This window comes from Zingiber officinale, chromosome 5A (genome assembly GCF_018446385.1).
Source record: "Zingiber officinale cultivar Zhangliang chromosome 5A, Zo_v1.1, whole genome shotgun sequence".
NCBI classification, from domain to species: domain Eukaryota; kingdom Viridiplantae; phylum Streptophyta; class Magnoliopsida; order Zingiberales; family Zingiberaceae; genus Zingiber; species Zingiber officinale.
Genome location: NC_055994.1, coordinates 47,520,767 through 47,592,855, shown reverse-complemented (window position 1 = coordinate 47,592,855; position 72,089 = coordinate 47,520,767). Strand labels below are relative to the sequence as shown.

Here is a 72,089-nt window from a genome sequence, read left to right as displayed (position 1 = left end):
GAAACCCAAAGCGGATCGGAAGAAAACCCGAGTCACCGAAGGAAATCTGATAAGTAGGAAGAAATCCCCGTCCAAATAGGAGAAAACCGAACCTTCAAGCTCCCGAGGCTCCCTACGCACAAGAGACAAATCAACACTATCGTCAGTGACCAAAGACTGGGGTGGGAATCCCTGGCTAGGCCCTCCGACGCTCAAGTTAGGGATCTCTCTTGATGTCGAGGAAAGAAGAAGAAAGAAGATGAACAGTAGCCCCAGAATTAGAGATGTGAACCTTTTTTTTGCCAACGGAGAGGATTCCCCCTTTTATACCACTTCATATAACCTCCGTAGTCATGAAGTGGACCCCGGTTTGTTAGAGTTCGTTATGACATCAGTTGCGTACTTGAGGAAGATGATTTTTAAGGAATCTTTTTTGTACCCCAGATGTACCTTCTTTGTCGTTTAATGCCTGCAATACAATCTGAAAGCATATTTCCCGCCAAAATATATATTCTCTATCATGAATTATTCCATTCGGTATATTCATTTATGATTCTTTTTCATGTGACTTCTATTTGTATCTTTATTGTGTCAAAATAATATTCTATCTAACATGTTTCTGAGTTATTCATTAACCCTTTTGGCCAATATTGGTCTATCTTTGCTTTAGAGTATGTATCAGTCTTTATTGGCTTACCTTCACACGACAATCATGTATCGGCCGCTATTGGCCTACTTTCGTTCAGCAGGCATGTGTCGACCGATATTAGCCTACCTTCACTTGGCAGGCATGTATCGACCGATATTGATTTACCTTCATACGGCGGGCATGTATCGACCGATATTGGCCTACCTTCGCTCGGAGGGCACATATCAACCGATATCGATTTACCTTTATACGGCAGGCATGTATCGACCGATATTGGCTTACCTTCGCTCGGAGGGCATGTATCGGCCAATATTGGTTTATCTTTGTTCTGGAGTGTGCATCGGTCATTATTAACTTACCTTCATATGGCAATCATGTATCGACCTATATTGGCCTACCTTCGCTCGGAGGGCACATATCGACCGATATCGATTTACCTTTATACGGCAGGCATGTATCGACCGATATTGGCCTACCTTCGTTCGGCAGGTATGTATCGACCGATATTGGCCTTCCTCCTTTGACTTTTTCTTCCTTTTATTTCCACATATGAAGGCCCATAAAACCTACCCATATCACTAGCCTTCCCTTCAAGTCTAGTCGAAGGAGGTGTAGACGACTGACTAGACAGAGGTATGATCTTGTCTTTTCCTACCCGTGACTCTGCTCCAGATTTTGAAATGACCTCACAGATTTTGTGTACCACTATCTTAATAGATTAAGTGTGGCCATACTGTAAGCCTTTTTCTCCTTTAAATAGGGCTACAACCTTCTCTTCACCCACAACCTTTCTTAGTTCTTTTTCTTCCTTGCTACTTTTTGTTGCTAAGGCCATGGTCATGGATCCTCCTCTTTGGAGGCAACTTTTGTTGGACCAGGTGAGATCTATATATGAGTTTATTGGGATTTTTGCTCCGGTTATTCCAGGGGTACAAGGGATCGTCTTAAGAGATGAAGCTTCACAGTTCAAATCTTCTATCCAAAGATGTAGGTGCTCTGAAGGACCCCAGAAACTTCAGAGAAATTTTTTCTACTTATAGAGGGGCAGCCAAATGACCCAGGGGTGTTATGTGAAGGGCACAGCACATGTTACCCTTGGGCTAAAATTGGTTGCTTCACTTGCTGAGCTCATACGGCTTGAGAAGGGAAGTGGTTTTCACATTTACTTTTCCATCATGGAATGAATCAATGTTTTCCTGTCTCGTTGCCCTTGAGCTTTTGTTTTTGTTGCTTTCTTCGTCTCGGGCAAAATATTACCTCTTATGAGCCTTGACAAGCTCAGACGAAGTGGGCTATTTCTATCTCTGCTCCATGGTAAGTTTGAATCCAGTGGAACTAAAATCTTCTAAGTGCCCTAAGAGTTTATGTTTGTAATATTTGTTATCTATTTGAGGTTGGCTGTTCCTGAGGAAATGTGACGCTATGTATTTGATCAGATTCTAAGTGTAAAGATAAATTTTGTATATAATCAAAGGCTTTTATGGAATCCTTCTATCATTTACAATGTGGTGTTGTGTTCATCATTTCTTCATGTATCCTATATATCAGTTATCATAGCTAAGGTCATTTTAACTATTTGTATAGTTTGATATTATAACTCATGTTATATCAACTGATGTTGTCTCATTGACTGAAGTCAATATCATATTTATCCAACATAACCACACTTGCCTTCGTTAATAAAAATATTTTCAATAAATACTAAGTCATATTCTGCACTGACAGATTAATATTTGTCACTCTTCTAAACTTTTACTCTTAAAATATTCTTGTCTTTAGCCTGGGTAGGGTCAAAAAGTTTAGTCCTTTTTATTTTATTATGCCCAGTCGATTGCATTTTCTTTCGAGCTTTTTGAACTGGTGATTGGCTCTCCTTTGGGTGAGAGGATGTTCGAGGCACTACCAACCCCCATCGCGGTCCGATTCGTCACGTCTGATATAAATGTCCGTCCCTTTTTTATGATGACCTGACACATGCCTTTTCTGATCACCACGTCACATAGGCCTTTTATCCTTCTATTTCGATCCTCAACGTCTGCTGAGCTACCAACGTCCTAATCTGACGACCGTCTTGCGTCTTCCAAACCCTAAACCTTTCGTCTCCTCTTTAATCCCCGTCCTTCCTTTCTCCTTCTCTAAAGCTCTTTTCCTGTTGCTGTCTTCAACCAGTCTTCGTGCTCGCCGTCGCACGACAATCCCTTTCCTTGTCTTCAGTAAGTAATACTTTTATTGCTCTAGCCCATACCTTTGTCCATGGCTGAAGTAGCGATTGCTCCTTGGTATATCCATATGTCTTCTATCTTTGACAAGAATGCTAGATTATCCATCCGTCGTCAATATGAAATTCCTAAGGAATATAAAATCATACTCCCAGCACCGACTGATCGACCTCATCATCCCCCTGATAACTGCGTGACTTTTTTCAGGGATCAGTTGATAGGGGGCTTAAGGTTCCCCATTCCTCCTTTCTTAATTGAAATAAGTCGATATTTTGATATTCCTTTGCAACAATTTGCTCCAAATGCCTTTCGTTATCTATGTGGCGCTTATATGTTGTTTCGTCTACGAGATATTCCCCCTACTCCTCAAAGTTTCTTCCTGTTTTCATACCCTAAGCTTTCGGAACCTGGTGTCTTCTTATTCCAATCGAGAACTAAAATGGTCCTTTTTGGAGATATGCCATCGTCTCTCAAAGCCTGGAAATCTCGTTTTTTCTTTTTAAAGTTTCCGGGACCTATTCCTTGGTCTCATGCTTGGAAGTCTTTCTTGCCTCCCTTACCCGATGTTAGAGAGTTTCATCTCCTTCCTACTTTTCCTATTTATTGTGAGAAGTTATTAGGTCACCGGCTCTCGATCCCAAAATGGTTGAAGGTCGAGCTGTTATACCTGTTTGGTTTAAGCCCAGTCAGACCCAATACTCACATTTCCTTAGGTAACGTCTTGTTCCTTTCTTTTTGTTTATAACTGCCTAAATTATTTCTCTATCCTATACAGTGGAGAGTTTTTATGATGCTTTGATTGACGAAGAAATACGCGTGGAAGAAGAATTGCTTCATGCCAAGGAGGCCGAATTTCTGGCCGCTATCGCCCCTCCACTGTCAACTGAAGAGCCGGCTATCTCAGCCAAAATACCTAGCTCTTCTGGGCTTCATGAGACTCCAGGAGGTTCTTCTAGGGATCCTGCTGCACAGATCCTCCCTGATCCTGCTCCTGCTATTACGTCTCCTGCAGCTGTTACTGTCTCCCCCTCTACCTCGGTTCCTCTTATCGAGCTTGCATCCCCTTGTAGCTCTGATAAACCCCTAACTGAGATTTCTGCGGGCAAACGTCCAGGACGCAAATTGACCAGGGCACCTCCTCCAAAAAGGAGGCTAATCCTTTCTGCTAATGAGCTTGGTTCAGAAGATTTTGCCTCAACTGATCTTCTTTCCGATGAGCCCACATTTGCAGAACTTTATCCTTCCTTGAATTTTCCTACCTCTCCTTTTCATAAAACTAGTACTTCTGGTGATGTTTCTTTTACTTTTCCTTTGTCTATTCCGACTTCAGTATCTCTACCCTCTTCGCCTTCTTCTTACTTGGTTTTTGCTCCACCATCTGTCTACTTCTTCCTTCTCAACTGGCTCTTCTACCATTCCTGTTCTCCCCATATTACTGGGGGGTTCTTTCGCTAGTTCTTGGGATGAGGTGCGTCCCCTCTTTGAGGGGCTTTCCATTCCTGAGGCGATTGACCGTTTTTCTAATAAAGAGAACAAGGTATGTTTACATACTTCTGCTTTCTGTTTATGGAGTATCGTCTTACGGTTTTGAATATGCTCCCAGCGGTGGCTAGAAAACATGGGTTTCTCCCGACTATTGCATAATCTGTACACTGAGAACGAGAAATTAAAATCAGAGAACAAGGGGTTGCGACAGCAGGTTATTGAATTGTCTTCTGCCGAGTTTTCTGCTATCGCCAAGAAGTAATTTGAAATTCAAATTGAGAACCTTGAAGCCCGATTCAAATTGGTTGCGGACCTCAATCAAGAGCTAACCTCAAAACTTGGCGAACTAAAAGAGAATTATGAAGCAGAATTGGCTGAGAAACTTAAAGCCTTACAGCTGAAAGAGGAGGAGGTAGCTTCTTTGACCATCTCCCTTGATTCGGCTAAAGCCGAGGCTTCTGCCAGAACAGATGAATTAAAAACCTCTCAGATGGCGTTGGTAATCTACAAAGGGGGCGAGGACGTTCGTTATAAGGAACGAGCCACCGCCATGATCGAGTCTACTGAGATCCATCTTGTCTGCTTTTACGGCAGGGGCCAAAGGAGCGATTCGACAATTGGAAGAGGAGGGCTACTTAGCGCGTGTTCCTCCTCTCAATTTCCTGAACCGTCGTAGACTCATTGAAGAAAGACCTCTTGATTTGTACCCCAAACTAGTTCTAACTCATTCTCCAGTGGTTGTAGAGAAGGGAAATCAAGGTTTTACAAACTTATGTGAATCTGAATAGTCTCTTTTGATTGCTGATCTTATTCAAATTTTTGGAAAATTTGTTGGTTTCATGTACGTGTACTAAATGCTACTTAGCTTGTGAGTGTCCAATTTTTCCCTATGACCCATTCTTCAATGACCCGGTCGATATATGTATAAACATTGGTAAGTACCGTCCGATATTTCGAAGATACCCCCAATTATCCTCATTCCTTACTAACCCGGTCGATTTAGGTACAAGCATTGGTAGGTATCGTTCGATATTTCGAAGATACCCCCAATTATCGGTCGATATATTAAGATGGTTCAATTTAACCAAGTTGTTTTCATTAATCAATATTCGAGGCTTGACCCGTGCTTTAAACCTATTATTTTTTGTTTTTGTCTCATCAAGTTTCTTCAAAAATTATTCCTAGGGAAATTTTACGTTTTTTCCGAGGTAGTTTATTTGACTTCATCTCTTTCCCTTTATTCTATGATATTATTACCTTTTATGACGCTTGACATTCTGAGCACCTTTTATTTCCCTTTCGTATCTTATGTTTAGAGGTTTTAGCATAGGACTAGAAAAGGGACAAGGGTTTACGGAATCTTATTCTGCTTCCCTCCGTCCATCTTTTCGCTTCTCAATTCCTCTTCTTTCGACCTTCTCTCTTCATGGCGGTTTCTTCTCTGGCATGGTTCCTCTCTTGCTCTTCCGACCTCACAGATACAGAAGAAGTGGACTTACAGGCAACCTATGGTTTTCCCTCTTACATTGTCCGCCCTGCTCCCCATGAGGGTCCTCACCTTCCTCCCTTAGACTGTATCTCCATCTTCAGGGACCAAGTTCTGCAAGGTTTCAGATTTCCTCTTCACTCCTTTTTTTGTGAGGTTAGCCGTTATTTTGCTATCCCGTTAAACCAGTTCATCCCTCAATCCTTTTCCATTCTAGTGGGCTTCATTGGAGTATCCAAACTGTTAGATTTCCCATTGTCTCCTTGTCTTTTCCATCATTTCTTTATTCCTCGTCGGGTAGATGTTGGTATTTTTAAGTTTCAATCTCATCCCAAAGCTATTCTATTTAATCGTATTCCCCCTCAAGGTGAATGGTATAAAAAAAATTTCTATATGCGTCTACCTTCTCCCCTTCCTTTTCCTATTCAATGGATACATGATCTGCCCTCGCTTCCTGACACTCAAGGTCTTCTCAATGATCTTTCTATGGCCTCTGCCTTGCCTAAACTGCGGGGAGCAAAATTCAGTTTACCGCATCTAATTGAAGAGGACTTAATGTTTCCCTTTGGGATAGACAACATTAATACTCCTTTGGATAGTTCCTTTGGTGAGTATAATTATTTTACTTCGCCTTTGCTGATTAGTATATCTCTATAACCATGATGTTTATACTCTGTTTTTCAGCCGACGCTATTCTTCCGGCTCTTATGTACAGGAATTCTGCTATGACCAAGTCCTTTATCAATAATCTTGGAGAACAATGGTTACTAGCTCGCCAATCTGATCCCAATCCCTCTACCTTGGGCTTGCTTTCTGAAGAAGAACAACAAGCAGAGGGTGTCGCACTTATGGAAGAGGAAGAAGAAGAGTCTTTTGTCACTTTAGTTAAAAAGCCAAATCTTACCAAGGATTCTCCCTTTGGTAATTTCTTTGGTACCTTTGTACAAATTCCTCTTGTTCCGGCGCCTATTTCTTTTGAAAGAGGTAAAACACCGATGACTCCCACCAATATCATCTCCAATCCTGCTCTTCGAATGATGAGGCCTGGTCTGCTTACCTCTTCTTCTTCTACTGTTTCAGCTTCTCTTGCTCCTGCTTCTAAGATGTCCGCTATCCCTCCCGTGCCTTCTGATGTACGTAGATTATATACTCTTTTATGCATGTTTTTACGCACATTTACATACTTTGAGCATGCTTGATCTATGCATTTTTATACTTCCAGCTTTCCTTTTAGCATATTTACTCTTTTGGTTTGGAGATCTGCTTTTTGTGCATTTTCGGTACCCAGGAGTCGATTTGGTGAAGAATCTACATCTTTGGGCATGCATTGGAGGAAACGAAGGGAGAAAGTACCGGGCCGTGTACCTCATACGGCCATGCACTGGGATGGAGCTCGGGCCGTGTGGAGTTTGGCACCAATAGAAGAGGAAGATGACATGGCCGTGTGAACCTCGCAGGACCGTGTCAAGATTTGAAGCCAACCAGAGCAGAAGCCTTACATGGCCGTGTGGATCTACACGGCCGTGTGAGACTTCCAGAGACCAAGCAGGTTGTGGCCGTGTGCACCACACGGCCGTGTATCATTTCCAGAGAGCAGAAGGGTTCTGGCCGTGTGGAGTCACACGGCCGTGCAGGTTTGGCAGGGCCGTGTCACGGGGCCGTGTGGCGCCCGATTCCCTCCTCTATTTAAATCCTTCTTCATGAATTGAAAGGGGATCTCTCCCCCTTTGGGAGAAAGCAAGATTTGGTGGTTTCCTCCCATTCTTGGGAGGATTTCTGGGCGATTCTTAGGGAGAACTCGACGATTTCGACTCCGGAGCGTGGATTGGATCCGAAGACGACGCTTCTTTGTAGATAAGTTTTCTCTTTTCCCCTCTTCTTGTTTTCTTGGATTGGGGATTCAAGGAATGCTTGTAATCTCTATTCTTTCGGGTTTTCTTCCTCGATTCATGGAGTAGATCTTGTATTCTAGGATTAAGGGAGTATTTGTATGATTGATTGATGTAATCTCTTATGGATTTGTCATTTTCTTGTTTTAATGACATTATCTTGCTTGTATCAATTAGATCTTGAATGATTGATGGTTATTTGTGCTTAATTCTCATTCTTGATTGATTTTTTGGATTTCTTATGGACTTGGTAAGGATAAACTCTCACTCGATCATCCGAGGGACAGGTGCAAGCCCGTGTAAGGACGTTTGAGAGATAATCTTGAAGAGGAAATAAGAATATTCAAGAGAGTAGGATGGATTCTATGATTAGCTTCTTGTATCTTTATAGATTAATAAGGTGTGGGCTTCTATGTTGATATCCGAGGAAGGCATAGTAATAGGTGCGCTTCTGTGTAAGGACAACGTAGGTTCATGTCTAATTAATCCTATTTAGATACATTTCTCAGTCCTTAGCCGGTTGTCTATTGCAAGAGGGAACCGACAACTTTCTACATGTTTGGCAATTGAGGAATAAGAATTGGTGAACCATTTACATTCAAGAAATCTTACAAAGAAATCGAAACACCTAGAATCTTCCTTTATCATAACCCAAAACACTAAACTCTTGTTTGTTGATCTCTAATATTAGATTTGTTTACCTTTACTTTGCTTTTGAAACGATTGGATAGTTGTTTAGCTAATTCGCATTGAGACATTTCTAGTGCTTATTCCAGTCCCTGTGGATACGATAATCTTTTATATTACTTGCGACATTTCCGTACACTTGCGGAGCGTAACAAGTTTTTAGCGCCGTTGCCGGGGACTGCGCTATAACATTAGGAATTATCAATTGAGTTAGACTAAACGTAACATTTGTTTTCCTTTCATATTGCATAGTTGTAACTAATCATTAGATTTCTGTTTTTTTTACTTTCTTGTATAACTTTCACTTCTTGTTAATTCCTTTTGTACAAATTCAATTCTGCATTTTTTATTCTTCTAATTTTCTTTTTGTGTCGAATTGCTATCTGCTATCTTGTTCTTGTGTATGCGAAGATCTAACTTTGCAGGGGAATTCTTTCCTTTTGACCCTGAGATTGATAGAACTTTCCATAAAAGAAGAATTCTGCAAAGGCAAATCGAAGAACAGAATATCTAAACATGGTGTGCAAGTCACTAGGAGATTATGGAGCTCTGAAGTCTACAAAACAAATGGGAGCAGTTGTTTACCCTAACATACAAGCAAGAAATTTTATACTCAAACCATCTTTTGTTTCCATGGTTCAGAAAACTCTGTTTGGAGGATTAGAGATTGAAAATCCTTATTCCCATTTGATGGAGTTTTATAGATATTGTTTACTTTGAAATACGAAGAAGTTTCGTATGATATTATTCAGCTGCTTGCTTTTCCTTTTAGTCTGAAGGGTGCTGCAAAAAGGTGGTACAATTCTCTAAAGTCTCAAAGTATCAGAACATGGGATGAGTTAGAGCAAAAATTCCTTGACCAATATTTCCCTCCAAGGAAAACTACTTATTTGAGAAATCAAATTTTAAATTTTAAGCAATTGGATGGAGAAAAATTGTACCAAGCCTGGGAAAGATATTCTTCTCTTCTGCAGTTATGTCCACATCATGGAATTGAGAAATGGTTAATTATGCATTTGTTCTATGTTGGGCTTTCTTTTTCAAATAAGAATCAACTGGATTTAGCATCTGGAGGATCATTTTTGAAAAAAGGTCTAGAAGAAACTTTTGAGATAGTTGGCAGAATCACGCAAAATTCCAATGATTGGGCAGAGCAGGATAGTTCATTCTTGACAATGGATATCATTAGAGGAAAGGATGATGTTGAAAAAGGGCTTATCTTAAATCAAAGTGATTTCCAAACATTATTTCCTTGGTGTTGTGCATCATTATCAAAAACATTTGGTGAAAAAGTATTTTCAACAGAAAAGGGGGTATGTCTTGGTGATCATAAGGAGGAAGATCTGTCTTTAGACAATGAGGAGTTGTTAGAAGAAAGCTTGGCTGAGGAGGAGACTATGTTGATAGAACAAGAGCCAGTTTTTCCAGAAATAGTACCACTTCAACTTGAACTTAAACCATTACCCCCAAATCTTAAGTATGAATTTCTTAGGCCGAATTCTACTTATCCAGTTATAATTAGTGCTCAGTTAAATGAGTTTGAAATAAAGAGACTGTTGGATGAGTTAAGGTTGCATAGAAAGGCCATTGGATATACAATAGATGATATAAAAGGGATTAGTCCATCTCTCTGTATGCATAGAATTTTACTTGAAGAGGGGTACAAGAACTCAATTGAGCATCAAAGGAGACTAAATCCAAATTTAAAAGAGGTAGTAAAGAAGGAAGTGATTAAACTACTTGATGCGGGGATTATTTACCCAATTTCGGATAGTGCTTGGGTGAGTCCAGTCCACGTGGTTCCAAAAAAGGGAGGAATGACTGTTATCAAGAATGAAGGTGATAAGCTAATTTCAACACGAACAGTGATGGTGTGGCGAATGTGCATTGATTATCGGAAGTTGAATAAAGAAACAAGGAAGGACCATTTCCCTTTACCATTTATTGATGAAATGCTTGAAAGATTGGCTAAACATTCTTATTTTTGTTACTTGGACGGATATTCTGGTTTTTTCCAAATTCCGATTCATCCTCAAGACCAGGAGAAGACTACTTTTACTTGTCCTTATGGTACCTTTGCCTATCGTCGGATGCCATTTGGGCTTTGTAATGCTCCAGCCACTTTTCAGAGGATGATGGCAGTTTTTTCAGATTTAATAGAGAAAATTATGGAGGTTTTCATGGATGACTTCTCAGTTTATGGGGATGACTTTGATTCTTGTTTGTCAAATCTTTCTACTGTTCTAAAAAGGTGTGAAGATACAAACCTAGTGTTGAACTGGGAAAAATGTCATTTTATGGTTAGGGAAGGGATAGTTTTGGGGCATAAAATTTCAGAGCGTGGTATTGAGGTAGATCCAGCAAAAGTGGAAGTAATAGACAAATTACTCCCACCCATCAATATAAAAGGAGTTAGGAGTTTTTTAGGACATGCTGGCTTCTATAGACGCTTTATTAAGGACTTTTCAAAGATTTCCAAGCCATTAACTAATCTGTTGATTAAAGATGTTGAGTTTTGTTTTGATAGCGAATGTATTGAAGCCTTCAATAAAATTAAGAGTGCTCTTACAACAGCTCCAGTCATTCAAGCACCTGATTGGGATCTTCCTTTTGAAATAATGTGTGATGCTAGTGATTTTGCTGTAGGAGCAGTTTTGGGACAGCGAAGAAATAAGATTTTGCATGCGATCCATTATGCAAGTAAAACACTTGATGCAGCCCAAGTAAACTATTCTACTACGGAAAAAGAATTATTGGCAGTGGTATTTGCTATTGATAAATTTAGATCTTATCTAGTGGGATCAAGAGTAATAGTATACACTGATCATGCAGCTATCCGGTATCTACTTGGAAAGAAGGACGCTAAACCTAGGTTAATCAGGTGGATTTTACTTTTGCAAGAGTTCAACCTTGAGATTAGGGATAAGAAAGGAGCTGAAAATGTAGTAGCGGATCATTTGTCTAGAATATCTCAAAAGTCAGAAAATGAGGTGGATGTTGATTTGCCTATTGATGACATATTCCCGGATGAACACTTACTAGCCTTATCAAGTGTGAAAATTCCTTGGTATGCAGATTTTGTGAATTTCCTTGCTAGTGGACTGTTACCTCCGGATTTTTCTCATCAACAAAGGAAAAAGTTTTTTTCAGAAGTTAAGAATTATGTTTGGGATGAACCTCTCCTATACAAGAAATGCAATAATGTGATTTATCGAAGATGTATACCTGAAGAAGAGGTTAGAGATATCTTGTTTCATTGCCATTCTTCGTCCTATGGAGGACATCTGGGTAGTTCAAAAACGATTACGAAGATTCTTCAAGCAGGATTTTATTGGCCAACCTTATTCAAGGATGCTAAGTTGTTTGTTCAATCCTGTGACCAATGTCAGAGAACTGGGAATATAACTAGAAGAAATGAAACAATGTTAAATTACATTCTTGAGGTTGAGTTATTTGATGTTTGGGGAATTGATTTCATGGGACCTTTCCCTCTTTCATATGGGAATAGGTATATTCTTGTGGCAGTAGATTATGTGTCCAAATGGGTAGAAGCTGTGGCATCTCCTACGTGCGATGCGAGAACAGTTATCAAACTATTTAGGAGTATTATCTTTCCAAGATTTGGGGTGCCAAAGGCAGTCATTAGTGATGGAGGATCACATTTTATAGAGAAACAGTTTGAAAACTTACTTAGAAGATATGGAGTGAAGCATAAAGTAGCAACACCTTATCATCCTCAGACTAATGGGCAAGCTGAGATATCTAACCGAGAAATTAAGTCCATATTGGAAAAGACTGTATCTACTTCAAGGAAGGATTGGGCGTTGAAACTAGATGATGCTTTATGGGCTTATCGAACTGCTTATAAAACTCCTATAGGGATAACCCCATTTCGATTAGTTTATGGTAAGCCTTGCCATCTTCCAGTTGAACTAGAACATAAGGCTTATTGGGCAATTTCAAATTTGAATATGGATCTAAAAGAAGCAGGGGAGAAAAGGAAGCTTCAGTTGAACGAACTTGATGAATTAAGGATGGATGCATATGAGCATGATAAATCTTACAAAGAAAGGACAAAGAAATGGCACGATCAACACATTCTTCGTAAAGATTTTAATGTGGGAGATTTGGTTTTGTTGTTCAATTCAAAATTAAAAGTTTTTCCTGGGAAGCTTAAGTCAAGGTGGGCGGGTCCATATGAGGTAAAGAAGGTTTATCCTTTTGGAGCCGTAGATATTTGGAACAAAGATTTTGGGATAATTAAGGTAAATGGTCAACGACTGAAAAAATATATTCATGGCACGAAAATAGAAGAGGTACAAAGGTTGTATTTTTCTGAACCTCGCCCTCCAGATTGAATTCTTTTAGCTAGTATAAATTCATTTTGTTGGTTTTTTACTTGTTTTTGATTTTTTGTTTTCAGGATTAGATGCAAAACAAAGCCCGGCCGTGTTCTACACATGGCCTGGCTTTGTTTACAGAGAAGGGAAGTGCTGGGGCAGTGCCACCCAAACACGGTCGTGTAAAGAATCCCGAGGGAAAAGAGGAATAGGCCGTGTCCCATACACGGCCGTGCGAAGAAACCCATGAAAGAAGATGTTTAGGCCGTGTCGCAGACACGTCCCGTGTCTGGAATCCAGAGAAGAAAGGGAAGGGGGCCGTGTCACAGACACGGCCGTGCGATGAGAAATGATCATGGCCGTGTGATATCACACGGCCTGATCCACATCTTCTCAAGGAATTAGGGCGCGGGGTGGGGGCGGCACACGGCCGTGTACCGCCGCTTGCTCCTTTTCCTTATCTCCCCATTTCTGAAGGATTGAATTACTTCCTCTAATTTTTCCTTCTCATTCTTCTTTAGGAGATTAGATTTTCTTCCATGGAAAATGTGATTGAGGAGACTTCGGCCACAAGAAAAGGGAAGGAGAAGGTGGTTGCAAGAAAGGAGAGGAATGTTTGCTTTAAAGGTATTTCTAATGACTTTGGTATTGTTTTCTCTAGTGATGAGCAACGGTATAGATATTCGTCTTTATGTAAACGACCTCTTTTAGGCACTAGATTTCTTGATGTTGAAACTTTAGAAACTTTGGGGTTTAAGGATGATTTAGTTTGGCTATTTGAAAGGATAGGATGGAGTGGTTTAGTGAACATGAGATATCCTACTTATCCTAGAATTGTTCTTGAATTTTTAAGCTCAATAGAAGTTGATAATGTTCAAGGAGGGGGGAAGTGTAAATTCCGGTTGTTTAATGAAAATTATGAATGGACGTTGGGAGATTTTAATACTTGTTATGAGTTGCCAAAGAATGATGTGTGTGTGATTTTGCCCCAATTTGAGAATTCACATTTCTGGCAACAAATTTCTGAACAACCGTTATTTGATCCTCATAATTCCAGAGTTTGCCAAATTATCAATCCTATTTTTAAATATGCTTATTTGGTCATGAAAAATACTATATTTGGAAGGGAGGACAAAGAGGGATCGGTAAGACTTGTAGACTTGTATTGTCTGTGGGCAATGGTTGAAAATGTTCCAATTAATTCTGGTTATTTCTTTCTTAGACATTTGGCAAAATTAGGGAAATCAAATTCTACCACACCTATTATTTTGGGGGGATTACTTACTCAATTGGCCTTAGTATTAGGATGTGATTTGAGTGAGTTAGAGGTGGTGGAGAGTTTTTGTACGTTGGATTTCAATTCATGTTTAGCAATGAAAATGATTAAGCATGAAGAGCATGGATTTAGTTTAGTCATTAAAAATGGTTTCCCTTTAAAATTGCCCAATCATGATTTTACTACAATTCATAATAAAGAGAATTGGTGTTTAAAGTTAGCTAGGCAACAATCTAGAGCCTTGTCAACTTTTACTCAAAAAAATGTTTCTAAGGGTAACCAAGAGATTCATAGTTTTATGTTTCAAGAACTTAATTCTGCTTTAAAGAATATTCATAGTGATTTAGATTCAACTAATGAATTTCTTGAAGATAAGAAGCCTATGGAGGAGGAACTATTTAAAAAGCTACAAGATTGTTTCAAGAGCGAAAGAGAATTGTGTGATAAGATTTCTAAAATGATGAATGCTTATAGGGCTAAAATGGAATTTCATGAAGATCTTAGAGGTTGTATGAGATTTGTGCAGGATGATATTGATAAATTGTTTGAATATCATAATTTTTTCAGAAACGAAGTTAAATGGTTTGTTAACGATTTTGCATCTTCCTTCCCTGATTTTCCTGATCTTCCACCTCCTCCACCATACTGATTTCATCGGGACGATGAAAAGTTTAAGTCTGGGGGGGTGTCATATATTGTTTAGTTTGGTTTTCAGTTTTTAGTTTTTGATTAGTTTTTCATGTTGGTTCTTATTTTCATTGCTTGTTGCTTCATTTTGCTTGTTTTTGAAATAATCATGGCAAAAAAAATTTTGAGAACATCAAATCTTCAATTATATGCTTTCTTGGATTCAAGTGAAATGTTAGCATGATTATTGTCTCGATTCATGATGTTCGCATGATGCTACTAGTAAACTTTGTGTAGTTCTTTTTTCTATCTTGGGAAGCATTAATAAGCTAAGAATCTTATGGTGATGAGTTTTAGTTTTGGTTCAACCTTAAGGATTTTATCTTCACTACACTTGTGCTTGATGCTTGAATAGTTGATGTCATTGAAATAGTCATGATTCATCTTGTTTGCTTAGTACTTGGTTTCCATGGTGATCTCTCAACCTTCATTTTGGTTACTGGATGAGGCTCAAATCATTAAAGCTCATTTGGAAAAATCAAAATATCCCATCATGTGTGCTAAAAGTACATTTGTGAATAAGTTTTGCACAATGCAAACACTTATAAAAAAAAAAACACAATAAGGGATATAAAAAATAGTTGTCATGAGTGGAATCTAGCAAGTCACCCCTTTGAGACCGAGTTAGGTTACTGGGGAAATGACTGTTTAGCTTCTCTTGAGATTAAACACACCTTTGAGACCTTGGGTTAGTTGAGAAATATGAACCAAGTGAATGTAAGTAAGTGCCTATCACTGGTTACTTGTCTTTAACTGGAAACATTAGGAATTCAAATTTGATGACGACTTGACTAGGACATGGATTGAAACTTGAAGGGTGTTGAGTTACTTTTACACTGCGCACAAGATTCTTATGCTTGAACCATACTTTACTTGTTTCCATGATCATACTTGTTAATGAAACTTTTTGATAGAATTAGGAAAGTGCACTGGATTTTATGAATGTGTTGTAGAACATATGAATTTAGACTGCAGCATTTTGCTTGAGGACAAGCAAAGGTTTAAGTCTGGGGGTGTGATGTGCGTAGATTATATACTCTTTTATGCATGTTTTTACGCACATTTACATACTTTGAGCATGCTTGATCTATGCATTTTTATACTTACAGCTTTCCTTTTAGAATATTTACTCTTTTGGTTCGGAGATCTGCTTTTTGTGCATTTTCGGTACACAGGAGTCGATTTGGTGAAGAATCTACATCTTTGGGCATGCATTGGAGGAAACGAAGGGAGAAAGCACCGGGCCGTGTACCTCACACGGCCATGCACTGGGATGGAGCTCGGGCCGTGTAGAGTTTGGCACCAACAGAAGAGGAAGATGACATGGCCGTGTGAACCTCGCACGGCTGTGTCAAGATTTGAAGCCAACCAGAGCAGAAGCCTTACATGGCCGTGTGGATCTACACGACCGTGTGAGACTTCCAGAGACCAAGCAGGCTGTGGCCGTGTGCACCACACGGCCGTGTATCATTTCCAGAGAGCAGAAGGGTTCTGGCCGTGTGGAGTCACACGGCCGTGCAGGGCTGTGTCACGGGGCCGTGTGGCGCCCGATTCCCTCCTCTATTTAAACCCTTCTTCATGAATTGAAAGGGGATCTCTCCCCCTTTGGGAGAAAGCAAGATTTGGTGGTTTCCTCCCATTCTTGGGAGGATTTCTGGGCGATTCTTAGGGAGAACTCGACGATTTCGACTCCGGAGCGTGGATTGGATCCTAAGACGAAGCTTCTTTGTAGATAAGTTTTCTCTTTTCCCCTCTTCTTGTTTTCTTGGATTGGGGATTCAAGGAATGCTTGTAATCTCTATTCTTTCGGGTTTTCTTCCTCGATTCATGGAGTAGATCTTGTATTCTAGGATTAAGGGAGTATTTGTATGATGGATTGATGTAATCTCTTATGGATTTTCCATTTTCTTGTTTCAATGACATTATCTTGCTTGTATCAATTAGATCTTGAATGATTGATGGTGGTTTGTGCTTAATTCTCATTCTTGATTGATTGTTTGGATTTCTTATGGACTTGGTAAGGATAAACTCTCACTCGATCATCCGAGGGATCCACGTGACAGGTGCAAGCCCGTGTAAGGACGTTTGAGAGATAATCTTGAAGAGGAAATAGGAATATTCAAGAGAGTAGGATGGATTCTATGATTAGCTTCTTGTATCTTTATAGATTAATAAGGTGTGGGCTTCTATGTTGATATCCGAGGAAGGCATAGTAATAGGTGCGCTTCTGTGTAAGGACAACGTAGGTTCATGTCTAATTAATCCTATTTAGATACATTTCTCAGTCCTTAGCTGGTTGTCTATTGCAAGAGGGAACCGACAACTTTCTACATGTTTGGCAATTGAGGAATAAAAATTGGTGAACCATTTACATTCAAGAAATCTTACAAAGAAATCGAAACTCCTAGAATCTTCCTTTATCATAACCCAAAACACTAAACTCTTGTTTGTTGATCTCTAATATTAGATTTGTTTACCTTTACTTTGATTTTGAAACGATTGGATAGTTGTTTAGCTAATTCGCATTGAGACATTTCTAGTGCTTATTCCAGTCCCTGTGGATACGATAATCTTTTATATTACTTGCGACATTTCCGTACACTTGCGGAGCGTAACACCTTCTACATCCTTGGCATTGGCCTTGCCTCCCTTGGCTTATAGGCCTCGAGCGAAACGAACACCTTGCCGGAGATCTTCTCCCATTGTCAGCCCTTCAACCGCTAGTGTTTCCACAATTGTAACAACCCCTCCTGCACTACTACCTTCTGTTCCCTCTAGCTCCCACTCTGTTCCTTCTGGTTTTACTATCCCTTTTCCTCAGATTGCCTCCTCTTCTTCTCCATATCCGGCTTCCTCTCATCCCCCTCCTTTATTTAGAGTGGCTGCGGGCTTACCTTCTCAATTGGGACAGCCTTCTAGTCCTCCTGGCTATAGCACTCTGCAATTGCAAGGTTTATTGGCTGAATCTTGGTCACAGGGTTATGAACAATTACAAGGCCTTAGTCTCCCACATCGAGCGGATCGCCATAGTCGTCAGGCAGTGGCTGTAAGTATTCCCAGTTATGTGTTTATTAGCTTTGTAACTTTATCCCTAACTGACATTATCCTTTTATTTAGTTTCTAGCCACAAGTCTGCATATCGATCAGTTACTCACAGCTAAAGATCATGAGAACACTAAATTGAAAGCTCAATTGGAAACATTGAGGGCCGCGTCTCTTTCTTCCGCTAGCGACCCGACTCAATTGCAGGAGAAGGTGGCCTTGCAGGATCAACAGTTGGGGATCCTAAAACAAGAGTTGGAAGAATGCCAGCAACTATTAAAAGACAAAGAGCTGGCTAGAAAAACCTTAGAATTACAGGTGGATCGACTGCATTCCGGTCTTCGTTTGGAGATCGCTCTAAAAGAGAAAGCTCTCTTAGATGCTTCTCAGAAAAGTCTTATCTTAGAGAATGTAGAGAAGCTTCATAATGCCTGTCTTTCTGACCAAGCTCAGGACCTGGCTTCTCATGATTTCACTATTCTACAGGAACAAGAGCTGAGGAAAGCTCAAGATAACGAATTATCACTGCTCCAGAAGGAATTGGAACAGCTAAGATCAGAGAAAGATGTTTTAAAAGAACAAAACATAAAGTTGCAAGCTGATTTCCAGAATTATAAGGAGCAGGAAAAGGGTCGGTGGGAAGAATGGCGGCAAGTTTACTTACAGTCCCCGGCATTTGCCCGGGAATTTGTTCGCAGGATAGTGGGTGCGCTAAATCATTCCGTATCGGGAGTTCTACGACAGTTAAAAGAGGGTGGATATCTACCCAAAGAACCTCCCCTATCTTTCATAAATCGCCGCAGGCTTAATGAAGAACTACCTTTAGCTTTGAAAGGCCCTTTTCCTAATGTCTAAGGAAATTATTCATAAAAACTTGTAAAGTAAGAACTGACAGTGGAAAAAGTGCATTTGATACTAAGTAATTAAGTACTTGCAAGGTGTAAGAAAAACTTTAACACTTACTTGCTTTTCCTTTATGCTAGTTCAAGAATACCCCTTCCTGACATGCTTTTGATTGCTAAGTATAAACTTTATTGGAAAAATCCCTTGTTCATCTTTCAGAATTAAACCTTATCTTGATGGATTCTTCCTTAAGTAACATCCGGTATGCTTTGTATCTCCCCGAGGATGAATGATCTTAGTTGAGACTGGATCCGGAATTGTATTAATGATCTTCAGATTAAGTATAATATCCCAACCGGATTTTGAATAAAGACTTTCATATATCTGAGATCCTATATAGAATCCTTCTCAATTCCTGCTTAATTAGGCTTCGAAGCCCGGAGATTCCCTGATTAATTATACCTTGCGTTAGTTCGAAATCTCTGATTTCATCCGTGAAATCTTGCCTGATGTATTTCATAGAATCTTCCCGATCGACTTTGGTTTATAGTCTCCGAGTCTTCCTATGAAAGCCCGCCCAGATTACTTCATAGAATCTTCCCAATCGACTTTGGTTTATAGTCTCCGAGTCTTCCTATGAAAGCCCGACCGGATTACTTCATAGGATTTTCTCGATCGACTTTGATCTGTCTCAGTTTATAGTCCCCAGTTTTTCCTATGAAGGCCTGCCGGGTTACTTCATAGAATCTTCCCGATCGACTTTGGTTTATAGTCTCCGAGTCTTCCTATGAAAACCTGACCGGGTTACTTCATAGGATTTTCTCGATCGACTTTGCTTTGTCTCAGTTTATAGTCTCCGCTTTTTCCTATGAAGGCCTGCCGGGTTACTTCATAGAATCTTCCCGATCGACTTTGGTTTATAGTCTCCGAGTCTTCCTATGAATGCCCGACCGGGTTACTTCATAGGATTTTCTCGATCTACTTTGCTTTGTCTCAGTTTATAGTCTCCGGTTTTTCCTATGAAGGCCTGTCGGGTTACTTCATAGAATCTTCCCGATCGACTTTGGTTTATAGTCTCCGAGTCTTCCTATGAATGCCCAACCGGGTAACTTCATAGGATTTTCTCGATCGACTTTGATTTGTCTCAGTTTATAGTCTCTGGTTTTTCATATGAAGGCCTGCCGGGTTACTTCATAGAATCTTCCCGATCGACTTTGGTTTATAGTCTCTGAGTCTTCCTATGAATGCCCGACCGGGTTACTTCATAGGATTTTCTCGATCGACTTTGCTTTGTCTCAGTTTATAGTCTCCGATTTTTCCTATGAAGGCCTGCCTACTTCATAGAATCTTCCCGATCGACTTTGGTTTATAGTCTCCGAGTCTTCCTATGAATGCCCGACCGGGTTACTTCATAGGATTTTCTCGATCGACTTTGCTTTGTCTCAGTTTATAGTCTCCGGTTTTTCCTATGAAGGCCTGCCGGGTTACTTCATAGAATCTTCCCGATCGACTTTGGTTTATAGTCTCCGAGTCTTCCTATGAAAACCCAACCGGGTTACTTCATAGGATTTTCTCGATCGACTTTGATCTGTACGAAAGTATAATACTTGGGCTAACCTCGTGTTGGCCTGTAATTCCTTGAGGGGAGCTGAATAGGCCTTTATGATTCCCCCTTATTTTACTATTTGAAAAATAGAAAGGAGGCTTCTCCTGATATTTATCAAGTTATATGAATCATATTTATTTCCTGTGTCAATATTTATCTTGCATGACTTTCATCAAAGAAACAAAGTACATAGACTGTAAGTATCTCAACTTGCCTGGGAATTCCAATAACTGTGAACATATTTAAAGTAATATGATCAAATCAGGCTCAATAGGGTTGCAAATGATTAGCGCTCCAAGGGCGTTCCAACATTCTTCCTTCGGCATCTTGGAGATAGTATGAGCCTGACGCGAGCTTTTCTATCACTTTATAAGGCCCTCCCCATTGTGGTGCCAACTTGCTGACATCTCCCACAGGCTTAACTCGTTTCCATACCAGATCCCCTACTTGGAAGAATCTGGGGATGACCCTTTTGTTATAATTCTGTCTCATCCTTTGTCGATATGATATAAGACGAGTAGCCGCTTTATTCCTTATTTCCTCGATTAAGTCCAGCTCCATAAGTCGTCGGTCTCTATTATCTTCATCATACAATTGTCTTCTGTCAGACTCTACTCCTACCTCAATGGGGATTACTGCTTCTCCTCCATAGACTAGTTGGAAAGGAGTGATTCCTGTAGCTTCACGAGGCGTAGTACGATATGCCCAGAGAACACTGGGTAACTCGTCTACCCAGCTACCTCCAACATGATCTAGCTTAGTTTTTAGTCCTCTAATAATCTCCCTATTAGTTACTTCTGCTTGACCATTGCTCTGCGGGTAAGCTACAGAGGTGAAGGTTTGGGTAATCCCATAACTCTGACACCAGTCTAGGATTCTATCACCTTGAAACTACCTTCCATTATCAGAGACCAACTTATGAGGAATGCCAAACCTACAGATTATATTTTTCCATAAGAATTTAATGACCGCGTCTTCTGTAATTCTAGCAAGTGGTTCTGCTTCCACCCATTTAGAGAAATAATCCACAGCCACCAGCAAGAACCTCCTATGTGCAGCGGCCATAGGAAATGGACCCACTATGTCCATACCCTATTGATCGAAGGGACACGAGACTATAGAGGTTCTTAATAACTGGGTAGGGTGATGTAATATATTCTGATGCTTTTGACAAGAAATTCAAGTTCTTACCAATTTAGCGGCATCTTCATGTAGAGTAGGCCAGAAATATCCCGCTAGGAGGATTTTACGAGCCAAATATCTTCCTCCTATATGACTACCACAAGAGCCCTGATGCACCTCCTGTAAAATAAATTGTGTGTCTTCTGTGCCTACACACTTGAGCAAAGGTCTGGAAAAAGCCCTTTTATATAATTGTTCCCCACCATAGTATATTGAGCAGCTCGTTTCTTAAATACCCTGGCTTGTTCTGTATCTCTCGGAAGAAGACCTTGCTGTAAATATAATATAATTTGAGCTCGCCAATCACTTTGAATTTCTATATCAGTCTGTCTTTCAATACAAGAAATTAACAGGGTCTGTTCCACTGGTCGATCAAGACTCCATGGTACTATAGCAGAGGCTAGCTTAGCTAATTCATCTGCCACTTGATTCTCTGATCGAGGAATTTTTTGTATGCTCACATCTTGAAATTGAGACTTCAACTTATCAAATGCCTCTGCATATAACTTAAGCCTGTCATTATTGATTTCAAAATTACCTGATAATTGTTGAGCTGCTAGCTGAGAATCAGAATATATAAAGACTCGAACTGCTCCTACATGCCGAGCAGCTTGTAAGCCAGCTATGAGAGCTTCATATTCAGCCTCATTGTTGGTGGCTCTGTAATTTAATCTAATGGAGAGTTGAAGTCTGTCTTCTTTTGGGGGATATAAGAAGAATACCAATCCCACTGCCTTGTCTAGTTGCAGAGCCATCCACATAAATTTTCCAGGTATCTTCTTCTTCTGGGCCTTGAACCTCTATGATGAAATCTGCTAGAGCTTGTGCCTTGATGGCCGAGCGGGGTTGATATTGGATGTCATATTCCCCAAGCTCGGTCGTCCATTTGACTAACCATCCTGATGCTTCTGGGTTGAGCAATACCCGTCCGAGAGTGCTATTGGTTAAGACAATAATCTCATGTGCTAAGAAATATGGGCGCAACCTCCTAGCAGTCAATATCAGAGCATAAGCCAGTTTTTCTAGTGTAGTGTATCTACACTCAGCTTCTTTTAATAAATGACTAGAAAAATATACAGGTTGTTGCTCTTTTCCTTCCTGTCTGACTAATACAGAGCCTACGGCGTTTTCATTAGCCGACAAATACACCCACAAAGTCTCTCCTGCCATAGGTTTAGCCAACACAGGGAGGGTAGCTAAATAATCTTTCAACTCCTGAAAATCCTTATCGCATTCTTCATTCCATTGAAACTTAGAAGCCTTTCTGAGTATTTTAAAGAAATGAAAACTGCGATCGGCTAATCTGGAAATAAATCTAGACAAGGCTGTGATTCGGCCTGTCAATCTTTGAGCTTCTCTCAGGTTGCGGGGTGGCTCCATGCTCTGCAATGCCTTGACCTTACTCGGGTTGGCCTCTATCCCCCGTTCGGACACCATATATCCCAGGAATTTTCCTCCCTTTGCGACGAACAAGCATTTGCTTGGGTTCAACTTGAGCCCATACTGTCTTAATGTCTTGCAAGTCTCCTCTATATCCCTGCATAGATCAGCAGCTTGAAGAAACTTAATTAAGATGTCATCAACATATACTTCCATATTCCTACCAATCTGCTTCTGAAAAACTTTATTCATAAGTCTTTGATAGGTTGCTCCTGCATTCTTTAGTCCAAAGGGCATAACATTATAACAATAAGTGCCTTCAGATGTTATAAAACTAACATTTTCTTGATCATCTTTGGCCAAGGGGACTTGATGATAACCTTGATATGCATCCAGCATGGAAATATATTCGCATCCGGCAGTAGAATCAACTAGTTGATCAATCCTGGGTAAGGGATAGTAATCCTTCGGGCAAGCTTTGTTGAGATCTCGAAAGTCAATGTACACTCGCCATTTATTCCCAGGTTTAGAGACTAACACCACATTAGCCAACCAACTTGGGAATTGCACTTCCCTAATGTATCCGGCCTCCATAAGCTTGGTTATTTCTTCCTTGATAATCTGATTTTGCTCCATACTGAAACTCCTCTTCCTTTGCATGACGGGGTGGCCATCCGGAAAGACATGCAAGGAATGTTCCATGACAGCAGGAGAAATGCTCGAAACGTCTTTGGGAGTCCAGGCAAATATATCATTATTCTTCTTCAAACATTGCACCAACTCAGCTTTAAGATCAGGATCGAGATCGGCTGCAACGTAGGTGGTAGCTTCTGGACGCCCAGTCTGGATTTGAACTTCTTCCTTTTCCTCATAAACCAGGACAGGCTGCTTTTCACGAATGGCATTAACTTCCATTCTTTGAATCTTCCGAGCGGTGTTAGCCTCAGTCCGAATGATTTCTACGTAACATTTTCGGGCTGTCTTTTGATCACCCCGTACTTCTCCGACCTGATTCTCCACGGGAAACTTAATCTTCTGACAGAAAGTAGAAACGACCGCCCTGAACTCATTCAGGGCGGGCCGACCCAATATCACATTATAAGAAGATGGAGCATCTACTACCATAAAGTAGGATCTCCTGGTTCTCATCAGGGGTTCCTCTCCCAGAGAAATGGCCAATTTTATTTGATCCAAAGGTTGCACTTCATTGCCTGTGAATCCATACAGAGGAGTTGCAATCGGTTGAAGTTCACTGGGGTCAACTTGTAGCTGATCAAAAGCCTTTTTGAATATAATGTTGACTGAGCTGCCAGTGTCTATAAAGGTACGGGCGATGGCGTAGTTAGCTATCACAGCTTTGATGATTAATGCGTCATCATGAGGTATCTCTACCCCCTCAAGATCCTTGGGCCTGAAGCTTATTTCAGGACCGGCTGCTCGTTCCATGCTGCATCCTAGTGCATGAATCTCCAACCTTCGGGCATGTGCTTTTCTGGCTCTATTGGAATCCCCATCAGTGGGTCCGCCCGTAATCATGTTAATATTGCCCCGAGCAGCATTGTTTCTGTTCTCTTCCTGACGAGTCATTGTGGCTTCGGAAGGTGCTTTATCTGATACTTAGCGGGTACCAGCTAGGAACGGCATTGCTTCTTGCCGGGTTCCATCCGGGTGATATTCCGATTTGAGTGGACTTTGCTGCCTAGGGTATTGTTGCCGGTAATAGTTCTATTTCTGATAGCGCTCTTTATTAACTATTCTATTTCTCAAAATGAAACAGTCATCAGAGTGATGACTGCTAGTTTTATGATAAGTACACCATCTCCTCGGTGCCTCCGGCTGCATCTCTACATGCTGTACAGCTTGTGGACGCTAATCTGGTTGCCGATGAGGTGGATGAGTAGTTCTAGGTCCTCTTGGTGGGGGTACCGGGGTCGGAGCCTTCTCCTTCACATGAGTAGGAGAAGAGGGAACACCTTCTTTCCTACGAGCAGCTTGGACTTCTTCTACGTTAATGAACTCAGTGGCACGTTCAATCAGGGAATCAAAATTAACAGGAGAATTTCTTACCAGATCTTTAAAGAAATCATTATCATTTAGGCCCTGAGAGAAAGCACTTACTAATATTTCAGTAGTAGCATTAGGTACATCTATAGCTACCTGATTGAACCTTTTAATATATGCCCGGATGGATTCTTTAGACGTCTGTTTAATTGAGAATAGGCTCCACGGGGTCTTATGATACCTTTTGTTGCTGGAGAAATGATGTAGAAAGACTTTCTTGAAATCTTTAAACTTTCGAATAGACTTTTCAGGCAATCTCTTGAACCAGCGTTGCGCTGCTCCCCCAAGAGTAGTGAGAAACATCCGACACTTCACCCCATCGGAGAATTGTTGCAACAAGGCTACATTCTCAAACTTTAACAAATGATCTTCCGGATCTGTGGTTCCGGTATATTCTCCAATTTGCAGATTCTGATATCGCTTGGGAAGTGGGTCATCTAATACACTTCGTGAAAATGGGGAGATGACCTTTTCCGGTGAACTATCAATGGTTATCATTTTAATCTTACGCTTCTCTCTATCCGGCGCCTCACCAGAGGACTCTTGGAACACAGGCCTCTTACCCCCTGGATCCAAGGGAGTGCGAAGGAAAGCTCGTGGATGCCTGGTTGGAGAAACAGTAGCTGGAGGAAAATACAAAGGTTCTTCTTCTTCCATCTCCTTTCCTTTCCGATGCTCAGTAGTTGATATCGCCGGATGATGAGCCGTCGGCAAAGTGGCCCCAGTATGAGCTTGCAATTGTTGTTGCTGTTGTTGTAGGGCTTTCTGAACATGAGAATTAATGAGGAGATCTGAATCTTCGCGACTAATAGTAAGTAGGTTCGACTTCCCAGCCTCTTCCATCACATAGTCTCAGATTCAGGCGAAGTTTCCCACAGACGGCGCCAAATTTGATCCTGTCTGAGAAGCTGACCGTGAAGGAGATCCGGGAGAAGGAGACCCACTATAATGACGAAGAATAATGACGGTGAAACCTCGACCCGAGAAACCCAAAGCGGATCGGAAGAAAACCCGAGTCACCGAAGGAAATCTGATAAGTAGGAAGAAATCCCCGTCCAAATAGGAGAAAACCGAACCTTCAAGTTCCCGAGGCTCCCTGCGCACAAGAGACCAATCAACACTATCGGCAGTGACCTAAGACCGGGGTGGGAATCCCTGGCTAGGCCCTCCGACGCTCAAGTTAGGGATCTCTCTTGATTCCGAGGAAAGAAGAAGAAAGAAGATGAACAGTAGCCCCAGAATTAGAGATGTGAACCTTTTTTTTTGCCAACGGAGAGGATTCCCCCTTTTATACCACTTCATATAACCTCCGTAGTTATGAAGTGGACCCCGGTTTGTTAGAGTTCGTTATGACATCAGCTGCGTTCTTGAGGAAGATGATTTTTAAGGAATCTTTTTTGTACCCCAGATGTACCTTCTTTGTCGTTTAATGCCTGCAAGACAATCTGAAAGCATATTTCCCGCCAAAATATATATTCTCTATCATGAATTATTCCATTCGGTATATTCATGTATGATTCTTCTTCATGTGACTTCTATTTGTATCTTTATTGTGTCAAAATAATATTCTATCTAACATGTTTCTGAGGTATTCATTAACCCTTTTGGCCGATATTGGTCTATCTCTGCTTTAGAGTATGTATCGGTCTTTATTGGCTTACCTTCACACGACAATCATGTATCGGCCGCTATTGGCCTACTTTCGTTCAGCAGGCATGTGTCGACCGATATTAGCCTACCTTCACTTGGCAGGCATGTATCGACCGATATTGATTTACCTTCATACGGCGGGCATGTATCGACCGATATTGGCCTACCTTCGCTCGGAGGGCACATATCGACCGATATCGATTTACCTTTATACGGTAGGCATGTATCGACCGATATTGGCTTACCTTCGCTCGGAGGACATGTATCGGCCGATATTGGTTTATCTTTGTTCTGGAGTGTGCATCGGTCGTTATTAACTTACCTTCATATGGCAATCATGTATCGACCGATATTGGCCTACCTTCGCTCGGAGGGCACATATCGACCGATATCGATTTACCTTTATACGACAGGCATGTATCGACCGATATTGCCTTACCTTCGCTCGGAGGGCATGTATCGGCCGATATTGGTTTATCTTTGTTCTGGAGTGTGCATCGGTCGTTATTAACTTACCTTCATATGTCAATCATGTATCGACCGATATTGGCCTACCTTCGCTCGGAGGGCACATATCGACCGATATCGATTTACTTTTATAAGGCAGGCATGTATCGACCGATATTGGCCTACCTTCGTTCGGCAGGTATGTATCGACCGATATTGGCCTTCCTCCTTTGACTTTTTCTTCCTTTTCTTTCCTCATATGAAGGCCCATAAAACCTACCCATATCAATATACATAAGCAATTAACTAATTAATCTATTTGTGATTTAGTCATGGCCCTACTACGATCTACTCAAGCCAATGAGAAGATCGAATGGTCAACCTAGGGTCAACAGCTTCACCAAGCTCCTCCCTTTGACCACCTTGTGTCGCTCGTGCCCGCCTCGGAACTCCGTCTCGTGTGGACCCTCCACCGCTCCAATTTGTACATTACAATATGAAACTCGAGTTACATTCGAGTCTAAATCTAATTTACAACAAGAATATAAGAGAAGGCACGACGCGCAGGTCGCGAATATAATACAACACTCGCAAACACATAACGGCTCGCAGGTCGTATTATGAATTACAACACAATCCAATCACATTGGGTTTTTGGGCCATGACTATCACAAAATTAATATATAATTCAAAATTAAATATTTTCATAATTTTCTGTAATTTTAAAATTAATATTTACAATTTTTTACGAGTAAAATTTCCCGGCGGACCCGTTTAGCGGTTTCGGGCGCAATCGCGGAACGGATCCCCTTGCGGGGCCAGGGGCAGCGCCCCTACCCACGATCTAACCATCGCGAGGGTTCCTTTGCGATCCAACAGCGCCTAAACTCGCTGTCCCAAAACGATTTGGGCCGAGACATTGCCGTTTCGGAAAAATCTTCCCGGCGGGTTAGTTTTAGCGATTTCGGGTGCAATCGCGGAGCAAATCCCCTTGCGGGGTTAGGGGAAGTACCCCTACCCGCGATCTAACCATCGCGAGTTGCTCCTAAGAGATCTAATGGCACCCAAGCCCGCTGTCCCAAAAAAATTTCGGGCGAAACGAAGCCGTTTTGGAAAAATCTTTCCAGTAGCCGAAGTCTACAAGCGACTAAACACTTGTGCTTCGATTACTCGAGAAAAATACTCATAAAAACCCAAAAAACATAATTTTACAGAAAATTACAGAAACTTTAGTTTTCATAAAACCAAAAAAAATAAAACTCGTATTCGCCTTGCACGTGGCTCTGATACCACTGTTGGGTTTTTCGAGCCGCGAAAACCGCTTTTCGCGTCGCGGAAACCCCGAATCACCCAAGGCCAACGGATCAGTGCAAGGAAAACTGAACGAAAAATTACGAGTACGAGTTTCAAAACTTTAGATCTACTCCTAGATCTATGTGTTGAGAACTTTACCCTTGTTGCGTGCCCTTTCGCGTTCCCGCTCTTCCAAGGAGTTGCCGGATCTCAAGACCGTCAAGCGCCGGTCCTCTAGAAGTATCCACACGGACACGTAGGTGGAGAAACGTCACACAAAAACGTGTGCTAGCACCTTGGTGAGATTCGGCCAAGCAAAGAGGAGAGGGAGTGGGAGAGCTTAAGAGCTTGAGGAAGAAGAAAGGAGTAAATGAGGAGTTTAATCAAAAATTCATTTCCTTCCCCTCACTAAAGTGGCCGGCCACATTTGGTTGTGTAACCCCCATTTCCACTTAATTACAATTAAGTGGAGGCCATTAAGAGGTGTCTTGTAACTCCCATGAGGTGGCACACTATGAAGATGTGGACCATTACCATTGGTCCACCTCTTGCCACCTCACAATGATGTGGCAAATGAGTAACCTCCACTCATTTAATGTGGCCAACCCACATTAAATGCAATGGAGGCTTGTAACCTCCATGAGGTGGCAAAACAAGATGATGTGGAACAACACTATTGGTCCACATCTTGCCACCTCACTCATGATGTGGCAAAGAGTCAAGTCAAACTTGACTCTTCCTCTTCCTCTCTTGTCAAGTCAAACTTGACTCAATCTCTCTCATGGTTGATCTAATCTAACCATTTGATTCTAGCCAACTTAATATAATGAATCTAATTCATCAAATTAAATTGATCTAATGAGTCATAATCTAAATTAGACTCATTAAATACATGAATCAACTTGAGTCTAACTCAATTAGCCCAATTTGGATTACTCTTAATCCAATTTGATTCATCAAATGAATCTAATCCTCTTGGTTCATCATATGAACCAAATCTCCATCTAAATGTCCTAAGTGTGTGACCCTATAGGTTCTTGTAACGTTGGCAATGCCCTAAACCCATTTAGGAGCATAAGTAATGAGTGGTATCTAGCAACACATCATTACTACCCAAGTTACAAGAAATGTCGAGATCCAACATCACCTTGTGACTACTAATTGTGACTCCTCACAATATGTGACATTGTCCTTCTATCCAAGACATCTAGATTGATCAATGTGAGGCATAGACCGTGTCATCCTCTAATCAATCTAAATCTTGAAATCCAAGTAGACTCACTCGATCAAATGAGCTCAACATCTCATGTTGACTCACTTGGGCATGGCCATGCACTTCGTGGTCTAACTCTATCAAGAATACCGTTGTCGCTCCCATCATATGGGAGGGATAGATCCCATCTACATCACTCACATCCCTCTGCATAATTTGTTACATACTCAGTAATCGCCTTTATAGTCCACCTTGTTACGGGTGACGTTTGACGAAACCAAAGTACATAACTCCTTATGTAGGGATCCATGGTGACTTCAGGTCAAAGGACTAATAGTCATACTAATAGCCACATGAGAAAGTATATGACACTCATATAATGATCCATGATACATTCTCATGGCGGGTCATTCAGTATACATTCTCTAATGCATACCCATGTGTCAGCTTGATATCTCTATATCCATGACTTGTGAGATCAAGTCATCGAGCTGACCTACATGCTAGTCTTATTGTATTAACATTGTCCCTGAATGTTAATACTCGACTAGGAATGATTTAGAGTAGTGTTCCCTATATCATCTCACTATCGATTCAACCAATCGATTGATATAGGTAAGAACCTTCTACTCAAGGACGTTACTATACTTATTTTATCTGGCACTAATACAAATAAGGATAATAACCAAAAACTAAATGCCTTAATATATATATAAGAATATGATATACATGAGTCCATACAATCATCAAATGATTGGCTCTAGGGCTCTAACTAACAAAATCAAGGGTTAGTATGATGTGGATCTTGTCCCACATGAATTATAGAATTCAGTGGGAGCATCATTTAGTTAAAGGCCTAATTAAATGATTTAAAAGGAATATGATATTTATTTCTGCATTTATTTCTGTTGTTGATTACCATGACGTCGAATACGAACACCTTCTCCCTGCGATTTGTCCTCGAGAAGGACAAGCTCAACAGAGCAAACTTCCTTGACTGGTACAGGAACCTGAGAATAGTTCTCACTCAGGAACGTAAACTGTACGTTCTGGAGCAGTCCATTCCGGAGGCTCCTCCTGCCAATGCCCCGCGAGCTGACCGAGATGCTTTCAAGAAGCATCAAGATGATGCATTAGATGTGTCTTGTCTAATGCTCGCGACCATGAACTCTGGCCACTGACATGATCTTGTAATCCTTGCCGGATAGCTATAGTCAGTTCGTTCTAAACTATAACATGAACGAAATTGACAAGCCACTGCCCGAGCTGCTTAGCATGTTGAGAACTGCTGAGTTGAACCTTAAGAAGGCTAAGCCCAAAACTATTCTGATGGTTCAGAAACATAAGGGCAAGGGCAAGCCCAAAGGCAAGGGAAAGACCCAAGCCAAGGGCAAAGGCAAGGCATTGAAGCCTAAAGGAGGGGTCGCCAAGGATGCTACCTGCTTCCACTGCGGTCAGACCGGGCATTGGAAGAGGAACTGCAAAGTATACTTGGAGGATCATAAGAAGAAGCGAAGTGAGACTTTCACTTCAGGTATATATGTTATAGAAGTCAATCTATCTATTTCTACATCATGGGTATTAGATACTGGATGTGTTTCTCACATTTGTACTGATGTGCAGGCGCTGAGAAATAGCAGGGCATTGACGAAGGGCGAGGTGGACCTACGAGTAGGCAATGGAGCACGGGTTGCTGCTGTTGCTGTAGGGACTTGCTTACTATCTTTTCCCGCTGGGCTTGTACTAGAGTTAGTTGATTGTTGTTATGTGCTTGCATTAACTAAGAACATTATATCAGTTTCTTGTTTGGACGAGAAAGGTTTCTCGTTTACAATAAAGAACAAATATTGTTCCGTCTATTTAAACGATATGTTCTATTGTAGTGCACCTCTGATAAATGGACTCTATATTCTAGACCTTGACAACCCTATCTATAACATAAATACCAAAAGGTTAAAGTCAAATGACACGAACCAAACCTATCTCTGGCACTGTCGCTTAGGTTATATAAATGACAAGCGCTTATCCCAGCTCTATAAGGATGGTTTGCTAGACTCATTTGATTTTGAATCTTATGAGACGTGCGAGTCATGCCTACTAGGCAAGATGACCAAGACTCCCTTTAGTGGGCACAGCGAGAAAGCGACTGATTTGTTAGGACACATACATAGTGATGTATGTGGCCCTTTCAATGTCGCTGCTAGAGGCGGTTATAGGTACTTCATCACATTTACTGATGACTTCAGTAGATATGGTTATGTGTAATTGATGACACTTAAGTCTGAATCCTTTGAAAAGTTCAAAGAATTCAAAAATGAATTACAGAACCAGCTTGGCAAGAGTATTAAGGTACTTTGATCAGATCGAGGTGGAGAATACCTTAGCCATGAGTTTCGTGACTACCTAGCTGAGTGTGGGATTCTATCTCAACTCACTCCTCCTGGAACACCACAGTGGAATGGTGTATCCGAAAGGAGGAATCGTACCCTATTAGATATGGTACGATCTATGATGAGTCACACAGATCTTCCAACATACCTTTGGGGGTATGCTCTAGACACGGCAGCTTTTATACTCAACCGAGTTCCATCCAAGGTCGTGATAAAGACACCATATAGGATATGGACTGGGAGAGATGCCCAGGTGTCTTTCATGAGAATTTGGGGTTGTGAGGCTTACGTTCGACGTCAAGTCTCAGATAAGTTAGGACCCAAATCCGATAAGTGCTATTTCATTGGATATCCCAAGGAAACTAAGGGATATTACTTCTACATTCCTAGTCAGCACAAGGTAGTTGTGGCAAAGACTGGGATCTTTCTAGAAAGGGACTTTGTTTCTAGAAAGACTAGTGGGAGCACGTTTGATCTTGAAGAAGTTTAAGATGCGAACAATAGCACTGAAGCCTCGATGGAAATTGAACTGGAACCACAAAGTGTTGTGGATGATGTTGTTCCACAAGGAGTTGAGGAACAACAACCAGTTCAAGTAGACAGACCTCTTCGCAGGTCTGATAGGTTACATCGCCAGCTTGAGAGATACTCATTTCTCTTGTCTGACCATGATGACGTTGTGCTCATAGAGGATGAGCCTACCACCTATCAGGAAGCTGTGATGAGACCAGATTCCGAGAAATGGCTAAAGGCCATGAGATCCGAAATGGAATCCATGTACACCAACCAAGTATGAACTTTGGTTGATCCACCTGAAGGGGTAAAACTCATAGGGTGTAAGTGGGTCTTTAAGAGAAAGACTGACATGGATGGACTTATCTATAAGGGTCGCTTGGTAGCTAAAGGTTTCAAGCTGATTCATGGTATTGACTATGATGAAACCTTTTCTCTAGTAGCGATGTTTAAGTCCATACGGATCATGCTTACTATTGCTGCAGCATACCATGACTATGAGATATGGCAGATGGATGTCAAAATCACGTTTCTTAATGGAAACCTACTCGAGGATGTGTACATGACACAACCTGAGGGTTTTGTAGATCCACAGCATACTAGCAGAGTATGCAAGCTACATAGGTCCATTTATGGACTAAAGCAAGCTTCTCAGAGCTGGAATCTTCGATTCGATGATGCAATCAAATAGTTTGGTTTCATCAAGAACGAAGATGAACCTTGTGTCTACAAGAAGGTTGTAGGGGACATAGTTGTCTTCCTCATATTGTATGTGGATGACATACTACTCATTGGGAAAGACATTCCTTTGCTACAGTCTGTCAAGACTTGGCTAGGGACATGTTTCTCAATGAAGGACTTAGGTGAGACATCCCGCATTCTAGGGATACAGATCTATAGAGATAGATCTAAGAGATTGCTTGGCCTAAGTCAGAGTACATACATTGACAAGGTACTCCTTCGGTTTGCCATGCAGAATTCTAAGAAGGGGTTTCTGCCGATGTCACATGGCGTGAGTCTTTCGAAGACTCAAGGTCCCTCTTCTAGAGAGGAGAGAGACCGCATGGATCAGATCCCTTATGCTTCAGCCATAGGATCTATCATGTATGCCATGCTATGTACTCGACCTGATGTCTCGTATGCTTTGAGCATGACGAGAAGATACCAGTCAGATCCATGTGAAAGTCACTGGATAACGATCAAGAATATGCTTAAGTACTTAAGAAGGACTAAAGAATATTTCTTGATATATGGAGGCGATGATGAGCTAGCTGTAAAGGCTTACAGTGATGCTAGCTTCCAGACCGACCAGGATGATTATCGATCGCAGTCAGGGTTCTTGTTTTGCATAAATGGTGGTGTTGTGAGCTGGAAGAGTTCGAAGCAGGACACAGTAGCTGATTCTACGACAGAGGCCGAGTACATTGCTGCATCAGAGGCAGTAAAGGAGGCAGTTTGGATCCACAAGTTCATCACTGAACTTGGGGTGGTTCCCAGTATCGTTGACCCTATTGAGCTCTATTGTGACAACAATGGAGCTATAGCACAAGCGAAGGAACCTCCCTCACACCAGCGGACCAAACACATACTACGGCGCTTCCATCTCATTCGAGAGATTATCGAGAGAGGAGATGTGAAGATTTGTAGAGTACCCACAGAGGCTAACATCGCAGATCCCTTGACCAAGGCTTTGGCACAGAGGAAGCATGATGGTCACACTAGGTCATTGGGGCTTAAAGCCTACACTGATTGGCACTAGTGCTAGTGGGAGATTGTTAGCTAGAGCCCTAGAGTCAATCATTTGATGATTGTATTATGGACTTGTTGTATCATATTCTATATAAATAAAGGAATTTGGTTTTTGGTTATTATACTTACTTGTATTGGTGCCAAATAAACTAAGTATAATAACGTCCTTGAGTAGAAGGTTCTTACCTATATCAATCAGTTAGCTGAACCGATAGTGAGATGATATAGGGAACACTACTCTTAATCATTCCTAGTCGAGTATTAACATTCAGGGACAATGTTAATGCAATAAGACTAGCATGTAGGTCAACTCGATGACTTGATCTCACAAGTCATGGATATAGAGATATCAAGTTGACACATGGGTATGCATTAGAGAATGTATACTGAATGACCTGCCATGAGAAAGTATTATAGATCGTTATATGAGTGTCATATACTTTCTCATGTGGCTATTAGTATGACTACTAGTCCTTGGACCTGAAGTCACCATGGATCCCTACATAAGGAGTTATGTACTTTGGTTTCGTCAAACATCACCCGTAACTGGGTGGACTATAAAGGCGATTACTGGGTATGCAACAAATTATGTGGAGGGATGTGAGTGATGTAGATGAGATCTATCCCTCCTATATGACGGGAGATACATCGGTATTCTTGATAGAGTGAGACCACGAAGTGCATGGCCATGCCCAAATGAGTCAATATAAGATATTGAGCTCATTTGATTTAGTGAGTCTACTTGGAGTTCAAGATTTAGATTGATTAGAGGATGACACGGTCTATGCCTCACATTGATCAATCTAGATGTCTAGGATAGAAGGACACTTGTCATATATTGTGAGGAGTCACAATTAGTAGTCACAAGGTGATGTTGGATCTCAACATTCTTGTAACTTGGGTAGCAATGATGTATTGCTAGATGCCGCTCATTGCTTATGTTTCTAAAGGAGTTTAGAAACATTGCCAACGTTGCAAGAATCTATTGGGTCACACACAAAGAACAAGTGGATGGAGATTAGGTTCATATGATGCACCAAAGATTAGATTCGGATTAATTCAAATTAGACTTATTGAGTTAGACTCAATTAGTTTCAATTGTTAAATTAGTCTAATTTAAATTTGATTCATTGAGTCAGTTTATATTAATGAATTGAGATTCATTAAATTAAAATTGACTTGAATCAAAGGTTGGATTTAACCCAACAAGGAAGAGAATTGGTCAATTTTGACTTGACCAAATGGAATTTGAAAGATCAAGTTTGACTTGATGTATTACCACATCATGAAGGTTGACTCATCTTATATGGCATGACTAACCTTGCCATATCATCTCCACCTCATCATGGTGTGCCACCTCATGGAGGTTACACATCCATTCCATTTAATGTGGCCGGCCACATTAAATGAAGGAGTTACAAGATGTGGCCGGCCACACTAATGTGTGGAGAGGTTTTTATTTTTGTGGCATTGATGTGTGATTACTCAATCCATCATTTTCCTTGATCCTTCTTCCTCCTTCTCTATTGTTGTCGTGGGTTTCAAGCAAGGAAGAAGAAAGGTGAGTGAATCTAATCCAAGAAGAAAGGTTAGTGAAAATCACTTAGAGTTTTTAGAGGAGTGTGTTCTCTTCTTTTCCTTTCTTCATCTTCCAATCCTATCCGAGAGCATCAAGAAGTGCTAGCACACTTGTGGTGTTCTCTTCTCCATCCTTGAGTGTTAGAGAACACTTCTTGTTCGTGTGGATACTACTAGAGGTATGTACGTTTGAACACACTCAAGATCCGGCGCACCTTGGACGAGCGAGATTCGCAAAAGGCACGCAACAAGGGTAACCTTCTAAACATGTAGATCTAAGTGTAGATCTAGTTAGTAAATTCGTACATGTAAAATTTTGTTCTATACTCTTCGTACGGATCCGTTGGCTAGGGAGTTTCGGGGTTTCCGCGACGCGAAAAAGCGGTTTTCGCGACCCGAAAAACCCAACAACAAGAATATGATACAATGAGTCCATACAACAATCATCAAATGATTGGCTCTAGGGCTCTAACTAACTTGATCTACCAAATCTTATTCCTCAATTGACCATCATTTGTAGAAGGTTGTCGGTTCTCTCTTACAATAGACAACCAGCCTTGGACTGAAATCTATACCTAAATGTGATCAATTAGGAATAAATCTTTGTTGTCCTTACATGGGCTTGTCTGTCACGTGCGTCCCTCGGATAATCAACATAGAATTCATCACCCCTCAACCGTATCAAGATATAATATATAATTTATACAATCTATCCTACCCTCTTGGAATACCTAATTTTCCTTTCAAGATTACCTCTCAAACGTCCTTACACAGGCATGTTCCTGTCATTAACACCCCTCGGAAAATCGAATGGGAAGCAATCCATACAAGATCCACAAGATATTCAAACATTCAATCAAGCATGGTAATTGAGCCCTAATTACAACAATCCACACAAGAAAGAATAGATACAAACAGGGTAAAATCATAGAAATAGGAAATTGGCAAATCCACAAGAGTTTTACATCAAATCTCCATTACAAATACTCCCTCCATCCTAGAACAAGAAATCTAATCCATAGAACAAGGAAAGAAATCCAAAGATAAAGAGAATACAAGCATCTTGTTCCCAAATCCGAGAAAGAAAGGGAAGAAAAACTTATCTACGATGAAGAACCATTTTCGGATCCAATCCTCGTTCCCCGGAGTCGAAACGATGAAGATCTACCCTTAGATCGCCGGAAATCCCTCCAAGAAGGTGGAGGAATGCCCCAAATCTTGATTCCCCCCACAAGGGAGAAGATACCCTTTCAATTCATGAAGGAGGCCTTATATAGAGGGGAGGTTTGGGTGCCACACGGCCCCGAGGCACGTCCATGTGAGGTTCACACGGCCAAGGTCACTCCCTTCTCTACCTTCCTTACACGGCCGTGTCACACACTGCTTCTGCTTCCCTTGTACGGCCGTGTAGATCTATACGGCATGCATTGCCTCTACCTCTGGAAACCTCGCATGGCCGTGTGGTTGACATGGCTAGAGTCTTCTTGATCTCTGGAAACCATGAATGGCCGTGTAGATCTACACAGCCATGTAAGGCTTCAACTCTAGATGGCCTGCATGGTCGTGTAGTGTACACGACCATGGTCTTTATGGCTTCAAATCTTAGCACAGTCGTGTGAGGTTCACACAACTGTGGCAACTTACACCTCTGCTGCAGCCACACGGCCTGGGCTCTCCACACGGCCTGGGCAACCCCCCATGGTAGGGTCGTGTGAGGTCAAGGAATGGTGCCTTCCTTCTTTGTTCAATCGTTAAATCTTCTCCAAAATCGACTCCTGCGTACAGAAAATGCACAAAAGCAGATCTCCGAACAAAAAGAGTAAATATGCTAAAAGGAAAGCTGGAAGTACAAAAATATGTAGACAAAGCATGTGCAAAGTATGTGAATGTGCGTCCAAACATGCATAAAAGGTGTATATAATCTACGCACATCACCTCATTAAGACTGGAACCTCAACTCAAGTCCAAAAGCATGAGGAAGAGAATTCTAGCTTGAAAAATCAAGTCAAGGAACTAAAGGATATGTTGGAATTGTTCACCTTGGGTTCCAAGAATCTTGATCTGATTCTTGGAAAACAACAAGCTGTTTATAATCGATCCAGATTTGGATTTAAGGCTAAAAGGAAATACAAGTCTTATTTATCCTTTGTAAATAGAGCAAATAGAAAAACAATCAAAGCATGGGTCCCTAAGTCAAAGTTGGTTAATCAAGTTGGACTTGGACAATATTGGGTCCCCAAGGATCAAATCCATTAGCTTGATAGACCTTATCGAGGCTATGATCTAGGGGGAGACAATAGAATGACTATTTTTATTAATAAATAGAATTATTTGATGCTTGTTTTTTCTTTCCTTTATTATACATGATTAGATTAGGCTAGATAAGGACCTAGGCATGATTTACACTTGATTAGTTAGACCTAGGGGTTTTAAAAGGAAAATTAAATATCCAATTTCTTTGAAAGACTTTTTCTAGAACTGGTGGATGATCTCATACCTAAGAAGACCTAGTGCCTCGCCACAGCCTGGAAGCCAATCTTTTAATTTAATATTTAATTGAGTAATTGTAAAACATGAGTCTAACTCAGATATAAATTAAACCTTAGATGATAACCTAAATCTAAGATTAAATTAACCATTTCACAAAAACCTATAAGGTTCCCTGATTAATAATTTAGAAAAGGGTGAGATGGACTTAGGTAAAATTTAGATCAATTAATTAACTTAATCAATTAATAAATCTAATTAATAAAACTAATTAAATTAATCTTAATTAATTAACCTAATCAATTAATAAATCTAATAAATGTAATTAATAAAACTAATTAAATTAATCTCAATTAATTAACCTAATCAATTATTAAATATAATTAATAAAATTGATTAAATTAATCTCACTTAATTAACCTAATAAATTAATATAATTAATAAAACTAATTAAATTATTCTCAATTAATTAACCTAATCAATTAATAAATCTAATTATCTAATTAATATAATTAATAAAACTGATTAAATTAATCTCACTTAATTAACCTAATCAATTAAAAAAATATGATTAAGCTAATTAATCTAATTAATAAAACTAATTATTTGTTATTTAATAAATTATATAATCTAAAGATACAGGAAGGAAAGACAGTAAGTCAACTCCATGCTCACACACAAGATATTCTCAACTCCCTCCATGCGATCGGGTAGAAAGTCGAAAATCGGGATATTATAGGGTACGCTCTAAATGTCTTTCCAAGGAGTACATTGTGGGCATCAATGGTAGATGCCTATAAAGTCTCCAAGGACTTATCTTCCACTAGACTAGATGAATTATTTTCTGAATTCGAACTGCAAGAACAGACTAATACACAGCCAACCGAGAAGTGTATTGTTTTTGTTACAGGTACCAGTCGAACACGCGAACCAAGATCACGGTGAAGAACTGAACCGGAGTCGGAAGACGAACCCGACTCAGACGATGAAGACGACGAATTGACCTCTGAACTCGTGAATCTTGTGAAGAAGCTCTACAAGAAGAAGAAGGGCTTCAACAAGAGATACCTAAAGAAAGCAGTCCAATCCAAGGAGAGCCAACCAAGCTCAAAAGTCAAGTTCGAGGTAACTTGTTATGGGTGCAACCAGAAAGGGCACATCAAGGCCAACTGTCCAAATCAGAAGGATGCAAAGAAGCAGAGGAAAAAGAAGGTGCTGAAGGCGACATGGGACGAATCCTCAGAAGAAGATACCAACGACGAACTCGATCAGATGAGTCTCCTCACACTGATGGCCCGGGACCAGATCGTTGTGTCCGAGAGCGAGAGCGAATCGGAAGCCGAGTCCGAACGAAGCCACGGATCCGTATCCATTTCCGAAGGGCCTGACACCACTGTAAGTATTCCTCGACTTAATAATTTAGTTAATTATTTATTACGCAAATTAGCAAAATCGAATATTAGGGTCAAGTCACTTCTAAAGGAAGTAGCAGTTCTTAAAGAAGTGACTAACTCCAAGACCTTGCCTGACCCAGTTCAGACTGGAAGTTCAACTCAAATCCAAAAACTTGAGGAAGAAAATTCTAGTCTGAAAACTCAGGTCAAGGATTTGGAGAAAACTTTAGAACGATTTTCTTTGGGCTCCAAGAACCTTAATCTAACTCTTGGGACACAAAGAGTCGTTTATAACAAAACTAGGCCAGGATATAAAACAAAAAGGAAATATAGATCTTATCTATCCTTAGTAAACAGGACAAATAGTAAATCAGTTCAAGTATGGGTACCCAAGTCCAACTTGATCAATCAAGCTGGATTTGGTCAATATTGGATCCCCAAGGATCAAATATATTACCTCGATAGATCATATCGAGGCTATGATCTAGGGGAGCTAGTAGAAAAACTATATTAATAAAAAGAATTTAATTCAATTTAAAATTCAAATTAAATCAAATTAAATTTAAAATTAAATTTAAAACTTAATTTAAAATTCAGATTAATTCAAAATTTAAATCAAATTTATAAATTAAATTCTTACAAAATCTTAAAAAATCCAAGGGCAGGCTCCAGAATAGCTGACACCTCCAAAACTTAATCTACCCGACAAGGGTAACCAAGAGTAGACTACCCGGCAGGGTAATTAAGGTTAGAATAAAAAGGGCTAGGTTTAACTTGACTCACGGGACTGGTGAAGTATTGGATGATAGTACGTTGGGGAAGCTTAGTCATCGCATGTCTAGGAAGATATGGCTTCGACTTGGTGCATTTGGCTAAGTAGAACTAACTGAAGCTACCCTTTATGGATCCTAACCCGTTAGTCCAAGGTTTTGTACTAAGTTCAATGGGTAGGACTATTTAGAAAATCTCGAAGGCATGGTTACTTTAATGATGTCCTTGTGACTCACCATAACCCAGAAGTTTATTCAAAGAATGCCTATTTGTTGAACCCAAAACTAAACCTGAATCTAACACAAAGTTAAACCAAAACCCAAAAATTGAATCTAAATCATCTCACATAATTATACGATTCCTTGATTGAAAACTTAGATCGGGTGAGATGACTAAAGACAAATCAAATTAAAGGTAAATTAAATTAAAATTAAATTAAATTAAAATTAAATTAAATCTAGACTAAAATGAAATGAAATTAAACTAGAATTAAATTAAAATTAAACTAAATTGAATTAACACTTTGTTAAACTTAAATTAACTTTAATATTTTTTCAAAATTAAATTAACTTAAATATTTTTTCAAAATTAAATTAACTTAAATATTTTTTTTCAAAATTAAATTAACTTAATATTTTTTTCAAAATTAAATTAACTTAAATATTTTTTCAAAATTAACTTAATAATTTTTTCAAAATTAAATAAACTAAATATTTTTTCAAAATTAAATTAACTTAATAATTTTTTCAAAATTAAATTAACTTAATATTTTTTCAAAATTAAATTAACTTAAACATTTTTTCAAAATTAACTTAATAATTTTTTCAAAATTAAAATTAAATTAATATTTTTTTCAAAATTAAATTAACTTAATAATTTTTTTTCAAAATTAAATTAACTTAATATTTTTCAAATTAAAACAAATTCAAATTCAAATTCAAATTTGAAATTCGAATTAAAATTCGATATTTGAAATTAAAATTTGTAACTAAATTAAATTAAATGAAATTGAAAATCGAAATTCAAATTAAAATTCAAAATTAAATTAAAAGTTGGAATTAAATTAATTTTCAAAATTGAACTAAATCAAAATTCACAATTAAATTAAATTTAAATTAATTTTTTAAATTATTTTAAAATTTAATTAACCTAAAATATTTTTTCAAAATTTAATTAATTTAAAATGTTTGTTTTTCAAAAATTTAATATCTTTTTCATAATTTAATTAACTTAAAATATTGTGTCAAAATCCTAATACTAACTCAAACTTAATCACTTCACTTTCTTTTCATAAAATAGAGTTCAATTCAAACACTTTATGTGTAGGAACATAAAGAATTGGATCAGTGGATGTTGGATAGTGGATGCTCCAGACATATGACTGGAGATAAATTAAAGTTCACAAAGCTCAAATTAAAGAATTTAGGGTCTGTTGCATTCGGCAACGACGACAAACTTAAGGTAATGGGAAGAGGTAACATCGAACTCAAATCTGATTTTATTATTCAAAAAGTGTTTCTAGTTGAAAACTTTAACTTTAATTTACTCAGTATAAGTGTCACGCCCCGGGGAAGTACCTCCCGAAAAATTTCGGCAGCACCTCCCCTGTACCGGGGACAATCTGAAACTTTCATACATGCAAAAATACATCAGCCACATGCGGCTGGGATATATATGCAGAAAATAACCACAACCACGCAGTTGAATATGTAGCCCACACGGCTATATAAAAAAAAAACTCAGCGGAAAACGAACATGAAACCCACATAATCGGAAGTCCACAAAAGACACACCACAGGTATAAGTCCACAATACACGTATCAAGTCATAGTATAAAATGACAACATCAAATCCATGAAACGTAGAATGCGAATAGTAAAAGACTAAAAACCGGTAAGAATCCTCGGATGTAACGCGAGAAGTGGGACCGGCTGGCAGCATACTCCAAGTACCTCCAATCAACTACCTACTACCTGAAAACATATCAGTATAGATGGGGTGGTGAGTACAAAGAACTCAGCGGTAAGGACAGAATAAAGCATGGCAAGTGCATAACATAAGAATCAAAGGATACAGTCTCCATAACAAGAATAGAATCATGCTATCGAACATAACGCCTCTAGACATATCTAATACAATGACTGTACATAAACGTACCTGACTCAGTAGATACACATGCTCGACTAGTAGCAATACTATGATACCAAATCAGGGAACCCACCAGACTAGCAACAGATCAACTAGAGACACCTGTGCAAATATAGATACGACTGCATATACATGTAAAATAGATGACATGTATGCAGTATGACACCCAAATGCAACATACATAGCGCAAACAAATGCAACAGCACACAATCACATGCACTAATATCTACTAGGCATGTATGCAAAAATATCTCCCCAGATGCACCGCGCATCATATGCAAAAGTGCATGCATGCCTCATGGTCACCCCCGCCACCTCTCTAGACACCACGACCCCTGTATGGCCGAGAGGCTTGTACAAGCACCGCTATAGGCGGCCGAAGCGGACGGTCAGCTAAGTAGTTATATAACTACACAGCTAAGGGTCCCTGACCACTCACAACTCAAGCCCTCTGACTACTGTACCCTCAAGACCCACTACTCCAGAGTGGTCGAGGCTGACAGAGTATAATCACTGAACGGCTGAGCAAGCGCGACAGGACTAGCTCCACTCCTATCTACCACTCTCCAAAAGTGGCTGAATGGCAGCTATAGACAACTGACGACCGTCTCACCACAAGGAAGACATCGGTCGTCAGTATGCAATGAATGATGACATGATGTGAATAGTCACAATATAAATACCATCATCCATAGTGTATCCCAACACCCCCAATAACCACCACAAACGTATATACATACTCCAACACACAACGTGGTCAACCAGGTATACAACCCCCATACCACATACCCGTCCCATACACACTCGACATCAATATGCATGATAAACACGCTAATTGTACCAGTCAGACGACTCTATGATACTAACTCTATCAATACACATGCACAGAGTTCTGATACCAAGGGTGAGACTGTATCGAAGTAAAGATGATCATATCAAAGCTCAAATAGAAGGAGTCAAGCAGGAAATAAAACGAATATACAGATTTAAGGTAATGCAACCTAAGTATACAAAAACAACCATGCTTTATAGTTCAAAGAACTAAATAGGAGAAAAGGGAAGAAATACCCGCCTCGATATATCCCGTATCAACAGAACCACCCCCACGTCACGCTGCTCGTATAAATCAAGGTCCTGTGTTACAAATACAATTCATGTAATAGGCATATATACATATATGTGTATCAATACTACACATAACTGAATCCCCTTTACAAAAATAACCAACTCTATAGTATTAGCAACCGTGGTTATCTAAAATAATTCAACCTTAGACATACCAAAATAAATCAAGCTAGGTGCAACCATATCTCGCCTTTCAATCATCCCCTAACCAAAGATTTTAATCCACCACATCCAATCCGATTTTAAATCCTAATAACCTATTGTCAACATGGATTTAAAATCACAACCATTCTCTATTGCTAAGCTAAGCAAGAATAAAATTCCATCCCCATTAAACTAACCTAATTAACCACATACCAGAGAAATCCACAAAGCTACCTTCACGGGACTACATTTACCTTGCAAAGCAGTAGTGAATCCAAACTCCCAGCCCTCTCAAAATGCTGCCAACAGCTGCCAACTCCTTAACCTTCTTCCTTGCAAAATTCTACACAGAAGCTACATGTAGAACAACGAATTTGCCAAAAATTCTTATCACACAGAACCTTACTCACCCAATTTGAGTCCCAAATACCTCAGCCAAAACTCCCGATCAACTGCAAGGAGGAAGCAAATCGATCCCTGTTCAGGCGAGATCCCTTCCCAGGTTGATTCCGACACCTTCCCTAAATCCACAACAGAAAGGCAATCCAAGTGAAACCCTAAAAACCACATTCTTGAATCCACAAGCCCTCTTCCGCCGACACTCACCTCAATGGTCGCCTACAGGCATCGCCGCTGGATCCGCTCCGACGAGTGATGACACAAGTCGCTCTCCCTCGAACAGATCTAGGAGGAAGAACCGAAGGACCAGACCGATCGGGAACAATGGGTGCCCAAACCTCTCGCCTGCACTAGACGCCGGATCGCCTTCGCGCGCTGAAGAAAGGGCTGGAGAGGTGGTCTCTCTCTGGGCAAGGCCGACACCGTCGAGATCCGCCGCCCTTCCTCCGGTGATTCGGCGAGAACAGCGTCGTCGGGGAAGAGTCCTCCGTCGGGATCAGTTCGCCCACGAGAGAGAGAGCACGAGGAAAAAGGAGAGGAGAGGAAAGGATCGGGTCGGGCTTAGGGTTTCGGGTGAGGAAATGAGGTCTATTAATAGTCACTTAGGTTAAGAGAATTAAACCCGTACTCTCTAATTTTTCACATTTATAAACTCCTATCCCTGCGAACTTAGCCATACGACCTCCGAAAAATCCAGGAAAATTTCCATAATTTCCTAAAATTTTCATAAGGTTATTCCACGATAGCCCTAAATAAATTCGTATATATTACATTCTCCCCCACTAATAAGAATTTGGTCCCCAAATTTTACCACTGCTAACTAACCGCAAGAAGTAGTAGATGACCTTATTTTAATTACTGAAATAAGCTTTACTCACCTCCAGTAAACAGGTGGGGGTAACTAGTCCGCATCTTATCTTCCAACTCCCAGGTGGCTTCTTCATCTGAGTGATGCCGCCATCCGACCTTGACCAGCCGAATAGTCTTGTTCCGCAACCGGCGCTCTTTGCGGTCCAAAATCCGAACTGGAATCTCCTCATAAGAAATATCCGGCTGAAGTCCAACTGATACACCGGTGAGAACATGCGAAGGGTGCGGTACATATCTCCTCAACATAGATACATGGAAAACATCATGCACCCCGGAAAGTGAAGGTGGTAGCGCTAGCCGATACGCCACTGCACCTATCCTCTCGAGAATCTGGAAGGGTCCAATATAGCGAGGTGCCAACTTACCCTTCAATCCAAACCTTTTTACTCCTTTCGTAGGGGATACCCGTAAGAATACATGATCACCAACAGCAAACTCTTACGGTCTCCGTCTACGATCCGCATAACTCTTCTGTCGATCCTGAGCCTCTGACAACCTGCGCCTGATAGTACGAACCATCTCTGCATCACGCTGAAGGCTCTGCGGCCCCAAAATCTGGGATTCCCCAACCTCTACCCATAAGGTGGGAGATCTACAGGCTCTGCCATACAACGCCTCATAAGGTGCCATCTGTATCGCTGAATGATAACTGTTGTTGTAGGCAAATTCCGCTAAATGTAAATGATCTTCCCAACTACCTCCAAAGTCTATGACACATGATCTCAATAAATCCTCTAATGTCTGTATAGTGCGCTCTGACTGACCGTCTGTCTGGGGGTGGAAAGCAGTACTGAATCGTAACTCTGTACCCATAGCCTGCTGTAAACTCTGCCAGAATCTCGAAGTAAATCGCGGATCTCTATCTGAAATAATACTGAGAGGTACACCGTGAAACCGGATAATCTCTCTACAATACAACTCCGCTAATCGATCCAATGACTCCGTCCTACGGATCGGAAGGAAATGAGCGGATTTGGTTAACCGATCAACGATTACCCAAATCGTATCATGTGCTCGTCGGGTTCTGGGCAGTCCCACGACGAAATCCATCGTGATGTGTTCCCATTTCCATTCAGGTAGCTGAATCTTCTGTAGCAAACCAGCGGGTCTCTGATGTTCAGCCTTCACCTGCTGACATACAAGGCATCGAGCCACGAAATCTGCAATGTCCTTCTTCATGCCGGTCCACCAATAAGAACGTCTCAGATCCCTGTACATGCGGGTACCACCAGGATGAATCGCAAATCTGGACCGATGTGCCTCCTGAAGTAGGTCTTCTTTCACAGGAGGTGCTTCAGGAACACACAACCTCCCCTGGAAGTATAGAATCCCACTGTCATCGCAAGAGAACCCCGTTTGCTGTCCTGGGATGATTTTGCTACACAACAACTGTAGATGCTGATCTGTAGCCTGGGCTTCTTTAATCCTCTCTACCATGGGTGACTGGGCAACCATAGATAATAGGATACCCCGCTCAGTCTGACCCTGCTCTACCAATCCCAACTCAGAAAATTTCTGAACCAGTTCAGTAACCATCACACGGTGACAAGCTAGAACTCCTCGGGATTTTCTACTCAACGCATCAGCTACCACGTTGGCTTTCCCTGGGTGGTAGTTGATCGTACAGTCATAGTCCTTCAAGAATTCCATCCATCTACTGTGTCTTAAATTCAATTCTTTCTGAGTAGCAAGATACTTAAGACTCTTATGGTCTGTGAATATCTCGAAGGTGATCCCATATAGATGATGTCTCCATATTTTCAACGCATATATAATCGCTGCTAACTCCAGGTCATGCACCGGATAGTTCTTCTCATGCTCTTTCAACTGACGTGAGGCATAAGAAACTACCCATCCATGCTGCATAAGTACTGCGCCTAACCCCTGCAATGATGCATCCGTATAAAGCACGAAACCATCATCTCCGGAAGGAAGCACTAGTATAGGTGCAGAAATGAGTCTTCGCTTAAGTTCCTGAAAACTCGTCTCGCAAGACTCTGTCCAGCAAAACTTCACCCCTTTCCTGGTCAACTGAGTCAACGGCAGAGCTATGCTAGAGAAACCCTCTACAAATCTGCGGTAATGCCCTGCCAGACCAAGAAAGCTACGAATCTCCTGTACAGACTTTGGCTGCTCCCAACTGGTAACCGCCTCTATCTTTTGTGGGTCCACTGAAATACCACTGCTAGAAACAATATGTCCCAGAAAACCCACAGAAGATAACCAGAATGCACATTTGCTGAATTTTACATAGAGACGTTCTCGCCGGAGCGTCTCCAATACTATACGAAGATGTCGCCCATGCTCTTCCTCGGATCGAGAATATATCAAAATATCATCGATGAACACAATCACAAACTGATCCAGGAACTCCAGAAATACCCTATTCATCAGGTCCATGAAAACTGCCGGAGCATTGGTAAGCCCAAATGGCATTACCAAGAACTCATAGTGTCCATATCGAGTACGGAAGGCTGTCTTCTGTATATCTGAATCTCTCACACTGAGCTGATGATAGCCAGAGCGCAGATCAATCTTTGAATACACACAGGTATTCTTAAGCTGATCGAATAGATCCTCTATACGCGGCAGTGGATATTTATTCTTAACAGTCACTGCGTTCAGCTGTCGATAGTCGATGCATAATCTCATCGATCCGTCCTTTTTCTTCACAAAGAGTACCGGAGCTCCCCATGGAGACACACTAGGACGGATAAACCCTCTATCCAGCAGCTCCTGTAGCTGTACCTTTAGCTCCTCCAACTCCTTAGGCGCCATGCGATATGGGGCCTTGGACACCGGTGCTGTCCCCGGAATCAACTCAATCGTGAACTCCACCTGCCTTTTCGGGGGCAAGCCGGGTAATTCTTCTGGAAATACATCAGGGTACTCCTGTACTATAGGAATGTCAGATAACTGTGTGGTAGTATCCTGATCAATCTTAATCATAGATAACAAATACCCCCGACATCCTTGAGACAATAATCGCTGAGCTTGCATCGCTGAGATGATAGAAATCCCCTCATCCTTGGTACCCATGAATACCCAGGATGGTAGACCCGGAGGTCTAAATGTAACCACTCTAGCGCTGCAGTCAACGGTAGCATAATGTCTGGCCAACCAGTCCATACCCAAAATGATGTCAAATTCTAGCATATCCAGAACCTGCAAATCCACCGTAAGGGTCTGACTCTCGAAATCCAACGGACATTCTTTAATCTCTTGACTGATATCCAGTATCTCTCCCGAGGGTAAGGATACCGCCAATGAGTGAGTCCGACGAACAGGTAGTCTACAAATCTTACTCAGAAATGCCCGGGAAATAAAAGAGTGGGAACTACCAGTATCAATCAACAATTCAGCAGGAAATGAATAAACAGTAATCATACCCCGGAAGACCGATCCCTCGGCCCGCTGTGCCTCCTCGCGAGTAATAGCATACACTCGTCCCACATCAGGGCATGACGGCGATACTCCAGTAGCAGTCTGAAACGGTGCCGGTGGAGTAGTGGTGAACTGCTGAGGCTGATGAGTGGTAGTATACTGCTGAGGCTGATGAGTGGTAGTATACTGCTGAGGCTGATGAGTAGGAGCATACTGCTGAGGCTGTACCACTGGAAAAGAGCTAGGCGGCGTCATAAGAGTCTGCGGTGCCGGATATGTCTGATGTGAAGAACCCGTAGAGGCATAATGTATAGCAACTGGTACCGCTGAGTGCTCGTGGCCCTGGATGTGATATACCTGTGCCTGAGGGGGTGGCACACGCTGCTGGTACGGAGCACTCTGTCTCCTCTGTGCGCTCTTCGACCGTCGCGTCTGAGTAGTACTGCTCCCCTGTGGAGTACTCTTAGCTGCCTCCATCTGTGCCTTCAGTGTGCAGTCTCGACTCACATGACCCGGAAGCTTACAATAGTAGCATACGTCCTGACCCATTGGACAATTAGGTTTAATATGCCCCTCAGTGCCACACCTGTAACATCTATACTCACTGGAAGAATCCTTCTGAGAGGATTTAGATGAACCAGCTGATGACCGTCCTGTCTTCGCCGGTCGGTAAGACTCCCCCGAAGCAGTCTGGGATCCCTGCCATTTCTTCCGCTTTTTCTGACCCTTATTCTGTTGTCTTTGATTTGGAGTTGTATCCTGAGCCTTCTGTTTATCCTTTCCCCGCTCCTGAGAAACTTGCTGCTGTGTCATCTCAATCATCAATGCTCTGTCCAATGCCACTCGGTAAGTGCTGGGAGTAAAACCCGACATCCTGATACGAATATACGCCGCAAGGCCCTGGGTAAACTGGTCTAACCGATCGCTGTCCTGAGCAACAAGCTGCGGGCAGTACTCAGCTAATCGGTTAAATTCTGCCTCATACTCCATCACCGATCTATCCCCTTGCTTAAGACTTAAGAATTCCTGTCGGCGGGCTATACGGTACGGAGCTGGAAAATACTGTCTCTCGAAGGCATCTCTGAATAAAGCCCAGGTAATACTCTGATCCCCGAAGAGTGACTTCTGCATCTTCCACCAAGTAACAGCTTGATCTCGGAGGTGATATGCAGCTAGTTCAGGTTTTTCTTCCTCTGTACACGATAAGTATCCGAAGGTATCCTCCACATTTCCCAACCAGGAACGAGCAACACTGGGGTCGGGAGCACCATAGAATAGGGTAAAACGATCTTTCACCGATCGGGCCAGTAACGGAATCCGAGCCCTGTCCTTCGCCCAAGAAGTAGAAGTAGGAATAGGGGCTACCGGTGGTACGGTGGGAGGAACCAACTGAGGCTGAAAACCCGGATCTCTCGTGGGAATCTGCGGAGTCTGTGCACGGCTGTCAATCTCAACCTCTGTAGGATCCCTAACAGAATCCTCCTCGTACTCCACTGGCTCAGCCTCTACAGACTCAATATGTGGTTTCCGGGGTCGACCCGGACCACGACGCGGACGAGGGGTCGTATCTCCGCGCTTCATCCCTGATATGAGCAACAAGGTAAGTCTACAACAATTTAATACAACAGTAATTTAACTTACTTCCTATAACTTGGAGGTATCCTGCCGCTGCCTGGTCCCAATGTCCGAACAGTCACATCGAAAAAATACGAGTCTCGAGTGCAAACCATCGTAAACATCGCAATCCTCGCGAAACTCGTAAATCTCAGAATCCTCGGAAAATCCACGACCCGAGAAATAGACCTCGTAACCTCAAAACCCGAAACACGTAAAATAGACTTCACAAGCCTTAAAACCCGAAAACACTTTTACGTCTCGTAACCCCCAAAATCCAAAACATGTAAAATAGGTCTCATAAAACCTCAAAATCCAAAACAGACGAAATAGGTCTCGTAAAGCCATGCTCTGATACCACTAAATTGTCACGCCCCGGGGAAGTACCTCCCGAAAAATTTCGGCAGCACCTCCCCTGTACCGGGGACAATCTGAAACTTTCATACATGCAAAAATACGTCAGCCACATGCGGCTGGGATATATATGCAGAAAATAACCACAACCACGCAGTTGAATATGTAGCCCACACGGCTATATCAAAAAAAAACTCAGCGAAAAACGAACATGAAACCCACATAATCGGAAGTCCACAAAAGACACACCACAGGTATAAGTCCACAATACACGTATCAAGTCATAGTATAAAATGACAACATCAAATCCATGAAACGTAGAATGCGAATAGTAAAAGACTAAAAACCGGTAAGAATCCTCGGATGTAACGCGAGAAGTGGGACCGGCTGGCAGCATACTCCAAGTACCTCCAATCAACTACCTACTACCTGAAAACATATCAGTATAGATGGGGTGGTGAGTACAAAGAACTCAGCGGTAAGGACAGAATAAAGCATGGCGAGTGCATAACATAAGAATCAAAGGATACAGTCTCCATAACAAGAATAGAATCATGCTATCGAACATAACGCCTCTAGACATATCTAATACAATGACTGTACATAAACGTACCTGACTCAGTAGATACACATGCTCGACTAGTAGCAATACTATGATACCAAATCAGGGAACCCACCAGACTAGCAACAGATCAACTAGAGACACCTGTGCAAATATAGATACGACTGCATATACATGTAAAATAGATGACATGTATGCAGTATGACACCCAAATGCAACATACATAGCGCAAACAAATGCAACAGCACACAATCACATGCACTAATATCTACTAGGCATGTATGCAAAAATATCTCCCCAGATGCACCGCGCATCATATGCAAAAGTGCATGCATGCCTCATGGTCACCCCCGCCACCTCTCTAGACACCACGACCCCTGTATGGCCGAGAGGCTTGGGTCTGTGACATACCGTACTAGCCTCCAGTACAAGCACCGCTATAGGCGGCCGAAGCGGACGGTCAGCTAAGTAGTTATATAACTACACAGCTAAGGGTCCCTGACCACTCACAACTCAAGCCCTCTGACTACTGTACCCTCAAGACCCACTACTCCAGAGTGGTCGAGGCTGACAGAGTATAATCACTGAACGGCTGAGCAAGCGCGACAGGACGAGCTCCACTCCTATCTACCACTCTCCAAAAGTGGCTGAATGGCAGCTATAGACAACTGACGACCGTCTCACCACAAGGAAGACGTCGGTCGTCAGTATGCAATGAATGATGACATGATGTGAATAGTCACAATATAAATACCATCATCCATAGTGTATCCCAACACCCCCAATAACCACCACAAACGTATATACATACTCCAACACACAACGTGGTCAACCAGGTATACAACCCCCATACCACATACCCGTCCCATACACACTCGACATCAATATGCATGATAAACACGCTAATTGCACCAGTCAGACGACTCTATGATACTAACTCTATCAATACACATGCACAGAGTTCTGATACCAAGGGTGAGACTGTATCGAAGTAAAGATGATCATATCAAAGCTCAAATAGAAGGAGTCAAGCAGGAAATAAAACGAATATACAGATTTAAGGTAATGCAACCTAAGTATACAAAAACAACCATGCTTTATAGTTCAAAGAACTAAATAGGAGAAAAGGGAAGAAATACCCGCCTCGATATATCCCGTATCAACAGAACCACCCCCACGTCACGCTGCTCGTATAAATCAAGGTCCTGTGTTACAAATACAATTCATGTAATAGGCATATATACATATATGTGTATCAATACTACACATAACTGAATCCCCTTTACAAAAATAACCAACTCTATAGTATTAGCCAACCGTGGTTATCTAAAATAATTCAACCTTAGACATACCAAAATAAATCAAGCTAGGTGCAACCATATCTCGCCTTTCAATCATCCCCTAACCAAAGATTTTAATCCACCACATCCAATCCGATTTTAAATCCTAATAACCTATTGTCAACATGGATTTAAAATCACAACCATTCTCTACTGCTAAGCTAAGCAAGAATAAAATTCCATCCCCATTAAACTAACCTAATTAACCACATACCAGAGAAATCCACAAAGCTACCTTCACGGGACTACATTTACCTTGCAAAGCAGTAGTGAATCCAAACTCCCAGCCCTCTCAAAATGCTGCCAACAGCTGCCAACTCCTTAACCTTCTTCCTTGCAAAATTCTACACAGAAGCTACATGTAGAACAACGAATTTGCCAAAAATTCTTATCACACAGAACCTTACTCACCCAATTTGAGTCCCAAATACCTCAGCCAAAACTCCCGATCAACTGCAAGGAGGAAGCAAATCGATCCCTGTTCAGGCGAGATCCCTTCCCAGGTTGATTCCGACACCTTCCCTAAATCCACAACAGAAAGGCAATCCAGGTGAAACCCTAAAAACCACATTCTTGAATCCACAAGCCCTCTTCCGCCGACACTCACCTCAATGGTCGCCTACAGGCATCGCCGCTGGATCCGCTCCGACGAGTGATGACACAAGTCGCTCTCCCTCGAACAGATCTAGGAGGAAGAACCGAAGGACCAGACCGATCGGGAACAATGGGTGCCCAAACCTCTCGCCTGCACTAGACGCCGGATCGCCTTCGCGAGCTGAAGAAAGGGCTGGAGAGGTGGTCTCTCTCTGGGCAAGGCCGACACCGTCGAGATCCGCCGCCCTTCCTCCGGTGATTCGGCGAGAACAGCGTCGTCGGGGAAGAGTCCTCCGTCGGGATCAGTTCGCCCACGAGAGAGAGAGCACGAGGAAAAAGGAGAGGAGAGGAAAGGATCGGGTCGGGCTTAGGGTTTCGGGTGAGGAAATGAGGTCTATTAATAGTCACTTAGGTTAAGAGAATTAAACCCTAAGTACTCCCTCTAATTAATTTTTCACCCGCGTACATTTATAAACAGGCCCTTACTCCTATCCCCGCGAACTTAGCCATACGACCTCCGAAAAATCCAGGAAAATTTCCATAATTTCCTAAAATTTTCATAAGGTTATTCCACGATAGCCCTAAATAAATTCGTATATATTACAATAAGTCAATTGTGTGATAGTGTTTATTCAGTTAACTTTACAAAATCTGAATGTATAGTTAAAAATATTGATAATCCTGAAATCATACTTAAGGGCACTAGGAGAGATAATGTCTACACCATTAACCTACCAACATCCTCAATAAAGTGTTTTCTAACACAACAAGAGGAAACTAAGTCGTGGCACAGAACACTGGAACACACTCACACTAGACTCATTGCAAAAATGAGTCAAAATGGTCTAGTTAGAGGTTTGCCCAAATTAAAATTCATTGAAAACTCAACCTGTAATGCTTGTCAACAAGGTGAACAAACTAAGGCAAACCATAAATTAACCAACCTTAATAGAACAACCTCAATACTTGAGCTCCTTCACCTAGACTTGTTTGATTCACATGGAGCCAAGTCACTAAGTAAAAAATTAATATTGCTTAGTGATAATCGACGATTACTCAAGATTTACTTGGGTAAAATTTATAAAAAATAAAAGTGAAACCTTTGAAGTATTTAAAATCTTCTGTAAACTAATAGAAAATGAAAAAGACACTCAAATAAAAAGAATTAGAAGTGACCACGGGATGGGGGGGGGGGATTTGAAAATCACAACTTTATTGAATTTTGTGAAATTAATGGGTATCAACATGAATACTCTTGTCCTAGGACCCTCCCTCAATAAAATGGCCTAGTAGAACGTAAAAACCGAACCCTACAAGAAGCCGCTAGGACGATGTTAAATGAATATAAACTATCCAACCAATTCTGGGTTGAAGCGATAAACACAGCATGTTATGTACAAAATAGAATCTTAATTAACAAATCTCATAATAAAACACCTTATGAAATATATTATAATAAAATCCCTAATCTAAATTATTTAAAAGTTTTTGGATGTAAAGTACACATTTTAAACACTAAAGACTACTTAGGAAAATTTTCATCAAAAACAACTCTAGGAATATTTTTAGGGTTTTCAACAACTAGTAGGGCATATAGAGTGTATAACAAACATACCCTAAAAGTTGAAGAAATGATAAATATAATATTTGATGAAGATAATAAAATAACAAATGAAAATAATACAGAAAATCTTAACCCAAGAATTATTGAAGATGATGAAATTTAATCTAACACTAATAAACCAGAGGAACAAACTTCTGACCCAAATATAAAACCAACAAGAGTAAGTACTTCTCACCCACCTGACCAAATTTTGGGTGATCCCAACCTAGGAGTCAGAACTAGATCTTCCTATAGAAACCTGAGTCAGATTGCCCTTATTTCTAAGATTGAACCTAAGACCATTGAAGAAGCCCTACCTGAGCCAAATTGGATCATTACGATGTAGGAAGAATTAGCCCAATTTGATAGAAACCAAGTCTGGGAACTTGTACCTAAACCCGTAGATAAGTCCATAATTTATACCAAATGGGTATTTAGGAACAAATTAGATGATCAGGGTGATATAGTGAGAAATAAGGCAAGACTAGTAGCCAAAGGGTTCAGCCAGGTTGAAGGTTTAGACTATAACGAAACCTATGCACCAGTAGCTAGACTCGAATCCATTAGGATGCTACTGGCTTATGCAGCACATAAAGGATTTAGATTATGTCAAATGGATGTCAAGTCAGCCTTTTTGAATGAGTTTATTAAGGAAGAAGTATATGTAAGTCAACCTCTAGGGTTTGAGGATTTAGACAACCCAAACCATGTATTTAGACTGAAAAAGGAATTATATGGATTAAAGCAAGCACCTAGGGCATGGTATGAATGGTTACCCAATTACTTGATATCCAAAGGCTTTAACCAAGATCAAATAGATCTGACCCTATTTGTAAAAATCGTAGAAAAAGACATCTTCATAGCCCAAATCTATGTTGATGATATAATTTTTGGCTCAACCAACTTTAAACTTTTAAAGGAATTTGTTAAACTAATGGAAAATGAATTTGAAATGAGTTTGGTTGGGGAACATAACTTTTTCTTAGGCTTACAAATCAAATAAACCAAAGATGGAATCTATATTTATCAAACTAAATATTCTAAGGAATTAATTAAAAAATTTGGCATGGAAAATTCAAAAATTATAAATACTCCAATGACAACTAACATCAACATTGACTCTGACCCAGAAGGAAAATCAGTAGACCCAAAGTACTATAGAAGTGCAATAGGTAGCTTACTCTACCTAACTGCAAGTCGACCCGATATATTATTTGCAGTAGGTATGTGCGCAAGATACCAATCTTGTGCAAAAGAGTTGCACCTAACATATGTTAAAAGGACACATTAAAGGTACCCTAAATGTAGGACTTTGGTACCCTAGAACTTGCACCTTTGACCTTTTTGGCTATTTTTATTCAGACTATGCCGGGTGTAAACTAGATAGAAAAAGCACAAGTGGTAGCTGTCAAATTCTAGGTCAATGCCTAGTAAGTTGGTCAAGCAGAAAGCAACACTGTGTTGCTCTATCCACTACTGAAGCTGAATACATAGCCCTAGGAGAGTGTGCTTCTCAACTTTTGTGGATGATGCATACACTAAAAGACTATCAACTAGAATACAAAAATACAAAAATTTTAATTGACAATATGAGTTCAATTAATCTAACCAAAAATCCAATTCACCACTCAAGGACTAAACACATAGAGGTAAAACACCATTTTGTAAGGGATCATGTAGCCAAGGGTGAAATTGTACTCAACTATGTTGAGTCTAAATCAAACCTAGCTGACATTTTCATAAAATCATTACCTGAACTTGAGTTCAGTGCACTTAGAAGGTAAATAGGAATGTGTTGGGTAGAATAGATTTTGATTAGTTTCCTACCTTTATTCTTAAATGTTTTACTTGTTTTCAAAATCATCTTGTATTTTAAAAATTCTAGGAAAAATTTTGTTTTCAAAATTCTAATTTTACTAGATTATCAAATTTGGACTTAGCCTAGGCTCTACCTTAGAAATCATGTTCTCCTAGAATTCAGCCACAGCATCTCACAAACACCTAGGCTTACCTTGATTGTGCTTGAAAAACTTAGAATGGTGGGAGATGCATAGGGTACAGCCTGGACTCAAGAATGCTTATATCTGTGCATCAATATGAGTCTGGGCGTTAAATACCTGATTTACAATAATCAAGTCAAGTCATCCAGTTCTAGTCAAATCTAACTGGATCTATTAACTTAACTTGACTAACCAAGTGAAAGATGTTGTCCTCTAGGCAATCAGTTAGTAGCTAGATGGTTAGACATGTGGCCAAGAAATTAAGTGTTTGATTTTTAGGGTTACTCAACTTGCACATTAGGGCTCTGATACCTTACTAAAAGAACTTAGTTAACTTGCAATCAATTTAACTCGACTCATGCTTGGACATTAAGGTTTAAACTTATTGCTCCTCCTTGGTCGTTAAGTATTTTGGAATTCATTATTCGTTTAAATATTTTTTAAAAATAGTCTTAGACTTTCTTAATATTTTTTTTACTTTTCAAAGTCTTTTTAGAATTTAGTGAAGTTTATTTTCTCTTTCCAAGTTATTGTTCAAAAAGCTTGTTCAAAATTAAGAAAATATTTACCAACAAAGCTTTTCGAATCTATCTAACAGAGTTTAAAAATTTATTTTTCCCCAAAGATTTCAACTATGTTTCAAAATTGGCTAAAGTTATTCTTCAAAGTAAACTTTTTACTAGCTCTTTAAACTTAGTTGAAAGAAAATTATCTCTTTAGACATTTAGCTAAGAGTTTTACAATGAAAATTAATTATAAAAAGCTAAGTGTTTGAAAAGTTCTTTAAATTAGCCAAATATCCTTTCTTTAAAGCTAAGTGTTTTCTTTAAAAGTTTTTCCCAAACTTAATTCAATTTTCGTACTTAAGAAAATCCCTTTTTAAAAGACTTTTAAGTTTAATGAAAAATCTTTAAACAAAGTCTTTAAAAGCTTAAGTTTTCAAAATTTTGGTTAAACAGAGTTGTTTTGCATTTAAACTATTTTAACTTAGCAAAATTTTACTAAATTTTTCCTACAAAGTTTTTTGATATATGGCAAAGGGGGAGAGTAGGACAAAAAATTCAAATTAAGGATAAGAGTTCTCTTATTAAGGGGGAGCCTTAACTTTGAAAATTTTAAATTTACCTTAACTCTTATAAAGTTTAAAATTTCTTTAGCTTAACTTGTTACTTAAGTATGCTTACGTTTGTGCTTAAACTTCTTATTTAAAAGCATGCTTATGTTTATTTATGCATTTTGTTTTACTTAACTTTCAATTAGAGTTGCCATAATCAAAAAGGGGGAGATTGTTGGTGCAGGAAGCATCAGACGATCGAACCCAAGTTTTGATAATGACAAAGGGTTCAAAGTTAAGTCGTCTTGTGATCTAACACTTTGAATGAGCTTGCAGGAAAATTCCTAAGTGTACTTAGGCAAAAGTCCTAGCTGCTGTTAGGTAGGTGAAAACCCTAGGGGGTGGTAACCCTAGGTCATAGGGGGTGGTAACCCTATGCGGAAAGTCTTGGCAGGTCGAGAGCTTCAGGCAAAAGTCCTAAGGGGTGGTAACCCTAGGTGGAAAGTCTTGGTGTCACGAACCAGGTGGAAGACTGGACGGGCTGGGAAGCGGGAGTCCAGCAGAAAGTCCGGAAGCTTCGAACGCTGAGCAAAAGTCCAGTCAATCTGGAGGATCGCACTGGCAACAGGTAAATCTCCTGAGTGGAGTAGGTGAGGACGCGTTCCCCGTAGAGGGAACAGTAGGCATCGGGTCGACCTAGGGTTTCCAGTTGGAAATCCGAAGTCAGATCCGGACAGTCTGATGACTGTCGACTATCATTTGTTATATTGTTTCTGTGCTAACTTTATTTTGCAGGGTATGTGTTTGGGACTAACACATTTTGTAGGAACAAAGAAGCAACTTTGGCCTCGGATGAACAGTGTCTGAGGCGCCTCCATGGGGCTTGGAGGCGCCTCGGGTGCGAGCCAGCAGAAGTCTACGTAGAAGACTTGGAGGCGCCTCAGACGTCGCTGGAGGCACCTTGGACCAGGTGTTGGAGGCGCCTTGGAGCAGCTTGGAGGCACCTTCAAAGGGATAAGGCGCGACCGGATTAGTGCTTATCATTGCGGCGGACTCGGGGTTTGGAGGCTCCTCAGAAAGGCTTAGAGGCGCCTCCAGCACAGCATAAAAGAGGTGTCGAGGCAGCAGCTCAGGACAACAATTTCTAAGTGATCAAGCTACAACGTGCTGCTTCAAAAACGCCTTGAAGTGCTGCTACAAGTTCCTGACGACCCAGAGATCCGAAATAACCATTCTGTCGTCGATATAATTGTTTTTTAATTACTGCATTGATTGTAATTCATTTGTAACCTTTTATTGAGCTTATAGTTGTTGGCCACAGAAAGCGATCAACGATCGCGGGCCTTGGAGTAGCAGTCGCCACAGGCTCCGAACCAAGTAAACATCCTGTGTTTGCGTGTGTTCTTGTTTTCTCTTTTATTTCCGCTGCATTTAATTACTCGTATTTTATGATTCCGAAATGAAATATCCACGAGCGTTATTCACCCCCCCCCTCTAGCGCTTCTCGATCCAACACTGTTGTGGTGTAAATTATCCTTGATAGGTGATGAAATTTCACTTCAGTGTCTTCTGTTGAAATATAGGAAATTTAGTTAGCTTTCATTATCTATTTACAGTACCCTTTTCGGATCAAAGATGAATTTCATATGATTTTTATACCACTGACTAACGAATCTGGAATTATGTTGTGACCCTGCTACTTTTGGTTCTGTTGTGGCATAACTTAGCCTCAATAGGTGAACCAATTTCACTTCGGTGTCTTCTATTGAAATGTAGGAAATTTAGTTAGCTTTGATTACCAATTTATATAACCCTTTTTGGATCAAATATGAATTTCATACGATTTTTATACCACTGACTAATGAATCTGTAATTATACTGTGACCCTGCTGCTTTTGGTTCTATTGTCGTATAAATTAGCCTCAATATGTCACGCCCTAGAGAAGTCCCTGCCAGACAAAAATCTGGCAGCATCTCCCCTGTACCGATGACAATCTAAATCAAATATACATAGCCCTCAGGGCCTCTTAATCCTCGGCCAACATGACAGGAATAAATATGATAAAATAACTAAACATTCCATGTAGTTTAATAGATAGCCTACACGACTGAAACATTATACGACAGAAATCATAAAATAATGAACATGAAATGAACAAAACAACTAACTGTGAATCGGTCCAGCTTGACATGATAACATCAAACCAAATACGAGAAAACACAAAGCTAAATTCCATACAAGATACATATACAAGAATAAGTCCAAAACCAATAAAGTGAACGGAAGCAAGAACGGAAGAAGTCGCTCGATGTGACATGGGACTGGAGAACAAGATCTCTAGGCACCTTCAACCTGAAATAGTAATAAATCAATGGAGTGAGTTCAAGAACTCAGCTGACATCGATCAGACATGTACAGTAAGATATAACTATCAGTAATAATCATGCAGTACAGTCTCATGAACAATAACAAGTAATGTAAAATTGAACAACAGAAGAAACTGTACTCACTATGATTTCCTATCCGATCATAAGGGGGTGAACCATACCAACAGGTAAAGGGTTGTCTGACCAAATACATAATGTCTCCTGTATACATGTCAATCATATGCAACCACCAAAATGCAGCATCTAAAATGCAGCAATCATAAGCAATAAATGTAATCCATGTATATGATACAAATGACATGGTCACCCCTGACGCCAGTCAACCACCTCACATGCGATGGTGAGGTCGAGTGGTTAGGGTTATGACAACTGTACACTCTGCCATCACTACTCCTGAGTGACCGAGTGGACAGGATGTTGTTGGAGTACACCTATCCTCCTATCCTAACTAAATAAAGAGTCGAAGCTCTCATATCCCTGTGTCATAGTCAAGAGTAGGGATCCCTGCCCGCTACCACGCTATGTCACCACTACCCATGAGTGGCTGATAGAGTAACTACACACACCCTGCCTGTTGTACCACTAACTCATGAGTGGTTGTGTGTGCAAATTATGTAACTGGCGATGTGCTCAACTATAAAGGAGCCGACAATTGCTCAGCATGCAATCATCCGAAATGGTGCATGACACTAAAGCATGTAACTCCTGAAAATATAAACCTCCATATAATATGTACCAAAAGGAAAATCGAGTCCATAACAAGGATCTAGGTATACATGCCAAGTAATAAATCTAGGTACACATGCCAGATAATGAAACTAGGTACACATGTCAGATAATAAATCTAGGTACACATGCCATGTATATCTAGTAGCTAGGCATATATCTGGTAATGCATTGTATGTCGCTACTTTTATAAACATAAGTACACATGGCAAGAATCAAGAGGCATAAATATAAATGCATAACAGATAACCATATGGGCATACTACGGGTATCAAGTAGTGACATACCAAGCAAATATAAACATAACCATTACTACTAGCTATAGTCTATTACGCATATCAGGATGATAATATTAAAAGAGATAAGTCAAAGGTACTCGCCTTTAACTGTAGATTGAGCTAAACAATCCCACGTTGAGATGTTCATCTCGAATCATAATCCTGCAATCACGTAATGTATAGTTTAGCTAATCAGATAAGCAATAACTAGCTAAATCTAAAGACCTAAACCTATAGGAAAAATCCTATTCAAATCAATCATTAATTATCCTTAATTAATGATTAGTTTCAATTACTTTCATCCATGAATCCTTTAATCTTCCCCATAGTAATCTACAATCCATTAATTGGAAATCATATTCTAGTTAACTGACAATCTATCATGAATCAATTACCAAAACCAATCATCCCTATTCCACAATCAATAATCCCATTAAGCAATTCATATTCAACTTAGCATAACACCATATCCATTAACAAATCAAATAAAAAGTAGGATAAAATCAACTTTAAACTCACCCAAATTAGTGTACTTTATTGTTAACCTGCCGACGGAGTACATGCTGCCGAATAATGTGGTCAGAGCTAGATAAAATCGATGATCTCTAGGTCAAGCACCCTAGAACCAAAATCAATACATCCACAACTAAGCACAATTATAAATTCTTAATACATATCCTTTAGATTACCCACTTACCCCCAATAAATCCTCACCTTCTGATCACAATGCTGGAATAGTATAATCTGGCTGAAAACTTCTCATTGAACCAGAGGCTAAGATCCAGCATAGGTCCTAGAGGTAGAAAAGCGGAAGGATGATCGTTGGTAGTAGCTTATGGCTAAAAAGGAGTCATCGACGATAAAAAGGGGACAGATTAGGAGAGGAAGAGGATCAAGTAGGGCATGATGATAAGCGGTCAACATCGAACTTCTCAACGAGAAGAAGCTCGAAAGAGGGGCAGCTCAAGCGGCTGGTGGATGGTGGCTGGCTAACATCGATCTATGTCGTCTGGTGGTGGTGTGCCAATGGCTGGAAATCGGGAGCAGAACGGCCTCGCAACATCATCAGGCTGGAGGGCCGGATAGGAAATGTCGACGTCACTGATTAGGTCTCGAAAGCAGTGCTGCTACCGATTTGCAACTGACCTCGATGGCTAGACAGTAATGGCTCGAACGATGATCATAGGAGATGGGGTAGCTTCTCTCGCGTGCGAGAGAAAGAGAGAGAGAGAGAGAGAGAGAGATATTGGGAGGGGAAGAGATGAGTCGGCGGTGTGGATTTAGAGTACGACAACGGGATCGGGAGAGGAGAGATCGGAAAGAGGAAAAGGGGTCGGCGTAGCGAGAGGGGAGACAACATCGGTGACGAAGAGGAACATCAGGCAGTGGGAATAAAAAGGGTTAGGGCACTGTTCATAGGAAGGTTTATATAATTTGAACTTAGGTTTAGAGAAATCAAAACCTAAGTTTATTCCTCAACCAACTCCCACTAATTTGGTATTCCAAACAGGCTTTTCCTGAGCCTATAAATTCATTCCCTCAAAATATGTCATACGAGCTCAGAAAAAATTCTCAGAAAATTTATAAAAATTTCATTAAGGTTATTTGTCTATTAAACATTATTATACTTTTATTATTCATCTATGATCCGGTGGTAAGGACGGGGGACCCTCGTTGGCGGGAGGTCAACGACACGTGGAGGTCAATGGTCAAGAGGGTCAACCCCAAGGTTGTGCCGAGCGGACTGGCGGGCCGATAGAGCATTCGGCCGACCGAACATCCGGCCAGGGGGTTCCCAGGCCGGACGAAAGATAGCCCAACCAGGGGTCCGGTTTCCGATGCTCAAGGTAAAAGAGTCTCTGGGCTGAGCGGACAGGCTGCTCGGCCGAGCCACAGGACAATAAGGTGCAATCCCATTCGAGCACATGAGCAGAGCTTCCCCGCCCGGTTAAAGGTATGCGTATTCCCGGAGGCCTTGAGCGCCGAGCGACCGATCCGCTCGGACCGGGAATAGATAAGAGGCACAAAGGGACAAAAGGGATAGCTGGTAACATCATCCTTGAGACACCTGCTGCCGACAAACAGCATGGTCGGCAGCTGGAGCGGACAAAGCATCGTACGATGGAAGTTTCCATCGTCATGTCAGGGATATGCTCAGACGATTGCGGAATGGCGTCAGGCATGCTTTTCTGACACAACCCTACTGACGTATGTTTGGGGAAGCGTGCACGCATCGAGAAGCATGACCGCGCCTCCCTGGGGTCCTATATAAGGACCCCCAGACTTCGACGGAGGTATGTGATTCTCATCACTGTAGCCACAGTAGCGTTACTTTGCTCCTCTTCTTCTTCACTGCCTAACTTGACCATCAGAGGGTCGTCGCCGGGAAACCCCTCCCGACTCGGCTTCTTTGCAGGTTCGCCGGAGATCCACATCACCAGTCGAGGACAGTGGAGAGTGCCACGTCCCCAGTTTCCATCAACTCTGCGCTCGGACAGGATCAAATTGGTGCCGTCTGTGGGAACGTTCCTGAATCCGAGCAGAGACGATGGAAGAAGCTGGATGCCAACTCATGGTGACACTCTCTCCCGAAGAACTAGACGCGCTCATCCAAGCGCGGGCAACTAAGATAGTCGAGCAACAGCCAAAGGCTCAAGCCGATCGGATAGCGCAACAGGCAACGTCGGCGTCAGGCGATCGGGCGGCACTAGACAACCGACCGGAACAGCTCTCAATATGGGGCCAGAAAAAAGGGCCAACTGACACTCAGGTGGAATCCCCGCCCGCCTCGATACCGTTCCATCGGGCTTTATTCCAAACACCCTCGGAAGTCGCGCAAGCCAACCTCGACCGGGGCTCTTCGTCCGATGAGGCGCCCCTCCGCGACGCAAGGATGGGTAAGGCGCCACGGACAGACTCGTCCCCTGAGCGGGTCAATAGACAATTCTCTGAGGTCATCCTGCGTGACCCACTACCAAGGCATTACGCGCCCCCGGTGATCGGGGAATATAATGGGACCACCGACCCGGACAACCTTCTGGGTAAGTTCGACAACACAGCCACTTTGCACCAATATACAGATGGTGTGAATTGTCGGGTGTTCCTCACCACCCTTTCTGGATCGGCACAACGATGGTTCCGGAGGTTACCGGACGGATCCATCACGAGCTTCAAAGAGTTACACACGGCCTTCCTCCATCACTTCGCGAGCAGCAGGCGCTACTAGAAGACCAGCATCAAGTCTGTTCGCCATCAAACAAGGCTCGAAGGAGTCTCTCCGAGCCTACATCCAACGTTTCAACAAGGTGGCCATGGATATCCCAACGGTCACTTCAGAAACTATGATGAACGCGTTCACACAGGGGCTTGTGGACGGTGATTTCTTCCACTCGCTCGTCAGAAAGCCGCCTCGCAGCTATGACCACATGTTGAACAAGGCCAACGAGTACATCAACGTGGAGGAAGCTCAGATGGCGAGGAAAAAGGAAACACCACCCGAGCCACCAGCTCATGCCGATCGGAAGCCGCCTTCCAATTATCAACCACCGAGGGGACCCCGGGCAGAAGCCGCCCGTTCTTATCAGTAAGCAAGGTCGCATGCCGTTAAACAAGTAGCGGTCGATCGACCTAAGCCCAGGGGGAAGGTATGGACTCCCATGTTTTGTTCACTCCATCAGTCAGTAACTCACAACACCCGCGACTGTCGGAGCCTCCCCCTAATCGCTCATCCTATGCTAAGGAGCTATGGCGGTCGATCACCTTCGCCGAATCGATGACATTGACACCAGAGCCCTTGTCGGCGTACAGAGAGAGGATCCCCCGAGCGACAACATCATCAGTAGCCCAGGACTCAACCTCGGGCATTGCACGAGCGTCCCAAGCCATCTGCTCGGGAGGAAGAGAACAGAAGCAACGTCTCCCGAGGAGAAATTAACATCATAGCTGGTGGACCCACCGGAGGTGACGCCAACAGGGCGCGGAAGGCGCATGCAAGGCAGCTCACGATCCATGCGGTTGGCTACAGTCAGGAGCGGGTGAACAGGCCCGAGATCAGCTTTGGGCCTAGGGACCTCGAGGGAGTCGAAGTCCCTCATGATGACTCCCTCATCATCTGAGCGATAATAGCTAACTATACTATTCACCGCATCTTTATTGATACAGGTAGCTCGGTCAACACAATCTTCCAGAAGGCCTTTGACCAATTGCAAATCGACGGAGCCGAGTTGCTGCCAATGACAACCCCCCTCTACGGGTTCACCGGTAATAATGTTGTGCCGGTCGGACAGGTCCGACTGGCTATTTCCCTGGGAGAGGAGCTGCTCAAAAGAACGCGGACTGCTAACTTCATCGTAGTCAACGCTCCCTCCGCGTACAATGTGATCTTGGGGCGACCGTCTCTCAACGAGTTCCGAGCGGTCATCTCCACCTTCTGCCAGAAAATCAAGTTCCCAGTAGAAGACCAAGTTGGAGAAGTCCGAGGGGATCAACTAGCAGCCCAGCGATGCTACGTAAAGATGGTCCGAGCCAAGGCTAAATCCGCTCGGAAAGTGCCACAAGTCGAGGTAAACGCTATAACCGAAAAGTCACCTTCTCTAGTTTATGAAGAAAAGGAGGAGGTATAGATCCACCCTACCCGATCGGAGGCCACGACATTCATAGCATCCGACCTGGAGCCAGGCCAGAAGGAGGAGCTGATCGGATGTCTCCAGCGAAACTGCGACGTCTTCGCTTGGTCAACTCATGAACTGCCGGGGGTCTCGCCGAGCGTAGCGCAGAATGAACTCCACGTCCGACCGGATGCTCGGCCGGTGAAGCAGAGGAAGAGGGACTTCAGCACTGAACAGAATGTCATCATCCGAGCTGAAGTTGAGAAACTGCTGGAGGCCAGCCACATACGGGAGGTGCAATTCCTGAGCTGGCTCACCAATGTGGTGCTAGTCTCCAAGCCAGGCAACAAATGGAGAGTCTGCATCGACTTCCGGGATCTAAACAAGGCATGCCCAAAGGATTTTTACCCTCTGCCCCAGATCGATCAGCTGGTAGACTCTACCTCGGGGTGCGATCTAATATGCATGCTGGATGCATACCAGGGCTACCACCAAGTGCCGCTCGCTCGGGAGGATCAGGACAAAGTGAGCTTCGTTACTACGGACGACATGTAATGCCCCGCCCCTCCTGCTTAGGCGACGGGGGTTACTTGGACACATACATGCTTAATACAGCGGAAGTCTTACTTAGAGAATTTAAAAACTTTTCTTACTTTAACATTACCATAGACATAAAAGAACCACATAGCATACCCATCATAATTTTTAAGTCTCAATACCCAAACACATACTTAATGTTATGGAGTCATAAAGTAAAAATATAAACATGGCATATTTCTTATTAAACAAAAGCAGGTCTTTTCCTTTAGCCAATCCACTACCACACACATCCTTCTAGCCCCTCCTGCTGCTCCCCTAGTACATCCATTCCTTGCCTTTATCTGTGGTACAAGAAAGTAAGCTGTGAGCACTCATGGCTCAGTAAGTTTCCTACTCACAAAAATCGTAAAGCATATTAAAACCACAAGTCAAGAGGCATAAAGACAAATTTATCATATCAAGCAGTATATCATGGCATATCGTAACATAACATAAAGTAACATGGCATAATATAACATGATCATCAAATGTATCCTGACATAGCATAACATCATCATAAATAGCATGGCATAATCATAGAGTATAAGCAAGGTGAATTCCTAAACATACATCATGCAACATATGCAACATGTCTTTTGAAAACTTATAATATACATACTTAAACATAATCTCAACATGATTAGGGCCCCGACTTGTACCACATACATAAATGCGCGCGTCCTATGTAGGTCCAAGGTAGCAAGTCTTGAACCCTACAAGGCATACATACTAGGCCCGTTTCTTAGTCCATCGACCTAGGTGCACTTAGGAGCCCATCCCTAACGAGGCTCGTTTCTTAGTCCATCGACCCCGGGGCGCTTATGGAGCCCACCCTTGGTACAAGCCATACATAAAGTAAAATAGCATGTCATACATATCATAGTTCTTATCCGTTCATGCATATCATGTTTCTTAACATATCATAAAACATGCATATTTGGGCACACAGCACATGCATGAATCATAGCGTACATCATGAACATATCACTTATCATTGTTGGTGCAACCTTAGGTCAAGGTTGACCTGGTTGACCCGACTCGAGTTGACCTGACTCGAGTTGTATTTTGATATTTGATGAAAACAGAAGAGTTGTATTTTGATGGAAGATTGTTACTGCAACCTTGGTCAAGGTTGACCTGGTTGACCCGAGGTGAGTGACCTGACTCGGAAAAGTCCAAGCAGGGAGCTTGGCATGGTGAAAAGTCCAAGCAGGGAGCTTGGCACGGGAAAAGTCCAAGTATGGAGACTTGGCACGGAGAAGTCCAAGTATGGAAACTTGGCATGGGGAAGTCGGAGAGGGCTCGGTAGCTCGTTCTCCGGACTGTGGTCAGAGAGGGCTCGGTAGCTCGTTCTCTGGACCTGATGGAGTCAGAGAGGGCTCGGTAGCTCATTCTCCGGACTATGGTCAGAGAGGGCTCAGTAGCTCGTTCTCTGGACCGGATGTGGAAGTCGGAGAGGGCTCGGTAGCTCGTTCTCCGGACTAGATCAGAGAGGGCTTGGTAGCTCGTTCTCTGGACCGGACGAAGTCGGAGAGGGCTCGATAGCTCGTTCTCCGGACTAGGTCAGAGAGGGCTCGGTAGCTCGTTCTCTAGACCAGGAAGGTAGACGGGAAATCCTGGTGAGTGAAGCCAGGTGAAAGTCCTGGTGAGTGAAGCCAGGCAAGGGAAAGTCTTGGTGAGTGAAGCCAGGCAGTTGGTGAAGGTCCTGGTGAGTGAAGCCAGGCAAGGGAAAGTCCTGGTGAGTAAAGCCAGGCAGTTGGGAAGTCCTGGTGAGTGAAGACGGGCAAGGGAAAATCTAGATGGATCAAGGGTGATCGGACATCTGGTGTTGAGAAGGTCAAGTAGGTCACGGGAGTGACCGGATACTTGACACGAAAAGGAAGTCCAAGTGGGTCAAAGGGATTGACCGGACACCTGGTGAAGAGTCTTAGCAGGTCAAGGGAGTGACCGGATGCTAAGCATGATGTACCAACTGGTCAAGGTTGACTGGAGGTTGGTGTGGGAGACTTGGGACTTGGTTTGGGCAAAAACCAAGCTCTGGATCGATTAGTGGATTGATCCAGCGATACGCTGGGTATCTGATCGGTCTGGTGACCGATCAGATAACGATCAGTGGCTTACTGAGGCTCTTCTAATCGGTCTGGAGACCGATCAGAGACGAGCCAACTCTCACAGAGAGTTGGCTGATCGGTCTGGGGACCGATCAGCCTAGAGCCTGATCGGTCCACAGACCGATCAGAGCACGATTAGTGGCTCTGTGAAGATATGGTTGATCAGTCTGGGGACCGATCAGACTAGAGCTTGATCGGTCCCATGACCGATCAGAGAGGCTCTGGATCGATTAGGGTGGAGCCTGATCGGTCCAGGTCCTAGCCGTTGCGACACAACGGCTAGTTCCTGTGTCTTCTTCTTCGCAGGTTATAAAAGGAGATTGAGCCTCTGCTTCTTTACTTCTTCTTCCTCTTCTTTCTACTGAGCTGCTGGTGTGCTCTTGAGCTTTGCTGAGTTCCGAAGCTTCGTGTGAGCTTCTTCGACTAGGTTCCTGCTGTTGTAGGCGTCTCGTGAAGTTGCCGCTTCAACCAGTCGACAAGAAGGCAAGCTAGGGTTATTACATTGGTATATTGTACTTAGTTTCTTGCTGTATTCTTGTACTCCTATTTATCGTGCTGTTGCAAGACATTGTGGCGAGGTTTCTCCACCCAGAAGGAGTGATTATTAGCCGGGTTTCTGGGGTTTCATCCACCGACGGATTGATAGGCTTCGTCCACCTTACGGACACGCCAAGGAGTAGGAGTTTCATCTCCGAACCTCGTTATATCGACGCGTATTGAGGTTTGATTTCTTGTCTTTGTTTCGCTATTTTTATTTCCGCTGCGCTAATCTTGATTTGTAGAATGAAACGAACGAGATTTGGGGTCGGCTATTCACACCCCCCCCTCTCTAGCCGCAACCATCGATCCTAACAAGTGGTATCAGAGCTAGGTCGCTCTTCGCCGGATTAACACCCGAGGGAGCACAAGCTAGAGATGGATCAACTCGGAGAAGACATCACCATTCCACCCTTCTACGACCGCGACGACTTCGCGTATTGGAAGGTAAGAATGAGGTATTTTCTTATGACTAACTTTGAAAATTGGACTTGTGTTCAATTAGGTTTTAAGCCTCCGATGGATAAGGAAGGAAAACCATTAGAGAAGAAGAAGTGGGCGAAGGAGCAAATCCATCAATCCACGATTAATGACGAGGTAATGAAAATATTTGAATTCTCATTACCTAATGACATTCTATGTAAGATAGGTGGTTATAACAATGCCAAGGAGTTGTGGAACAACTTGGCCAAGTTCCATGAGCAGAGCTCCACTTCAAGCCATGAAGAGGAGTCAAGTGAGCTAAGTAGCTCACACCATGGAGGAGAGGAATTATAAGTTGAGGGTTACTCAACATCTAAGGAAGAAGAGGATGAGAGCACTTCTTCAAGATTGGAGCAAGAAGAAGAAGCATCTACCTCCGGAAGGGATGAAGGAGAGAGTCTACATTCATCCTCAACCCTAGTTAACTCAAGCACTTCAATTTCAAATAAATTACACATATTGTGCTTTGAGTGTAGGGAATTTGGACACTACAAGAGTAAATGTCCAAAGAGGGTTAGGAAGACTCCACCGGCGCCAAAGATCAAGGAAGCCGGAGTCCCAATACGCAAGAGCAAGGAGCACGTGGTGTGCTTCCAATGCAAGCGAAGGGGACATTATCGGAGCCAATGTCCAAGGGGGAGGCAACCTCACAAGGACAAGAAACCAAGCACATCAATAGGGGGAGCTAAGGCAAACCCTAAGGTAACCTTTAAGGCTCATTATTGCAATACTAGTAAGATGCATGCTAGTAGTTTGATTGCAATTGCTAATAATGATAGGCATGATAACAATAGAAATCGATACACATGCTTAGGTGCCAAACATGTGAGCCTAGATAAGGATAACACTAGGAAAGCCAACCCTAGGATCAACTCATCTAAGGTTAAGGATAATCTAGGTAGAAATCCCAAAACAACTAGACACATGCCTAGGAATACCTCAAAGAAAAATGAAAAATTAAAAATTGAGGTATTAGAGAAGGAGAATCAAGTCTTGAGGTCAAGACTTGATACTTTGGAAAAGGCTCTTAAGAACTTGGAGAAGTCATCTCTAGGGTTTAAGGGTCAAAAACCAATATCCAAGGACAAGAAAGGTTTGGGTCACAAACCTAAGTCCCAAGTGGTCTAGCCCACTTATCATAATGTTCCATTCGATTATGGAACAAAATCTAGGGCTAGGAAGACCATCACCAAGGTCACAAGGGGAGTCACCCCTAGAGTTGATCTTGATGAGTCCCAAATGACCAAGGCTTCAAAGCCTAGGAGGGTCATTAGAAGGGTTGCTAGGGAAGTCATCCCTAGTGAATACTTAGTGAACCCAATGAGCTCCAATAGGTATTGGGTTCCTAGGAGCGTGATTTCATCACGCTAGATGAGTTAGGGTGTGCCAACCTTACTTGAATAGGTAGTTAACCTAATCATGGAAAAAGGTGGCACTTTAGGAATTTTCAAGGTGTAATCAAGCCTTGAATATGAAAACTAAAAATTATTCCTAAGGTGATTAGGATGTGCCAATCACATTTGGGGAGTTCTCTTAGGTCAATTTAATTGGCACATGGTGATCTAAACATACTTGGTATGTGATTTTAGGTCTATTACACTTAGGAATATAGAATTTATGGCAAAATGATTAAAATTATCAAAAATGGCAACTAAGGCTAGAATTAGGTATTTTCTATACCTTTATGTGCTATTTGCCATATATTGTTTGCCATATGCCATGTCATGACATCATATTTATTTTATGATCATTTAAAATGTCATGATAATGCTTAGGTTAGTTAAATGTCATGCTTTATTTAAGTTTTATACTTTATGCCATGACATCATGACATTGGCACGTGTTATTATGTATGATATCATTTTATGTCATGTCATCATTTCTTGCATTTATAATCAATGAAATTGATTTAAGGTTAAAAACACAATTTGATATGGAGATCAAATTGATGTTTAGAAAATGCATGAGACCTTAGACTAAGATAACCTAAACTCATATCTCACATCAAAATTAACTTGAATGTGTTTAATACACCTTAGATGTGTGTGAGATATTAGGATGATGAGTTAGGATCAAGGTGCATGGTTCTTGTACCTAGATGAGCCTAATTCAAAATTGGGGATCATAGGGAAAGCTTATGTACAATTCATGTACATTTAGCCCAAAGATTGTGGTCCTAAATTAAATGGTTTAAAATCATTTTAAAATTGATTTGAAAAACCTTGATGAAGCTTTTCTAGTGATAGCATTCATCATTGAGAAAGTTGATACAAAGTTGAGTTAAACTTGAACTATCTCAAAGTTTTTCGAACTTTGTATCAAGATTTTAAAATGGAAGTTATTTTCATCGAAAATTATTTTTCCATGATAGTATATGATATGAGGAATGTATCCTCAAAATTTTATAATTTTTGAAATTTTCTGTGATTTTCTAGAGGTTTCTGAATTTCGGGAGAAGAAAATTTCAGAAATCAGAAATCAGAGGTCGTGGACCGATCAGGAGGTTCCCTGATCGGTCCAGGTCTGTGTGGATCGGTCACTGGACTGATCCAGAGGAAGCCTGATCGGTCCGGTGACCGATCAGGGCGTGCCAACTTGCTGAATTTCGACTGTTTGTCTGAAATTGCAGCTGTGGAAGTGGTGTTTTGGATTTCTAAAGGGTTGAAACTCTCCAAGACATTGTTGGTGCAATGGTCAAGGGGGAGTTGACCTTTAGGGGGAGTTTTACCTATTAGTCAAGGGGAGTTCACTTTTAGGGGGAGGTTTTACTCCTAAAGACTTGAGTGATATGGAATTATCACTAAGTTAATTGTTGACCTTAATATCAAGGGGGAAATTAAGAGTTTCAATGAAAGGTATGGGACTTTCATTAGGAAGAAACTCTTGACCTTGA

At 41.5% G+C, this 72,089-nt stretch overlaps 1 pseudogene; it reads right to left on the bottom strand.

Moving 5' to 3' along the window:
- Positions 1-43,275: 43,275 nt before the first annotated feature.
- On the bottom strand, positions 43,276-64,764 carry LOC121979553 (annotated as a pseudogene).
- Between the last annotated feature and the right edge of the window lie 7,325 nt (positions 64,765-72,089).